The sequence below is a fragment of the Berghia stephanieae genome, chromosome 7, assembly GCF_034508935.2.
Source record: "Berghia stephanieae isolate SIO BIC M18660-M18661 chromosome 7, UCSD_Bste_1.3, whole genome shotgun sequence".
Taxonomy (NCBI): domain Eukaryota; kingdom Metazoa; phylum Mollusca; class Gastropoda; order Nudibranchia; family Aeolidiidae; genus Berghia; species Berghia stephanieae.
In genome coordinates, this window is record NC_088366.1 from 38,727,708 (window position 1) to 38,799,796 (window position 72,089).

Genomic DNA, 72,089 nt, shown 5'->3' on the forward strand with positions numbered 1-72,089 from the left:
AGAGGTAGTGATGATGTTGTGGTGGTGGTTATAGTAGTAGTAGTAGTAGTAGTAGTAGTAGTAGTAATAATAAATAATAAATTGAGCTTTATGTAGCGCGATATCCACTAGATATCCACTAAATGTGCTCGGTATAATATATATATATATATATATATATATATATATATATATATATATATATATATATATATATATATATATATATATATATGTATATATATCGGCCTTTTTCAAAAAACTGCCAAATCCCTGTCCTGTGACAATAATTGGCTCTTTGACATATTTGATGCATATATTGTTAGCAAATACTTGCTTACACACCCTCACTACACATTACTAACTTGTATGAAACATAAAAAACAAAAATCGAGAGAGAGATTCATGATAGATATGACGTATTGTATTGACGGGGGTAGAGGAAAATACCCTGTCCTTTTTTTTTGCATGATGGCTAGAAGTCGAATTCTTAACAAAATGGAGTGTCTTGTTGTATACACATATGTATTCAGCTGATGCAAATTGCCATCTTCTAACATCCTCATAAAAGTTTGTAACAATCAGACTTTTAAAAATTTTATTATATATTACTAAAGTTTGTCCCCAATGTGGTTACTCATTCCTGTAACGGCAGTGAAAATTAACCAATTAAAATCCTCTAAACAATAGACGTGCAACTAACAATGTTTTATCGCCGTAGATACCTCTTTTCCATTATGGCTGAAACTACAAACACATGGTTTTAACATCCAGTGTGATTTCCAGAACCAAAACCGCTTCAAGAATGGTGAGTAATGTTCAACATTAGACCATGACCCTCATTCCTGTTACCAGGGCTTGTTATTTAAATTAGAAATTGAATCAAAAATAAAAGGTATCAGTACCTATATAGCTTTTTTAAGGCTCTAAATAATAGTCATACTTTAATGTTGGAGTAAAGAATATTTTAGGGATATTATGAATCGAAGCGAGATAAACTCATCCCTGTTACACTCATTCCTGTTACACCTTGTTTTGTAACAGGAATGAGGGATGTAACAGGAATGAGGAAAACATAACAGGAATGAGTAACAGGAATGAGGAATGTGAACTTTCATAAAAATGAAACACACGTTTTATTGTAACTAAGTCCTTTGGAGCATAATGGCCCATAGAATCGGAGCTTACCCTGTTTCTGTAGCATGAAACAAACATTTAACTTATGAATACGACGTTGGTCTATAGCAAATTACATTCCCCAGCAGCATTGGTACCATAATATACACCTGGGTGAAGCAAAGTGAAGCAACCAGAATTAATTTCCTTGATAAAGGAAACCACTCTATGGTTGTGGGGATTTTCGAACCTGTTACCTCCAAGTCGGGAGTCCCTTTCGGTAACCACTCGGCCACGGCGCCTCCACATGGTTACCATTAAAAACAATTTTCGGTAGCCCTATTCGTCCTTAAGGTCGAATAGCATCAACCGCCATTGCCGTCCGTAAGGACAAATAGTGTTGCTTGCACTATTCGTACTTCACACTACAGCTGGGCACTATTCCGTTTCTGTTTGTACTGAGATAGATTCGATTCTACGTAATTACATGATATATCCGTGTCGTCTTAAATTTTTTGTTAGTGAGTCAAATAATCAGTTGAGTGTATGTGTGTAGGTGTGTGTGTGTGTGTGTGTGTGTGTGTGTGCGTGTATGTGTTAGTTTTGTGTGTGTGTGGGGGGGGGTTGTTTTTTTTGTTTTCTGTTTTTGGGGGGGGGGGGGGGTTGTTTTTGTTTTTTTTGGTTTTCTTCTGGGATTTTTTTTCCAGAATGGTGATCGTTTCCTTATTAGTAACTATTATCGTGTTCTCATTTTGGCAAGTATCCTATTCAAATGCCTGCTCGAAAGTTTGGGTTGGTTGGGCACAGAGGAAGATTCGTCAGGTATTCTTTTCTTTTTTTCTTTTCTTTCTTTTTTTAGTGGTGGGGGGTAATTTTTTTTTCTTCTTCTTCTTTAAATTTTTTTTTTTTGTATGTGTGTGTGTGTGTGGGGGGGGGGGGGGGGGGGTTGCCTTTATTACATGTTTTCTATCTATGATAGTGGTTTAACACTCAATAACTATTTGTTTTAAATGACTAGTATTAAAATTGTCAAAAATATTATATTAGTCATAGTAATATAAGCAGCCCAATAACATCAACGTATCTCTTAAGAAGCAGTTTTTTAAAAATATTATAATCTTGATAATTCAGTGAGGGCCATCAATATTGGCTTGAATTTAGCCAACATTTTTCATTTATTTGAACAATGTCGATACATGTCCTTTAACTTCAGAAAATTTTGTTATAAGTTGTACCGTCTTGAGTAGACGAGCTGTATAACAGAATTGTAGATTTAATTCACGGAGAATTCAATGAGTTAGTGGCAGTGAACGAGGTAATGGTATAGACGGTATGGAATTTAGCGGCTTTACAACACGCAAATTAATTCCAAAGCCGAAAGCACAACGTTGCCTGTAATCTTATCTACATTTACGATGTCAAATATATTAAAGATGGCTACGCTTATTTGTACTACCACTGCAAATAACGCCAGAGCTTATTTGTACTCTTACTAAAAATAGAATTTGCGTAATTACTAAAAATATAACATTTTATACGGATAGAACTGCACAATGAATTATCTGGAAGTCAAAAAGTGACCACTTCATCTCATCACAATCACATTATAACTATTATTACAAGTTGATTTTGACGGACTTTGGTAATTCTTCACTCTTTTCAAGTCACAGAATACTCAGTTTACAAGGTAAGCATACGAAATGCACATTTTAATTCATTTCTTATTTTTATAACTAAACATGCTTTGGGGTTGTGTGTTTGTGCATCAGCTGACGACACATTTGTCGCTACCGCGAATTACTTAACTTAATTACTTTATTTTGTGAAAAATAACAATAACAGGGCTTTAAAAAAATTAAAATACTAATTCCCCCCCCCCCCCCCCCCCCCCCCCCCCAATAATTTAAATCATCCTTCCATGTCAGGCGATTAAAACCAGGTGTTTCAATGTTCGATCCCCAGTCAAAAGGTTGCTAATTTTATCACGATCAAGAGGTTTCGAGTACTCACGACATTCCAGGCTCAGGGTCCTTTAAAAAAATACTTTTCATTCAGTTATTGTTATTATCTTTATTATGGCCGGCACATCGTCCATACTTTTTCAAAACTTTTTTTTTTTGTGGGGGGGGGGGGGGGGGGGGCTGTTTTTTTTTATCGGAAAATTGGGTTTTGTATGTTATGTTCATGGAGAGAGAGAGAGAGAGAGAGAGAGAGAGAGAGAGAGAGAGAGAGAGAGAGAGAGAGAGAGAGAGAGAGAGAGAGAGAGAGAGAGAGTAATATTTTATAATGATAAGATATCTGTAGTGGTAGTATTATTAGTAGTTTTGAAATGCCTATGATGATGACAATGTGAGATAATTATATTAGTGTGATTATTTTTATTATATTTTTAAAAATTACGTACGGCTATGTCGTAGTGGTATGACACTCGCTTTTGGACCGGAAGGTCCTGGGCTCGAGCCTCGCTCGGCGCATAGTTGAGCCCTTGGAAAAGGCACTTTGCTCACTTTCTCTCACCGGACTCAGTTGTAAAATGTGTACTTGGCCGTTAACTGCGTTGTCTCTGTCCGAAGTAATTGTAATATCGCCTAACAGACGTTATGTCCCGTTCAACATGCGAAGTGTTGCTGTTATAAACTTTAGCATTGGCATGTATGTGCCTATTTTGCTGTGGTGAATTTAATTTAATTTTTTGTTTTCATCGACAGCTAACATGAAAGAACACTGTTGACGTTACTGGTGTCCTGACAATCCATAAAGATGCTGGCTCAAGGGCTATTCTGGCAAGGTGTGTTGAGGCAAACCTTTGCCTGTGGCAAAACTCATCAATCAGCAAACCATCATCTGGGCCAGCAGACCAGAGTGTCTGCATGCACTTTTTGACAATGGTTAGTAATGTTTTCAAATCTCCATTGCGCCTTTACATTTTTTATTGGTGATCAATAAAATAAATGCTCATTTTTCTAAATGAAAATGGCAAAGCATCATTTGAATTGAATTGCTACTGAATGTATTAACTTAACGACAGACTATAGTTTGTTGCCAAGAGTTTTGTTCTATGGATGTAAAACCAATGAAATTTCAAGTGTGTTGGTGTGAATAATGATCATTTTTTAAAAATTGCTATGTCTTTGACAAATGCATTTTATGACAATAATGCCATTTCCAAAAATTGCTAATGAAATGTGTCTCTTTTTTATTTCAATTTTTCCATCCAGAGCAGGATCAACCCTCTTTGTGGAACTACAAAAAAAGTGGTGGCAAACAAGTAGTGTTGACTTTTTCTGTAAGATTTTCAAGGGTTTGGGAAAGCAAATTGCTTTTTATTCAGAGCTAGTGCACTATTTAACTGTTTTATTGTCTAAAATAGAATTGATTTTGCAGTTCAACTTGACTAGATATCTAATTTTATACGACTTGTCTCTCAAGTAGAATAAAAAAATGAAAAATGAGGATAGCGTGCCATATCATATTTTGAAAAATCATTTAATATATCTAGAAATCATCTGTATAACCTATTGTATACAGTAAATAATTAGGTTTTGTGATTATAATGATGAATTCATAAGGTATGACATCATATTTGACCACAAAATTATTTTATCTCTGGGCGTAAAAAAATCAATTTTACAGCATCTTTTTTTATCTAAGGGGTATGGGTTAGTGAACCGATTATAATTTTTTTTAGACTTAGATCAATCTACAAAATTTTCGTTTTCTTGTCCTATTACGGTCATATTTTGAAAGTTTGATGGATCATTTCTTTTAGTTGTCTGCAAAATCAGCCTTTTAACTTTATGTCAAATTATAGAAAAAGCTTGCGCTTTCTCAAATGTCTGTTTTATGTCATTTGTCTGATTTTCTAGCAATCCTACCTCAATCATTTTCGTTTAAATTATCTTCAAATTTATTCAGAATCTTTTCTATGATGTGTTTTACATCATGATGTGCGGGTGGTTGGATGGGAGCATCACCCTTGAATCATATACCTATGATGTTCGCATGGGTGTACGATCCGATAGTGATGTCGTTTCTTCTTCTCTTTACTAGCCTATCCTGCTTCTTTGGTTTGTGATTGTATTTTTGACAGGGGATATTTTTTTTCCTGTAAATCCTCTGCCTGTTTGTTCTTGGTTATTTATAATTTAGCTTATGATATCTTTAGGTTATGATTTTGATTGACATTTGTACTATTTTTGTTAGATTGCTTGTTTTTTTGTTTCAGCGGTCTCTCATATAACCTCAATTGTGTTGGAAGAGACCTAAAGCAACAAACAAACAAAAAAAAACATCATGATGTAAGTGTTTGGGGGTAAATTAAAATTTAGCAATTTTATAAATTTTAAAATTCATTTGTTCCTGTCGATCCGCGCTAAATTTTCAGTTGAAATCAAATAAAAATTCTAAAAAAATTATTCCAAGAGTTTTCATGATATAGCTATTTATGAAAGAAACATTGTGTTTAAATTTGAAAGAAATTTATATGCTAGTTTTTGGTGCATCTATGTTAGAAATTTTAGGGTTTTACGTCTAATTTTAGCTTATGTTGCCCCTTAAAAAAGTTTTTTTTTTTTAATTGTTATTTTTGGTGTTTAGCATCAAATTATACATTACATTATTAGTTCATGAGATATAATTAAAGAATTTTAGAACTATAAAGCATATTTGACCACTAAAGTAATTTTTTGGTGAATAACAGCAGATATTAAATTATTTCGCAATTTTTTTTCTTAGAGGTATGGGTTAGCGAATCGTTTATAATTTTTTTCAGAATTTGATCAATTTATAAAATATTACTGTTTTCTTGTTCCATATTAGTTATACTTGATGAATGTTGGCCTTTGTCTGCATAATTAGCTTTATTATCAAATTAAAGACAAATTTTTCATTTTCTCAAAATTTCATTGTGCGTCATTCTCTGATTTTCTAACATTCACATCTGGATTGTTTCCCATCAGATTGTCTTCAAATTTGGTCAGAATTTTTCTTATGATGTGTTTTGCATCATGATGGTTGGGTTTTGGGCTAAACAAAAATTTAGCAGTTTTATGAATTTTTAAATCAATTTTTTTTCCTGTCATGTCACACCAAATTTTCACTAAGAAATCGAAAAAAAATTCTGAAAAATTTATTTTCAAGACTATTGCTAAACCTATCCATCTTGTTGTAAGAAACATTTTGTGTAAATTTGAAAGAGATCTGTTCGTTGTTTTTTTCTGCATCACTGTAAGAATTTTTGGGGTCTAATTTGAGCTTATATTGTACCCCCTGGTGGTAGGGATTTGGTGGCTAATAGTATTAGCGCTGGTGTTAGGGACTCAGTAATAGCCATGTCGTAGGAACTCGGCGAGTAAAAGTGCTGGTGATAGGGATTCAACGAGTAAAAGCGCTGGTGGTAGGGACTCAGTGAGTAATAGCGCTGGTCGTAGGGACTCAGTGAGTAAAAGCGCTGGTCGTTGGGACTCGATGAGTAAAAGCTCTATGACTCGCTGAGTAATAGCGCTGGTGGTAGGGACTCGGTGAGTAAAAGCGCTGGTGGTAGGGGCTCAGTGAGTAATAGCGCTGGTCGTAGGGACTCAGTGAGTAAAAGCTCTATGACTCAGTGAGTAGAAGCGCTGGTGGTAGGGACTCAGTGAGTAAAAGCTCTATGACTCGGTAATAGCACTGGTGGTAGGGACTCGAAGAGTAAAAGCACTGGTGGTAGGGACTCAGTGAGTAAAAGCTCTATAACTCGGTAATAGCACTGGTGGTAGGGACAGTGTCAGTGAGTAAAAGCGCTGGTGGTAGGGACTTGGTGAGTTATAGCACTGGTGGTAGGGACTCGGTGAGTAAAAGCTCTATGACTCAGTGAGTAAAAGCGCTGGTGGAAGGGACTCGGTGAGTAATTGCACTGGTGGTAGGGACTCGGTGAGTAAAAGCTCTATGACTCAATGAGTAAAAGCGCTGCTGGTAGGGACTGTTTGTGTGTTTATTTGTTTTTGAGGGTTTTACGGCGCTTGCAACACATTAAGGTCATATCAGCGCCAGTAAAAAGGAAGAAATGGGATAGTAAAAAGTTATAGAATTCAATTAAAGCACCCAAGAAAAGGTAAGACAAAGGGGAATTTGTTCAAATGGGAAACAGATGTAGATTCCAAGAGCACACCATCAAAGTACTTAGTTTAAGATCACCTAAAAGTCTCATCCAGACACAAGCACAGGTCCCGACTAAGAGGAATACACTCAAATGTTAACAAATCAAATATAATATGTAAATAAAACATAATACAGTACATAACAGAGAGATGATTTACAATGAAAAAAATATCATCTCCCAAAACTAACTATACATTCGACTGCTTCCCTCTCAGCCAGGGGATCCGGCCAGGACCAGGACAAAACCAAGTAATCTCATTCCAAGACAAAGACAGAAAGCATGTTGGAAAACAGATATAAGGGGATAGAAGACACAATATGAACCCCCCTGCCCACTATGGGAGGTCAGGAACCCCGCCCAGGTGGTAGGGACTGGGTGAGTAATAGCGCTGGTGGTAGGGACTCAGTGAGTAAAAGCGCTGGTAGGAATTCAGTGGTGTCACTGATTTTATGACATTAGAATATAAAGAAATTTACAACTACAATCAGACTAATGATTTTACAAAAGGTCCCCACAAAAGTATATCTTTAAATTATTAAACAAGTCTGTTGATTAAATTAAATTATAATTTTATTTTAAAAGATCAAGAAAATGTCAAAATAAAAATGAAAGTTTTGACAACCAAAATGTACCTATTCCGTAACATATAAAGACACACAAACAAATCTTGTCTTCTTGCTCCTCTGTAATCTTGACACAGCATTGCTCTGATATTTCGTGAAGATGTGTAGCATGAACACTACTTCACTCTATACCGATCACGACCCAACAAGTATTGAGAACAACCATGCTTCTCAAATTTGTTTTACATACAGGACTTTGCACTATCCTTTTGAATCTGGATAGAGACTTGACCGACTCAATTGTTAACGGGCACCTTTATACTGTCACACTCTTTTATTGGGATGTGATATTACGACTTATAATGTCCCTTTTTATTTCGTCACTGACCGACCACCTTTGAAATTTTGATATTCTACAACACAGTGTTTGGTCTCCTGTGTTATATTTGTTTTATTCTGTACCGACCTGTATAACACAGTTTCTGCCTTCTCTGTGTTATATTTTTATTGGGACATATAGTAACAGATTTGCCTTCTCTGTACTATGAATTGGTCACCCGTTCACGGACTGACACAGTACAGTAGCCTGCACTATGCCTTGCTATCTTCCGGCCCCAAACGTACTTCACACAATCAACCCTGCATTATGTGAAGGATAGCTGGTGACGTTTGGCGACTGAGAGACGTTGTCATCACAAGATAGCATAGCAACAGGTTTGAAAAATACCAACTTGTGGTTGCCTAAAGCTAATATCCCATTGAGACTTAAGCTCGTTCTACAGTAACGTGACAGCCCCCAACCACGTTAAAAATTTACTTTTTTGGTGGTTTATTACATGAAAATAAATTTTACAAATGGACAATGAGTAAAGGTATTAAGGGAATTCTGTATGAAATTTCCTGTGTAGAGTCACATTTGAAAAATTTCGCAGTCTAACTGTCTCTGTCGTGTCAAGGGCATCTTTATGGTCGCATGTCTCTGTTATCTGGAGTCCCTGTCTGGTCAGTCTGTGTGTCCATAACGTCTTTGGTCTCTCTGTCTGGTCAGTTTGTGTGTCCATAACGTCTGTGGTCTCTGTCTGGTCAGTCTGTGTGTCCATAACTTCTGTGGTCTCTGTCTGGGCAGAGTGTGTATTTATAATGTCTGTGGTCTCTGGTCAGTACGTGCATTTACAATGTCTGGTGTCTCTGAAAAGTCAGAAAGAGGGTTAGAATGGGGATTTGTCTGTATTAAGTCAGTCATGTCAACAATGTCTTTATCTTCAGAGACAAGAGTCAAAAATTGTTCCAACTGGGAGATTCTTTGCAGAAACTGATGTTCTACCATAACTTGAAATAAGCTATTGATCCTGTTTGTCACTGAAGATACAATTCGATACAGTCCTTCCTGTGTATTTGTCACACGTCATACTGGTACAATGTCAGTTTCAGGTTGGTCATGGATTTCCAGTCTTTCGCCCGCCATGACCCTCATCATCTATGCACATAATATTCACAAGTGGATACAAATATCGATTTACTTTGTATGTTGCATCCATAACAAACACATCACAAAAAACACTCAAATCACGCCTCATTCTTCCCGTTACTTAAAACAAATACTCAAAACCAACATCCTCATTCACACTGAACTTTGTTACACCTCCTTCCTCCTCTATCTCTCTCAGTAATTCCTGTACCGTCTCACCGTCCGTCCTGTCAATATCAGTCTTGAACAATCTCCGCTGCAAATCTTCGACATCTTTAGGCAATACATTTTATCCTTGGCTTGATTGAATGTATTGCCTAAGTTGGGTTGTGGACACCTTTGTTTTAGCCATAGCCTTCACTGTCTCATTCACGAGGGCAGGCGATTCTCCGGATAAAGTGAGGATGGCTAAATGTAAAAAGAAAAAAGATTAAAAGTACAAAATTGTATGCAATAGCATTCAATTCAGACCTGCCAGCTAACAAAACAATAAAAAGCATTTTATTTTTTATTGACAATTTAAAGACAAAAATCTGCATATAAACCCAAAATGCATGAGTTGTGTTTGTCACTCTAAAATGAACTAAAATGCAACAGGCGCTCATCAAATTCAAGGGTTAGGGAACGTTCACATATTACGTCATCAAAAATTTGCCCTTTTTAGACCCCCCCCCTCCCCCAAGTCATCACTTGTCATCATTGACCTGACCCCCCCCCCCCCCCCCAACAGATGATGACGTCATCTAATTTAATAAAAACTAAAAGATAACTTTAATTTCACAATATTTATTATTCATTTTTCAAACCATAAACATTGATTATCAACGTTTGATAAAACACATTCAGACATTTTATTAATTTCAGAAACTGTTGATAATTTATGTTTTACGATACAATGGGGACATAAAATTTAAATTTGCAAAGATAAAATCTAACAAACATTATTTAAATTAGGCTACTTGGTGCAGGTGCTATTTTAAAAAATTCAGAAAGTGTAATTTAAAATAGTATAGGAGGCAAATTATTTTATAGCATATTAGTCTTTTAGTGGAATGAATTTCTGTTTCAATTTCCAAACATAAAATTAATTGATTCAAAAATGTTTCTGCCTTGGACCTCTGGCAATGTACTATAAATAGTATCATTGATCATCAATTTCATCTTCATCTTCATCATTTTCTCCCATTTGCTGTTCTTCATGTATGCCACATTTTCGTGAATGGTCTTTCATTGCTGTGATCGAGGAGTGATACAATGAACATTTAGGGCAAGTTCGCCTTTTGAGAAGTGATACCCCTTTCCCATTTTGTTTCTTGAGAGATGGGCAATACTCATCATAGCAATTTATCTTTAGCTGTTTTGAAAGGAACAAACTTTGAAATAGGCTTAATTTGCCTATGTTTTGATGACATCATCTTGGGTCTGACCCCCCCCCCTCCCCCATGTCAACATTTGGTAGACCCCCCTCCCCCCCTAGTTGATGACGTAATATGTGAACGCTCCCTTAAATGAATGACTGCAGAATTCCCAACAAACGTCGCTTCATTGTCTTTGTAACATTTTCATGGCATACAAAAACGCAATAGAGTGGTCACCATTTATAATTAGTCCTCAGAAATCAAGCACTTATAACTGCATCGTACTCATAGTCAAAGTCAAATTTTATTTTGAAAAGTCTATGGACAACCATCAAATCTTAAAATTCCTTATCTGGAACAAAAAAAAAAAACAAAGACAAAAAAAAAAAAAAGACCCAAAAAAATACCACCACCTAGATCTGCTTATATTGTCTTACAGGACTTAATAGCGCTTACAACACTATAAAAAGGATGATGATATGGTGACTGATTCAATAAATCGGGAACAGTAGATTTCACGAGCACCTCAAAGATGTACCAATTTTGACATTACCTCAAAGTCTCACCGAGACACAAGCAAAGGATCCTGCTAAAACATTTACATAATGCAATAATATTCAAAACCTATAACAGTACATAACAGAGAGATGATTTACAGTATAAAAAATCATCTCAAGAAGAAAGGTACTGTATTTGACTGTCTGCCTCCCAACTAAAGACCCCCGCAAGGACCAGGAAAAAAATGAGCAATCTTAATCCATAACAAAGACAGGGAGCAACATGGAAAGGGAAAACAAATATAAGGGATAGAAAAATGTGAACTCTCTGCCCAGAACCCTTCCAAGAAATTTTTTTTTAATAAAAAAAAATACAAATTCTGGAACAGTCAATTTTGTCACAAGCTGGTCATCATCTCTCCATCTCAGTGCGCCACCTTGAATGTATCGTAATAAAATATGAGTTGGAATGGCTGTTGTTCTTTAAACATTTGGTCCTGGTGTCAACAGTGCATTTACCTAACTAATCTATTACTATATATTACACTCAATAGTGGGAGGGGGGAGGGACAATTAAGTACTGAAAATATAAAGTAACAAGAAAAGAAAAAATAATACATATTTATAAAAAAAATTGAGTCTAATTGCGACTAAAATAGAATTTGCGATTAATTGCTGTCAAGTGTAAAATTTTCGGCAGCGAAAAACTGCAGGGACAAAATGTCGATGGAAAATAAGTATAAAATGAATGAGTCTTACCAATTTATCGCATGGGTGATTTTCATGGTTGTGATTAGCCCCTGTAACCCTCAGAAGCCAGTATTAATTTCAGAGTCCTGCATGGTAAGAAAAACTTTTTATTACAAAATAATAAAATTATCCACAACATAGTATGATAAAATATTAATAGCGTTGTCACTTGCATACCTCAATTGTGAAGGATTTCAACATGCAGATTATAGAGCAATTGAAAATAAATCTTAATAAGACATTCAATAATAATACTAATCCAGCGCAATCAGATTTTTTGAACAAATCAAGTCTTTCACTTTTTAAAACTGTTCTGGTAATAGTTGAACTATTGTCTTGCTGCATTACATCGTGCAGCCCGCCCACTGAAGACTGTAAATGAGCTGCAGATAGGCACACATTGCCTCTTCCTCTGGATGTTTTAAAATTCAGAATCAGTTTGATTGCTTTATTAAAATTGTCTTGGCAATCAAGATAGAAAAGCTGATGGTGATAATTTACTTCCGAGTTATGCTGAAATATTATAACCTTGTGCATATAATATTTTCATTTATTTTTAAATATGTAAAAGTAAAAAAACACCTCCTGCCCCCGTCCAAAAACAACCTCCTACCTCTGGTTAGGGCGAACTCCTTTGCTTGAAGTCAATTGCTTTTTGCCCTGCTTGCATTCATAGACACAAAAATCATAAATTAGCCAACTTTCCTCAGGTGATATGATGGAAGCTGAAAAACACGGAATAATATAAAAGATCATAACATAAATACCTAAATATTAAGTTTAAAAATTGCAATATTTTCTCCAACTGAGACAAAGGTGTTACAGTTCAGTACGTTAGAAGAATAAGAAAGTAAGTCGAGAGTTTTCTCGAAGAACTTAAATTTGTGACGCGGTACTCAAATCAGGGACTAGGTCAAAAGCTGAATGGAATGGCACAAATGGAAAGCCAAAGGCATGTTGTTTTCAATATTTAAAGTCAATAAAAATTCAAATTCTGTGCATTCTAATATGAGGCAAACAACTACAGACCACACTAAATTGAATTGTATTAAGTAAAAGGATCTTGTCACATTCAATCAAGCTGTCATTTGAGAAAAATTACTTCATTATAAATTGAAGTTCAGATCGCATGTTTGAAGCCGTATTAGGAAAATTCATGTATCTGTGTATAAGCCAAGTTTCATCAAAATCACAGTGGCAACGAGTGTCTAATATTTGCCACCAGATACACTCGTAAAATTTGAGTGTAGGCCTATTTAGCAAAATCATATATTAGGAATGGTTTATACTACATCATAAAGTAGCGCATGCCCGTCATCATCCTGCATCTTTTTATATATATATAAATATTAAAAAAAGAATTGAGCTTTCATAAGCCGCAATATCCACCAAACATACTCAAAGCACTTTACAAAGGATCCATGACTAGCAGCAACACGTAACAAGTAGAACGTTAGGCGATGTTTTTCTTCTGACAGACAACGCTCTTAGCGGATAGGAAATCATACACATGAGTACAGTGAGAGAATGTGAGTCCTTGATGAGGCTCGACCCCAGGACCTTCCAATCCGGAAGTGAGTGCCACACAGCCGCATATATCTTGGCTGTTCTTGAGAATTTGCCAAACACCTACAAACTAATTAGTAAAAATAGGGGAGATGGGCAGAAATAGACAGACAGATACACACTCAGAGAGAGAGAGAGAGAATAATATCAGTTGCCTGTGGTGTCAGTTCGTTTAGGAGTGAGGTGGCGGAAGAAGTAGTCTAGCACTAGTACTTGGGTAGTAGTAGTAAGTAGTAAATAGGGGAGGTCTTCTGCACGTTCCTTGAGCTAAGGAAAGTATTCCTTCAACTAACCTTAAAATAAAAAATAAAACATTGTACATTTCCAACACTTGGACCTGCACTATGAGCTATAACTAAAACTAACAGACAAAAAAAAAAACCCCGCTAAGACTCCTCTCCAGTACCTTTCAATATTTCAAATTGAATTATAATGGCTGCGGAAAACTAAAACAATGGTCATATAAGGAAATTTACAAATCAATCAAGTTGTTCTACAGGTTTTAAAATGAAAATATGAAGTAACAAGATATCACTCTAATATAGTGACACCTAACTAACACTAGACATCACACCAGCAGCAATGCTGAGCGGAGTAATTTTACTTTTTTCACTAGCAACCAAGTTGCCACATTGGATTTTCTTTCTTTACTTTTTTTTTTAGTGTTCTGCTAATGTGCAATCTACATTTAAAATAAAAAGTGGCATCTTTCATTTCTTCTAATTCTTAACAGACACGATTATGTCCACTTCACATCTCAACAACAGGGACAATTTTTTTCACTTCTTGAGGCAGTTTTTTCTTACTTCTTTTAAATTTCATTTTTTTTAAAGCTTCTTTATTGATTTGATTATAAGTTCTATTGTTCTTCTTTTATTATAATTTCATTGTCAATATCATTTTCATCCGTCATCAGCATACTTTTACAGTACTTTTACCATGTTATTCTTACGCTCTTACAGTTACAGTACAGCAGAGCGATACCTAACGCAGACCTTTAAAGTGCTACTAAATTTGAAAAATTAAAATAAAACGTTTGACAAAAGATCCACAGTTCAAAAGCTAAAACAATTATAAAGTGAAACTACCTCGAGGCTCGAGGAACATCGGGGGTAAGGTCTCCCGCCCATACTGGGCACTGGGGGACTGGAAGTCTAGAGAGCTGCGCCGGTGGAACCCGTAATTTTAATTTAGTTTCTTAAACGGTTCCGATCATTCAGGAGAGGAGTAGTACCTATCTAGTTGTAGTTATTAGTAGAAGAAGAAGAAGAAGAAGAAGAAGAAGGAGCATGTTCAGGTTCAAGTTCAACCCTCTTCTTAGTAGGCACTTGCAAGAATTTTTCAAAATAGTGGCTATGGGTATTAATTTAGCGTAGAAAAATAAAGGGGAGTGAAACATTAACTAGAGTGAAAAATTATCGCTCTGTCTCAACTGGTTAAAAAGTTATGACCGTTTATGTGGTGGAAAATCTCTATATAGCTTAATAGGAAAAAATGTGACAAAAGCACAGCATCCCAATCCCAATGGATAATCACGTATAATTCAGAAACAGCTTCAGATACAACTTTCAAATTTTTACATGTGGTAAATAAACATCTCTGTAATACATTGCAAACAGAAAATGAATTATTTTGAGAAAGAAAAGTATAGTTTAGAGCTGAGACAGCTGAAATCAAGGAAAAATAGATCACGACATGCAAATGAATGGCCGATTGGAATTTTGGAAAAGTCAATAATAAAATATTTATTCACATGAAGATAGACCAAATACACCACTGAATCGGCGTCATTTAGTTGTTCACTTTGAACTTTTCAAAATGAAAATAGACCTCATACAAGCAAAGATATGAACAGACAAATGTTTGAGGTGGTGTACTCTTCTTAGTTGATAGAGTTAGGAGTGAGAATGACGAGAAATGAGTTGCCACTTAATTAAGGAAAAAAATTGTCGTATCTAGTTTACTTACCTTCTTTGTTGACTTTTTAATAAAAAGTACATTATTCTCATTTTCGAATGTTTTCAAATTGGAGAAAAGATGAGAATGTCTCGTTTACCGAGAGGGCCATTTTTTTTGCTTCACACTTCTCAAAGAAAGACCGCGAAAAGTGGAGGCTGGGGTCGGCTGGTCCTTGAAAGCTCACAAATGCAACTTTAAACGCATAAGAGTGCTGGGACTGGGAGTAGGTAGCTACAAATAGGTAAAGGAGCGGTGGTTTGCAACTTTAAACACATAAGAGTTCTGGGAGTACAAATAGTGAAAAGCGGTAGTTTTCGCTATTTGTAGTGGTAGTACAAATAACCACTTCGATTAAAGATTAACAAAGGACACTAATACCAAGTCCTCAATATTTTCAGTACTTCATTCGTTAGCTAATACTATTAAGTATTTGGTATCCACTTTTGCCCTGACGAGAAGTTAGAATGTCAACGGGCTGGGCTTTGAAATGTCTACGGGTTGAAACTGGATGAAATAGGTTGATACATAACATAAAAGCCCAGTTCGGCCTAAGAACAATAATTTGCCTATGTTCTTAAACTCAGAACAATGGGTTATGTTATCAGGGGTGTTGGGATTGTTATTTTGATCTGGTAGGGGTCTATAGATAACAACACCAATATTAGAAACGTCTCTAACGTCTGATAAAGCTAAGATTACTGGCCAAAAATATATTTCTAACTTTAGTTAAAATTTGAAAAATAAAAACACGGAAATATATATATAATAAGCTTTATATATTTTAAACAATGGTTACAAGAAAAAATACACGATTTTTCTCAATAATTCTGTATTCAAACAACTTTGTATGCAAATGTTGTATTCCAGATGTGTAATTTGGCTTATCACCACTCAATGTGGTAACAATAGATATTACTAATACTAACTTGTGTCTATGTACGCAGTGATACAGACCTGCCAAGCATTCGACTTATTGTATTATAGTGGGATGGCAGAATACCATTTCGAAAGGGATTTGTGCTGCGTTGTAGGTTAACAAATCATCCCCATCGACGTGTAGAAATACGCAGGTCTGACATCCGAACCCACTTTTCAGCCTAGTTTAACATTGTTGTATAATGGACAGTATTTTGCGTCTTTGTTTTTTAGATTTCCATTACAACAATGAGCCCATAAGAAAATGGGTTATCAGACCTGAATATAAGTGCACGTCGATCCACATCAATTTAAAAACCATCACCATCACAGACAATAATCACTACCACAAGCACTTTTACAACAGCCTCGTTACCATCAAAATCGATACCACCATCATTTGCACAATATCATACGTATCAGCACCACCATCAATATCACTACCACAGCATTATACCTACCATTACCATGGTCATATCAACTATTGCCACCACTAGCAAAAGCATAACTATCATGTCAGCCACCACCACTCCAGAAAACAATCATTTTAAATACCAATACCACAGGCGTACACTATAGCGTCACCATTGCCTTCAATGTTATCACTTCAGCTTCTTGATCATTGACACCACCACTACAAGTAAATTATGGTCGTTATCGTCCCCACCACATTATTCTTATTATCATTATCAACATCACCAATGCATCAGCTTTGTAACTACCACCACCACCACCACCATCATCATCATCATCATTTCAATCAGGGATCATCATTTCAATCACGACCATCACAAAAACAACAAAATTAACAGAATCATCACTGCTACCACCACCACTAGCACTACTAACTACTATCACCACAACATCGACTACCACCACCAGGGCCCAATTTTATGTAAGCAGACTAGATTTAGTTATTTACTAGTCTAGTAAATGATTTGCTAGCCTTAAGCCGAGGTGGAACAGGTGACCAAAAAGTGGGATTTCATGAACGTTTTCTAGTCTCTGACTAGCGAGGCTCTTGCCGAGAAGTGGGCGTTGTTAGGACAGTGCCTAATTCAGCTATTTTGTGCTTGTAACATCAAGCTCTCTAGTACACAATGGCAAGTAAGATACCAGCCTTGATATTTTCAACGCAAAAGATTTCCAAAGAAGAAATTAGCAACACCTCCGTTCCGTTTCATAATTGAACTTACTTTTGCCGTGATTAATGAAATCACGTGATATTGACTGTCGACTGATCAGACAACAATGATGCCCATGGTCGACTGTCAATTATATATTTAGGCCAATGAAAGTGTCAGTGAAAATCAAACGAATTGAACTTTTTTAAAAAAACAACAAAAAACAACGGAAAATGTGTTCTGACGAATCACATTATTTCAGTCAGTGTCATGCCAACAGAATAATTTTTGTCTCCACTATACTTTCTAGTCGTTTGTTTTTTTTTTTTTGTTTTTTGTTTGTTTGTTTTTTGTTTTTTTTTTGGTTGTTCTTTGAAGCGAACCCTTCCACTTCGAGTTTCCGTTCATTTGCAACCTGCTAACCGATTAGATTCCGGGTTTTTTCCCTAGTTTTTACTCACAAAAAAATTGTACTTTCGAAGGTCTAGCATATCTTACATTTTTTAAAAAGTACTGACAATACCAGCAGGACACCTTTTGCCTCTGTCATTCGTAACCGAAGTATTTTCCTTCCGAATCGAAGCTCTCTCTATCTAAAAATAGTTTATCGACGATATTACGTATCCTAGTAACTAGTCTCAGACTAAGCTTAAAGTCCGGCCTCAGCAATAAATGACTAAAACTTAATCAAACTTAGTCTGAAGGTGACGTGATTTTAGTCTGGGAAATATTTGGTCAGCTCACATATAATTCGATTTTTTCAAGTCCTTGGCTAAAATCAAAGACTAAGCGCTAGTCCACGTTCATAAAAACGGGCCCAGAGCGTCATTATCGCCATCATCACCATAACAAGTAACAAGGTCACCACCATCACAGATTTTTTTAATTGCAAACTTCCGAATATTTTTTTTATTCGTTGAAGTTGGCAGTTCTAAAATTTACAGACGGCTTAGACTTACGTACGAATAATTTTTGCGAAGGGAATAACGGATACTGTGACCCATTTATTATTGAAAAACTCAATGCTGCTATTTGATGTTTTTTCAATTTTTTTTTCTCCGTCCCGCCATAGGTTAAAAAAAAAAAGAAAGAAAAGAAGATATCGTATAGACCGTAGACTATACAGCTTGGGTAAGAAGGGGGGGGGGGGGGGGGGCGGTTGACAAGACTTGATAATGAGCGTGAACTAAAACATCGTTAATCATTGTCACAGTCACAAGGGGAGACCATTTAACGAACGGGGATGGGGTGCGTGGTTTCTGTAGGTGCAGAGAGAGAGAGAGAGAGAGAGAGAGAGAGAGAGAGAGAGAGAGAGAGAGAGAGAGAGAGAGAGAGAGAGAGAGAGAGAGAGAGAGAGAGAGAGAGGGGGGGGGAAGGATAAAAGATTTTAACTTTGTAATATTATTTAAATATCTATCTTTAGCAGCATTTAAAGGACAGTTTTTAAAAAATATGACATGTATAATTCAGTGAGGGCCATCAATATTGGCTTGAATTTAGCCAACATGTTTCATTTATTTGAACAATGTCGATACATGTCCTTTAACTTCAGAAAATTTTGTTATAAGTTGTACTGTCTTGAGAAGACGAGCTGTATAACAGAATTGTAGATTTAATTCACGGAGAATTCAATGCGTTAGTGGCAGTGAACGAGGTAATGGTATAGACGGTATGGAATTTGGCGGCTTTACAACACGCAAATTAATTCCAAAGCCGAAAGCACAACGTTGCATTTAATCTAATCTACATATACGATGTCAAAGATATTAAAGATTAATAAAGGACACTAATACCAAGTCCTCAATATTTTCAGTACTTCATTCGTTAGCTAATACTATTAAGTATTTGGTATCCACTTTTGCCCTGACGAGAAGTTAGAATGTCAACGGGCTGGGCTTTAAAATGTCTACGGGTTGAAACTGGGTGAAATAGGATGATACAGAACATAAAAGCCCAGTTCGGCCTAAGAACAATAATTTGCCTATGTTCTTAAACTCAGAACAAGGGGTAATGTTGTCAGGGGTGTTGGGGTTGTTGTTTTGATCTGGGTAGGGGTCTAATAAGGCTGATAAAGGTACGATTACCGGCCAAAAACAAATTCCTAACTTTAGTTTTAAATTAAAAAATAAAAAGACGGAAATATATACATAAAAAGCTTGATATATTTTAAACAGTGGTTACAAGAAAAATAAATCCACGATTTGTATCAATAATTCTGTACTCAAAAAACTTTGTATGCAAATTTTGTATTCCAGATGTGTAATTTGGCTTATCACCATTCAAGGTGGTATTTCAATAGATATTTTTACAACTAACGTGTGTCTATGTACGCAGTGATACAGACCTGCCAAGCATTCGACTTATTGTGTTATAGTGGAAAAAAAGAATACCATTTCGAAAGGGGTTTGTGCTGCATTGTAGGTTAACAAAGCATCCACAAACGCGCAGGTCTGACATCCGAACACACTTATGGGCCTAGTTTAACATTGTTCTATAATGCGTCATTTTTTTGAGATTTCCATTACAGCAATGAGCCCATAAGGAAATGGTTATCAGACCTGAAATTAAGTAACGTCGATCCACATCAATTTTAAAACCATCATCATCATTACCACAAGCACTTTTACAACATAATCATTACCATCCGAATCGCTACCACCATCATTTGCACAATATCATAAATATCAACACCACAATCAATATCACTACAATGGCAGATCAGTGACACCACCACTACCATCATTTCATCATCGTCGAAACAAGAACAACATAACTGCAATTTCTACCATTGTCACAAATACTAACGAGAGTTTTTCTATAGCGCAATATCCGCTCGAAGTCTCAAAGCGCTTTACAGGGTGTCACAGGCCAACAGCAACACTTAACATCCTACATGGTGTCTGTTAGGCGATATTACATTTTTTCAGACAGAACAACGCAGTTAACGGCCTTGTACTTATTTTAAACCTGAGTACGGTAAAAGTGGACTCAACTATAAGCCGAGTGAGGCTCGAACCCAGGATTTTCCAATCCGATCCGAAAGCGAGTCATACCACCACAAGGGCACATAGTGGGACATTCTTCTTCCTTATTTCACACTTTTCTTTGTTTCCTCTGTCGGGTTGTCACTGCTCCTTCTCTGTCTATTCCTCTCTTTCATGATCTTCTTCTTCTTCTTCTTCTCTCTCTCTCTCTCTCTCTCTACCTCCATGATTCCCACCACCACCACCGCCTCAATATCTCGATTCATTACCATAGCAGCAAGCTCACGACGAAAACTTTTTAGGTCTTCCGAATGTATTTTAATTCTTCGGTGGTTGGCAACTCTAAGTCGTACAGGCGGCCAGGAAGTGTATGTTTTTTTAAGGGGGGGTATAATTTATGATGTTGCAGTCGCGGGGTGCGGTGTAATCTGTGTCGTTGTAATATACATATTAGAAAGAGAGAGAGAGAGAGAGAGAGAGAGAGAGAGAGAGAGAGAGAGAGAGAGAGAGAGAGAGAGAGAGAGAGAGCGAGTGTGTGTGTGTGTGTGTGTAAAATATGTATATAGGTGGTAGAGAAAATGAAAGAGGAAGACTGGAATTGAATGAGATAGATAGATAGATAGATAGAGATATGCATGACACTCGATTTTGGATCGGAAGGTCCTGAGTTCGACCCTCGCTCGGTGCATAGCTGAGTCCTTGGAAAAGGCTCTTTACTCACTTCTCATCGTACTCAGGTGTAAAATGAGTTGACGGCGTTGTCAGAAGAAAAAAAATAATATCGCCTAAGAGGCGTCATGTTTCGTTCTATATGTTGTTGCTGTTGGTCAGGGACCCCTTGCAAAGCGCTTTGAGCACATTGAGTAGCTATTGCGCTATACAAAAGCTCAATTTTTTTAACATAGAAAGAAAGAAAAGAAATGAGAGAGAGAGAGAGAGAGAGAGAGAGAGAGAGAGAGAGAGAGAGAGAGAGAGAGAGAGAGAGAGAGAGAGAGAGAGAGGGAGGGAGAGAGAGAAGACGACGACAACGAAATAGAGGAATAGACTTAAAAGGAGCGAGAGACAACCCGACATAGGGAACATTAGAGATTTATGGGGGGAAATATGAGAAGAAAGAAAGAGAGCGGAAGAAGAATGAGAGACAAGGAGAAAAGAAATGTGACAGAAGTCAAGAAAGAAAGAGGAGGGAGGGGGGAGAGAATAAAATGAGAGATAGATAAAGAGAGAGAAAGGTTTTTAAGAAAACAAAAGAGGAAGAAATTAGAAGAGATAGATAGCTAGATAGATAGATAGATAGAGTGTGTGTGTGTGTGTGAGAGAGAGAGAGAGAGAGAGAGAGAGAGAGAGAGAGAGAGAGAGAGAGAGAGAGAGTGAAGAAATGAAAGAGGATGATAGCGAGAGAGAGAGAGAGAGAGAGAGAGAGAGAGAGAGAGAGAGAGAGAGAGAGAGAGAGAGAGAAGAAATTATGTGAGAGAAAGAGAAATACAGAGGGAAAGAAAGACAGACAGAGCGAGAGAGAGAGAGAGAGAGAGAGAGAGAGAAGAGAGAGAGAGAGAGAGAGAGAGAGAGAGAGAGAGAGAGAGAGTAGAAGAGAGTAATAGCTTTTTTTCTACGCATACTCATAACGATGCTTACGTTTCAACAGTCGTTAAAAAAATGAAGACGTGAAGGACTGAACACTCCGATTTTGTAATTCCACTTAATTACATAGATAACATGGGCGCACACAAAAAGCCACGGAAGCAGTGACATATATAGGTCACTGTAATAACAATGCGATTTATGGGAGGGCAATAACCTTGAATTTAATACATATAAAAATACTGTGACAAATGTGAACATTCGCCTCAAAACGGTATTAAGTCAGGTTTGTTAAGATGTTGAAAATTTATTTTATAGCCAGAAATATTAGATTTGTTTTGAGTTTATATGATTTATTGAGGAGAATGGCGACCATATTTTATGTTGCGAATGCCAACAATTTTTTGACCAGTTTAACATTAAATTCGGCTTTTAAGCATGTGGTTCGTTCTGACATAATACCGTTTTGAGACGATGGGTTACAAAAATAAAAAAAACGGCCTTTCCGTCAATTGCCTTGTGCGTATTGCACGCCTACCTCATTTGCATAAGCACTGAAGGTCTGCTAGACACATTTTAAGAATACGACCTGAAGGACGAATAGATACTCCGATCATTTTATATAATAATTTCTCATTTTTACTTTTAAAAATATAAATATTAATTTATTTGTTTTGCAATCTTTTCAATTTATAGTGACAGTTTTAACTATCATACAGTGTTGAAATTATTCATATTATAAAGTGCAGCTCTGGTTATAGAGCTGCTCCTTTTTAAAAAAATATATACATCTATTTCCATTGTATTTTTATCTTATTGTGTAAATTATAACACGTCTGTACAAAAAATTTCCTTTTTGGGATGCAATAAAGTATTATTATTATTATTATTATTATTATTATTATTATTATTATTATTATTATTATTATTAAAGGCCAAAAAAAGCCATGACGTCAGCCGAGAGCAACGACTTTACCGTCAAAGACGAGATGGAGTTCCTATTCGACGTGCTGTTAATCTTAAAAAAGAACAAGACAAATACCAGAGCGACAAATCGAGTGGCAAGAAAAAGTCCATAAAAGATAAGACACCAAGAGAACAACGTAAACAGAGAAAGAATTGGATTTAAAAAAATTATCACACACACACTACAAACCGGAAACAGCAAAATCTTGATCTGAGTTACACTCCATCCTCACACTCAAAATCTCCACTCCAGTATATCTCTCGTCATAGATATCAAGCTACTAAAACAGGCTGTTCTCCTTTATTTCTCATTCAAAAAAGAAATCCAAAAAGTACAAAAAGCGCTTGGACAGGTCATTAAAAAAACACAACCTTCAGTTGACACCCCGATCAAAAACTAGAAAACTTTTGAAAGATAGCAGAAAAAAACAAGAAAGGTGGCAAAAATTCAGTGAAAAGAACATTATAATATCATTTTGCACTCTTATAAGACATCAAACATTTGAGGAACTGAAGGCACATGTACAAATCCGTGAAACATTTGGCAGCTGGTATGACTCTCAAAATATAAACTCTTGGAAAATTTCGGAAACGGCGTCAAATGCCTCCAAAATTTCCAGATCTTGTCAAGCAAATAGTACGAGATTTTTTCTTGAAAGGTGACACTTCTAAATTAGCTCCAGGAAAGAGAAACACAATAACAAGAAATAAAGTCAAGAAATAAAGAAGACTATTATGTTATACAATGTCACATTTGTACAAGTGATACATCTCTTGAAACCCATATGTGTCATTTTCTTCATTCCACCGACTTAAGCCATTTTGGGTTGTTACTCCAAGAAAAAGGGACAGAGAAACATGTGCATGTAAAAAATGTGAAAACATTAATATGGTTGCTTCAGCGCTTTGGAGAAGAGGAGTCAAGAATGTTCAAAAATGTTGTTGGTCACATAATTAAATTTCATTCATTTCTACAAAGTGATTTGAAGCAACATGTTTTCAAAGGAAATGATGGAGACATGCCTGAAGTTGCACCGGTTGACTTAAACAGTGACTAAAGTGATGAACATGACCAAGATGACATAGACATTAAGGTGATGCCGACTGAAATCGATTACAATGGTTTTATCAAAAGATTGAATGAATACAAATCATTTGATGAAGTGGTTGATGAATGTGAAAACCAAGCATTACGTGTTTGTGGAATAGTTGGGGCCAGCAGAAGTGGTGCAGTGTATGCATTTGGCAAAGACACACAAACAGACGAAATATGAATAAGATTGATACAAGAGCTGGCTTTACGCAAGGACCATTATTTAATTTTTCAGATTCAAACCTTACTTCACTCAATGACAACATCCAGACAGTTGTTGAATTTTTGTCACAAACTCGGACCATTATATTCCCGATCTTCACATAAGTGATAAAGATACCCTAGAAGAGATGTTTAAACTGGACGTTATGTCATTAAGTAAACCAAAATCATACATGGATATGTGGCAGCTTCTTGCTCTTTCTAGTGTTTTAAAAATGCCTCTTTTGTCTGTTTATCGAAACATTCCGAACTGTCACAAAAGAGTTATCTTGAGTCAATTGATTCAACCTAGAGTTAAGTTAACAAACAACGTTGGTGCTCTTTTGTGGGTCTCTACTAACATAAGCCCCAAATCAATGTATTGGCACCCTAACCATTTTGATCCCCTTCTGAGTTTCAATCACTAAGCGTATTGAATTTATAATCCTTTCGAATAAATATGTTGTAATTACTCATTCCTGTAAAAGAAAACTCATTCCTGTTACGTCCACTCATTCCTGTTACACAAACTCATTCCTGTTAAGAATGACTTTTTCATTTTTTTTCATGATAAATATAAAAACTTGAAAGGAAATATTATTTGTGGTGGTTTAACACTTTGCCTATGGTAAACAATTTTTATTTTTGTCATTTTCCTATAATCATTTGGAGATGATGATTGCTCAAATAATATCCTTTCTTTTAAAAAACTGATTTCTGAATGCCTTTTGTAAAACAATAAATGTCATTTTATTGTCAGAATTAGTATCAATGCTTTTTGTTTATTGTTTTTCAATGTTTTATTTCAATAATTGTCCAAAAATGTGTTAACTTATGTAATGTGACATAATTTTATAAGCGTAACAGGAATGAGTCACATGTGGATCGTCATTCACAAATACTTGAATAAGTGACCACTGGAAACTCATTAAGCCCTGGTATTACAATTTTATGTCGCATACATATGACAGAAAGCATACACAAAATAATGAGTATGTTGGAAATACTTGACTTTTTAAAAAGGCTAGGGCTATTGGTCAGTACTGACTCCCAGGCGCTAGCACATGCGGGTCAGTACTGACGAACAGACGCCAGCGCCTGGAGGTCAGTACTGACCAATAACCTGGTGTCTATTGGTCAGTATTGAACAACAGGTGCCACCGCCCACAGACAACCTCTCTTCGGTCTGTGCCACCGCCCACCATTGATCAGCACTGACGAACATCGGACCTGTTCGTCAGTGCAAAGACCTCTTCGCACTTATACTTTCACTTCCAAAAGTATACCATTTAAAAAAAAAAAAAACAATTAAAATTCCAGGCTCTCAGGCCAACTTATCCGATGGCACACAGTAACACTTGGTCACCTAGATAAGTTTGATTTCTAACGCGTTAGATGCCGTTGGGGCAACGATATGACGACTCGTTATTTCAAGCCACCGCAAGATTCTATTTTATTTTATGTTGTCCATTCTATTTCTTTGGGTTATTTTGTTTTTATTGTTTTTTTCCCCGTATATTTTCGTTATAGCTTTATTTAAAGAAAAATAGAGGAAAATGTGTTCTAATATTTCCTGTTACGATTCTTTTATAATACTTTGTCCATTCTATTATACTACTACCACTCACTACTACTACCACTACTGCTACTACCACTACTGCTACTACTACTACTGCTACTACTACTACTGCTACTACTACTACTTATATGTCTTTTATCTTCCATTATTTTCTGGAAGATTCTGCTCCCTGACGCTGACCTTTTCTTATCAATCAGATCACCCCCCTGGGGCACCCTATCCTCTACCCACGCTGACATTTCATTCATACTGCAACCTCAACCACCATTGAGTACAGACGACAAAGTTATTTTTCATTATATTTTATTGTTTTCCACGTTTATTTGTGTATTGTTGTGTTAATGAAGGGTTTGTATCCGAAACATCCATTGTCTGTTTTGTTCCCATACGAAGCCTTTCATTTTCTTTCGTTAGTATTTTACGATCACCGGCTTCAGGCAGCCCTTACCGTTTTCTACTTTTCCTGTCTCAGTAAGATGCGAGCAAGCCGAATTTCAAATGACAGGAATGAAGAAAGACGAGACAATGAAAGAGCTTTCACTTTCAGTTCTAGCGCCACGCATCAGTGCAGTGAGCATGCGCGTTGGATGAACCGAAATATAGGGCTTCCAATTTGGCGTTTCAACACCAAATTTGGTCTTTTTCTCAGGATTGGACAATTTCACTTGTTTAATTAATTGATATATTTATTAAACAAATCTCACGTAAACCGACAAAAAGATTTAGTGAAAACAAGGGCTTCCCTGCGACTAGTATGGGACAGGAAATGCTGATTTATTTGTCGTAGAGCAAGTTATTTTTAAAAATGGCATTTTTCCATAATTTTGGTACCGTCAACGCCCGTGGCCAGGTCAGAACTGACCAATTGGCATCAGTACTAGTAATAGTAATAGTATTAGTCAGTACTGACCCCCAGACGCCGGTGCCTGTTCGTCAGTACTGACCCGCAGGTGCCAGCGCCTGGGGGTCAGTACTGACGAATAGCCACTCCGTTTTAAAAAATTGAAGACTCGAATTTGGCGTTTTTTTGAAAACGGCCGATATATATATATATATATATATATATATATATATATATATATATATATATATATATATATATATATATATATATATATATATACCGTACTCAGGTGTAAAATGAGTACCTGGCCGTTAACAGCGTTGTCCTTGTCCGAAAAATTGTAATAACATATATATATATATATATATATATATATATATATATATATATATATATATATATATATATATATATATATATATATATATATATATATATATATATATATACCGTACTCAGGTGTAAAATGAGTACCTGGCCGTTAACAGCGTTGTCCTTGTCCGAAAAATTGTAATAACAGGCGTCATGTCCGTCCTACATGTTAAATGTTGCTGTTGACCAGGGACCCCTTGTAAAGCGCTGTGAGCACATTTAGTGGATATTAACAAGAGATGAAGTGAGTAGTAAAGTGCCAGAAGACAATAGAGAATAATCTTTTTTTTTCTCGGCGGTGGTGGGGGTTGAACCTGCGACCTTATTGGTACGACAACTCCGCCTGGCCGGTGAGAGCGTGACTCTACCGTATGAGCTATCCACGAACACAAAAATATTCGTTTCAAACTCAGGTCATTCCTTGAGCTTTCTCTCACCGACTTCTGGAGACCGCGGGTTCACCACACAACCATTGCGAAGTTACCTAGCCAGCAGTTAAGGTTAATAGCCAATATTCTCAACACAAACATATAACATAGAAACGATTGAGACATTGAGTATGCTCCGGTATATGGGGTGAATTTTTAATTCAGAAAAGTGAGTGGAGCAGGCACTTATGTTGGTAACAACAAGAGATGTTTGTTTGTTTGTTGCTTTAGGTCTCTTCCAACACAATTGACGTTATATGAGAGACCGCTGAAACAAAAAAACAAGCAATCTAACAAAAATAGTACAAATGTAAATCAAAATCATAACCTAAAGATATCATAAGCTAAATTATAAATAACCAAGAACAAACAGGCAGAGATTTACAGAAAAAAAAAATCCCCTGTCAAAAATACAATCATAAACCAAAGAAGCAGGATAGGCTAGGAAAGAGAAGAAGAAACGACATCACTATCGGATCGTACACCCATGCGAACATCATAGGTATATGATTCAAGGGTGATGCTCCCATCCAACCACCCGCCAACAAGAGATGAAGTGGGTAGAAAAGTGCCAGAAGACAATAGAGAATATTGCGATTGATTTTGGCAAAAACTGACAATAACATATGGATTAGAAAAGATAAAATAAAATTAAACACTAAAACTAAAATCAAATTATACACAAACGTTGTAAAATCCGTGCTTATATACAACTACGGAACATGGGCACTGACTGGAAACGAAGAGCAAAGATTAGACAGACTCCATAGAAAACAACGGAGAAGGGTCCTGAATATACGATATCCCACAAAAATAAGCAATAAAACACTGTATGAAAAATGCAATGAAAGATCTTTATCCATTCAAATCCAGGAGGCAAGGTGGCGGCTTTTTGGGCATATACTCAGAAGAGATGTAAATATACCAGCTAATAAAGCCATGAATACTTTTTTCACCCCATCTGGACACAAGAAATATCAAGGTAGACCACCCACGTCAATTCACAGTCCTCAATAGAGACCTAAATCGCCTTCAAAATAACAAAGTATTAAAATCAAAGGAAGATTATACGAAATTAGCATCCACAGCAAAAGACCGTGAACAGTGGAAGGAAATGACACTGATGATTAGAGGGGAAGCCAAATACGGAACAAATCCGTTTTTTACGGAACAGTTGGCAGCTATGCTTACATTTCAACTGGAAAATATGTCATCGAGAAAAACCAGCTGGGTTTGGGACTTGGGACCATTACGAAAAAGATGAAGGAAATAAAAAAGTGTTATGTTTGATCTGTAAATCTTTATTGACATATTCTGGAGGGACCTCGACGCTTGCGAAACACATACGGAATAAACACCCAATGTGTGTATTGAAATGATTAAAAAATGTAATTGAAAAATATAAAGTGCAAAAAGAAAAAAACAATACAATAACAAAGACAAGACAAAAACAACAACAACAACAACAACAACAACAAAAAAAAAGAAAAAGAAAAGAAAAGACCCCCCAAAACTTCTCAAACTCGGTCTTGCCACAGATTAGTCATGTCCCATGACCTACCACCCCCCCCCCCCCCCCCCCCCACCTTCCTGACCTATCCTTTTGACACACACACACACTCACACAATTCTTGTCACTGTGTCACTCTTGTGTAATAGCGCTATCTGACAGCACACATCACTCTCCCTCTCAACGAAGCTGTCTCCGCTCTCACTTTCACTGAGAACCTACTGTAGATCACGGTTTTCATCGTGTAGCAGTCCCAAGTCTTAACAGTCCCTCAAGAATGAACGATCCCACGGTCCCAAAGGTCAAAACGGTTCCAACTTCCAACGGTCCCTCAGGAATGTTCAATGTCGAAAAGGAGCGGTTCTAGGACCGGTCCTTGCGGTTCTCATTTCCCAGGGATCGTAGGACTTTGGTCCTTAAGCTTGCCAGGGACCGTAGGACCGTGGTCCTTAAGCTTGCCAAGGACCGCCCCGCACTAAGGTCAACTATTTTAAGATAGCCTAAGCTGATTTAACAGTTAACAAAGAAAACTTATTTTGAACATTGAAACCTTCAAGGGTTGTAACCTCTCCTTCACTACTTTCATCATTGCAGCATAACACCATCTCAATTTCTTTCTTAGAAACACTTTTTCCTTTCCCCCTATTTTTCTTTCTTGGTTTATTTATTTTGTTGACGATTGGTGTAATAAAGTTACAGGCACTACCAACAGTTTCCAATATTACTGACTTTATCCTTAGAAAGACTTTGTGTAGATCTGACCCTTTCAGAATCATCGCTTCTAGGAAATGACTGGGTACTGGTCTTGACACGAGGTCAGTGTAAAAATTGTACATAAAACTCCCATTGATCACAAAGGCAGGCTGGGTATTGCGTAAAGGAAATCTCATGAGCTTGTTCAGATTTGATATGTCGTATATACAACTTTGCAACTGTTCAAATGCGTGTACGACATCACATTTTAGAAGAATTCCCTTTCTCTGGTTGAATATGGGTCTCAATGTCCGATATTTATCTAAATTATTACGCACTGTATAAAACTTACTTTTATTTGCCGTCTTGACTTGGTGACATATCCGAGTCAGGTCAATACAGTCGCAACTTTCCTTTTCATCTCCCTCATTTTCATTGGTTTTACTTTTTCCATCTTGGGGTTTAATGGAATTCATCATGTGCAAAAGTATTGGACAGAGAATGGCACAATCCAAATGATATTCAGTTAATGGTGGATTGGCGTTGCGCATCCAGGTGAGCAAGCTGATTGCAAAGAGGGACAAGTCTGGAGAAAAAGCCTTGAGCAAAGAAGAATGCACATCTAGCAAGCACAACAATAGTGACAATCTTTTCTCCCTGTCGAAATCCCCAATTTGAGAGAGAGTGGGTAACTGCTCACATCCCACACAGAGAATAGGGTCGGCATATGTTTTCTTCAGATGTCTGCTTTCTCGGTGGTATTCTTCAAACTTTGTTTGTTTCTTAACATTGGGCTGGGCAGGTAGGTCGTCATCAATATCAGATATGACCTTTATGTCACTGTCTTTGTCCAAATCCATTTCTAAATGGGTATCATCCTTGGTAGAATCACACGAGTCAAAACCTACAGCTTGACTTAATTGAGATTTATTACCATCTATTGTCCCAAACAATTTAATTCTATCATTTTCCCCATTCATTTTTAGGTCACTTTTATTTGATGGAACCATGTCTGTTTTTAAAGTTTCCATTTCAGACTGCAAAAGTTGTGATAAAGCACTGAAGCTTTCTTCTCTCTCATACAAAACATCTCTGGCATTTTCTCTATTATTCACTGGATCACTTGTCATAAGAATCCCGTAAATGACCTTTCGTATTTTCTCACTACACTGATAAATGGTTGGTAAACTCAGTTCCTCAACTTGAGTTAGAAAAATAGTACGATGGAGAACAGCAGCATTGAGAATTGCAGGAGTGATTTGCCCTTTGCAAATGGACCATAGAAACCAAGGTGGAAAAGCTGAACCGTTATATCCAGCAAAAGTAGGAGCTGCGACAGGAGTGAAACTTTCATTTCTTGAAAAATATTGGAACAAATCACTCCCTTCAAAGGTATCAATATCCAAATATCCTTCGACTGAAGAGAAGAATTTTTTCTGTGCTTTGATAAAAGGCCTAATGTTATCAACTAGGTTGTTTGAATTGTGACTTGTTAACCAGTGGATTACCTTCATGATCCTTGACACTCGGGGGGAAAGGTGAACTCGCTTCTTTCTGGGCAGGTGAATTGTTTCATCAATTTTTTGAAAAGCCATTGGTGGGGCGTAATCATTTCCAAGTAGAGTAGCAAACACAGGAAGCATGGAGCGATTCAACCCTTCGAAAGAATCAATGAATCCTTCAATATTGTATAATTGGCAATGTAGAAAGGGAGACGATTTGGACCCATCAGAATTTCTTTTGTATAGTGGATTGAAATCAAGGTAATCAAGAGGCAAAAATCCATGGGTCAAGTCGAAGATAAAAAAGTCACTGTCGTTGCTGATGACAGGGCATTTTAGTTTGTTTGCCAGTTTGGCAATTTCACAATCAGCCTCGTATTGACAGGTTACATGAGGAATGTCCAATTCTTCCAATGTTTGGATAAATGTGTCATACGCCAGTAATGGCAACATTCGACACTCCCCTTTCACTTTGGCAATGTGTGCATTACGGATACGGTCCTTTGCCCGCTCTATGCATTTCTTAAACTTTTTATTATCCCTTGTGTAACCTCCATCAAGAACAACATATGGCTTTATACCACACTTCAACAAAGATTTGAAATTAATAAGTAACTGTTGACGATAGACATCATAATCCCCCCCAAACCTGGCCACCACATGACAGGCCCTATAGATGTGGTGGTACAAGTTGTTTCCATCCACTACCACATGACAATCTCTAAGCTCATGTTTATGCAGTAGATGAGTGTTCTTGTCGATGAAAGTGGTCAAACCAATCACGCCCATGGTCAATGTCAACACTGGACGTCACCTGTAAGAAAAAAGATACTCTAAAATAACTGACCATTTAACATTGAACTCTCTCTACTAGCCATTTTCAGTATTTTCCCAAAATGGCAGGCTTACCCAGCAGAAAAAAATGATTTTTCAAACTCAATCTCCCTACAAATCTCTCTATTAATTAAACAAAGATCACTGTGAAGTACAAAATAAATCTGAATAAGAAAAAATGTATATTGATCGTAACAAATGTGGTAGTTTTGATGTAGTTGATAAGAAGAGGGTTAAGGGGGGATTGAACACTCTGGAGCTCATTTTTATTTGTCCAATCTTTCCAGTAATCCATGCATACAGAAAGAGAGGATAATACAGTGCAATTTGCGTTCGTCAAACTACATGGGACAACTGGAAAAGTTTGTTGAATCTGTGTTTTGATGAATACGTTTGTTTTTAGGAGTTAAATTGTGCTTTCAACACTATTCAGGTCATTAAAGCGCCCGTTTCCAGCTTTGGTCAATTATTATTGGCCTGTAGAGTCCATAGTTGCTCTCTCACGTAAATAATGTTGTAATAAAATTTATAATACCATAATAGATTCATGTCCTTTGGGTTATTTTAAAATGTTTCTTTACAATTCCTACAGAAGTTCATATCCCTGCAGATAATATAAAATTGACAGGTTCCCACATGTTACACAATGGTTGTCAAACAACAATGAGGCACCTCTTAATACATTGAAGAAGAAACTATAAGTGTCGTCTTTAGGAAATGTGAAGAAATAAGCACCAGGACCTGACAATATTACCGAAACTATTTGGAAAAAACAGTTACCGACAGCTGGCTATCCCTTATACTAAACCATCTCAAAGGTCAATCGACGAACAATCAGAGCCAGTACTTTGGAAGACATCGATTGCAGTGCTGCCAACCCTTGCCCATAAAAATGAGTATAATGGAGATACAAAATGAATAAGATTTTGAAAAAAAATGCGTACAATCCAGCAAAAGAATAATTAAAGCTAAATTTGATGATGTATTATAAATGAGTTTGGGGAAAGTGACAGGATTTGACCAGTCAATTGACGTGTAATATCCAGACCTGCCACTTCACGAAAAAGGAAATCAGTATGACATTGTAAAAAAATCAGTATCTGGGGAAAAAAATCAGTATGAGACGTAAAATTATCCAATTATCCCCCCCCCCCCCCCCCCCCCTTATTTTTCCCCAACACCCAAAATGGCACGCACAACGCCAATCTGGCAATCAGACTACTAACTTATTTAAAGATGGTGGCACTTGGTAACGAGTCAGAAGCCAGGGACCGCGGTGGTTTACCAGTACAGCTCGCTGTCGCTTCACAAAGGAAATGAAAACTAAATAACGCGCCGTGTGTGTTTTCTATCTGTGTGAGGGCATCACAAAGAGGCTCGCTACGTCATGTATCTATCGAGGTATCGCAGGACGGGTCAAAGTTCACGAGACTTGAAAATTTTAACGTGCAACGTAAAGCACAAAGTAAACGTAAAAGAGAGGGGTGGAGGGCTGCGGGCCCTTGGTCACTTGGTGAAATCGGTACGATCGGCATGCAGATCGGGAAATCGGTACGATCGGCAAGTAAATCGGGAAATCGGTAAATACGAAAAAAAGGTCTTGCAAATCGGTATGATACCGATTAATCGATATGAACGGCAGGTCTGAATATCTGTGTTGTGTTTATTAATTAATCCATTTTTTTTTTTAGACCATGCAAGCAATATTATAATTGATAATATAAATTAAGGAATAAACTTACTATTTATAACCATATAAATAATATTTACTTCCAAAATCCACTTATAAATCTGATATGACCGGCCAAATAATACTACATATATTGAACTCTCTATATGATATGTATCTCCAGGTTAACTGATAAAAGTGTTTAAGTACACTAGAAGAGTGCATGATAAAAATGCTTAAATAATAGAACATTAATAATACGTACAGAACAAAATGTGCACAATGAGCAAAAATGGGTAAGAATAAGCATTTTTCACGTAAGATTGGCACCACTGCAGTTGTCGTCCCAGTTTCAAAAGAGCATTGCCTAAACGTATTGAACAACTTCCGCCCAGTGACGATTACATCACTTGTCATGAAATGTTTAGAACTGTTTTTTTTAAATGTGAGCTCCTACAAACATGCTACAACCTGAAATTGCTACGTCCATATCAATTTGCATACAAGCATCATCCCAGTGTAGAGAACACCCTTTTAACTGTCAGTTCGGTTGAAAAACTCCTTGACCAAACGCCTACTAATTATGCCAGAATTCTATACGTTGACTTTTCATCAGCTTTTATTGCGATAAACACAGATATTTTGCTTCAAAAGCTGTGCAACGTGGATATTCCAAACTACCTTATTAAGGGGCGGTTTGCGTCGAATTATTAGATAAATCCTTCAAAAATTTGATGTTGAGATTTTGGTGGAAAATGATATTTTATTATCTTAGAAATAATATAAGTGAAGTCCAAATTCTTAAAGTAGACTATAAAAGCACGAAATACACAGTCGAAAATGGTACAGGTAGTAAGAAATGTGTGAAAAACGGGAAGCCATTTTGCTATTTTCTCAATATGTCATTTTTCTAAGGGTATGGGAAACTGTGTCAAACGTTTCTCAGAATCTATTCAATGAAATTGAAAATTACCACAGTTATCACAGAGATAATGTATTATGTCACCATAGAGAGATTTTTTTGGTAAGTTTTGTGAATTTTAAATTATAATCCTAAATCTGAATTTTTTACATCAATTTTGTCATAACATTTTGATTCTCAACTTTGTAATGATCTAATAAAAATTCCATAAGCTAAAGCCGTAAAATCTCTCTATGGTGACACACTATGCAGACCTGCTACTTCACGAAAAAGGAAATCAGTATGACATTGTAAAAAAATCAGTATCTGGGAAAAAAAATCAGTATGAGACGTAAAATTATCCAATTATCCCCCCCCCCCCCCCCCCCCCCCCCCCCCTTATTTTTCCCCAACACCCAAAATGGCACGCACAACGCCAATATGGCAATCAGATTACTAACTTATTTAAAGATGGTGGCACTTGGTAACGAGTCAGAAGCCAGGGACCGCGGTGGTTTACCAGTACAGCTCGCTGTCGCTTCACAAAGGAAATGAAAACTAAATAACGCGCCGTGTGTGTTTTCTATCTGTGTGAGGGCATCACAAAGAGGCTCGCTACGTCATGTATCTATCGAGGTATCGCGGGACGGGTCAAAGTTCACGAGACTTGAAAATTTTAACGTGCAACGTAAAGCACAAAGTAAACGTAAAAGAGAGGGGTGGAGGGCTGCGGGCCCTTGGTCACTTGGTGAAATCGGTACGATCGGCATGCAGATCGGGAAATCGGTACGATCGGCAAGTAAATCGGGAAATCGGTAAATACGAAAAAAAGGTCTTGCAAATCGGTATGATACCGATTAATCGGTATGAACGGCTGGTCTGCACTATGGTACATTGTTGACAAGAGGGAAGAATATGGATGTCATTCCTTCATTAGTTTTTGTGGAACGTTTGCCACAAGATGTTGTTATCTTTTTGGTGTCAGACCCCCAAATTAGATCGCAAAATGAGTATCAACACTGATAATTAAAATTTTTCACCATAAATGTTGTTTTTCAAACTATATTGACGATACAGAATGATTAAAACCGCCCAATATAGGTAATTAAATTTCTTTTATGAAAAGACCCAAACCGCCCCTTAAACGGTACAAAGAGTGTAAAGTTGGGCAAAAATATAAATATCACAAGAACGTTGTTGAATGAATGCCCTCAAGGCTGCGCGATCCCCAATCCTGTACATCTTATACACTGACGACTGCAGACCCATCCTTTGAAAAGTGTTTTATAGTGAAATATGCATATATATGATAAAATTTGTGGTTTTTAAAAGATAAAATTACCAAAAATAATTGTTTCGAACAAATTAATATCCTCACTTATTAGTGTAAACTAAATCAACTTGAATTAAATGTTGATAAAATGAAAGAAGTGTTTGGTGTAAAATACTAAAGAGACTTTAAATGTGTGACGATCAATAATGATGATGTTGAGTTAGTTGAACATTTTTAATATTTAGGAATAGCCATCAATCTTACCCATAATTTCTCTCAACATATTAATATAATATCTAAGAAAGTTGCCCAAAGATTATACATCCGAAGGAAATTGAGAACATAGGGAAGAAAACTATGTTAAAAGTTGATTAAAACAGGGTTGCCAATTCACGAGGCAAAAATTTACAAAATTTTATGCAAACACATTGACCGACCCTTTTCTGAGCGCTGAATTACAGTAAAAAGACATTATGTACTGACTTTTTTTCCGTTTAGCAGGTGATTGGAAAATATACTGAAGGTTTATAATATACTGAATTCCGTAAATATATGGAAAATTGGCAAACTTGTTAAAAGTGTAATTGCGTTTGGCTGCACTAGGCTAGGTATATGGTTTGGCGATTGCGGACTAAATAAAAAAAATCAATATATCAAAAATTTAAAAATCTATCAAAGAGGTAGCAAAAATAATAATCCATCCTCTTGATGGCATAGAAAGAATTCATGGAAAAGCAATGGAAAGAAAAGCTTTCACAATTATCAACAATAAAAAACATATTTTATACCATGAATTCAATCTTTTACCATCTAGGAGAAGGTTTTGTCAGATTAAATGTAGAACTAACAAGTACAAACCAACGTTCATTCCATCAGCAATAAAAGTGTTGATTATTTCATATTGAATAACTAAATAAGGACATGTTGATTGAATGATTTACTTAATGTCAGAGTAATTGATAATAATTGATAATGGTGAAAATTACAAATGTAATAAATTGAAACGAAATGCATCTGTCTATGTTGTGCGTCAGTGGTGCCAATCTAAGGTAAAAAATGTGTATTCTTACCCATTTTTGCTCAGTGTATACATTTTTCTAAGGAGTGTACGTGTTATAAAATGTCTATTACTTAAGCATTTTTAACAATCGTACACTCTTTTTGTGTACTTAAACACTTTAATCTGTTTGTTGACCTGGACATTCATATAGGAAGTTCAATAATGTATTATCAGGCCTGTGAATGGTTGGTGAAAAAATTGTCTGAACTTTTTGACCACGTGAAAATAGACCAACAGGACAAAAATATGGATTAATTAATAAACACAACACAGATATTACACGTCAATTGACTGGTCAAATCCTGTCACTTTCCCCAACTCATTTATAATACAAAATATGCAGGTCCTTATTTTATTGTACAAAAAACCCCAAAAAACCCAATTATTTAGAGCATACACACATTTCTGGGCCCAGGTCTGAGTTAGTTGTAAAGTGAAAGGAAGAGAACAATTCCTACCTTTTTCAAGGATGTGACACGAGAAGCTGCTTTATCTTCGCTCCTATTTGTTTGTGTTACATTTTAAAGCTGATTCTTTCCTTTATTTAAATTAATTCTTATAGAAGAAGAAGTAAAAGATGAAGAAAAAGAAGAAGAAGAAGAAGAAGAAGAAGAAGAAGAAGAAGAAGAAGAAGAAGAAGAAGAAGAAGAAGAAGAAGAAGAAGAAGAAGAAGGAGGAGAAGGAGGAGGAGGAGGAGGAGGAGGAGGAAGAGAGGAGGAGAAGAGAAGAAGAAGAAGAAGAAGAAAGAAGAAGAAGAAGAAGAAGAAGAAGAAGAAGAAGAAGAAGAAGAAGAAGAAGAAGAAGAAGAAGAAGAAGAAGAAGAAGAAGAAGAAGAAGAAGAAGAAGAAGAAGAGGAGGAGGAAGAAGAAGAAGAACTTGCAATAAATCCAAAAAAAAAAAGAACACAAAGACATGGCATTGCTACCTCGACCTCGACAAACTACAGGAATGGGAAATGGACTTTCACCCGAGGAATGCCAGTTACTAAGCATATCGAACAAAAATTAGCCAATTGAAATAGCGTATTTATTCACAATGACTCAATTTGATGAGAAGAAGATTCAAGATATTTAAGGATCACAATAAATGACAAAATGAAGTGGCATAAAAGCATAGTTAGCAAACACAAAGGAAAAGCAAACCTTTCTACAAAGGCAACACCTGCACTGTGACGAGTTGGTAAAGAAGAAATAGTACATGATGTACAGTAGGCCCAACTTATAGTAGAGCAGTTCTGTATGGGATCCTAAAACAAAGCACACATTGATCTGGAAAAGATACAGAGAAGAGCAAAAAGGTTTGTTGTGCCAATTTCGAACCAGAGGTAAGCGTCACTAAACTTATCAAATTATAACTCAATTGGGTACAACTTGCCAAAAGAAGAACTCAAAGATGAAGAAAAAAGCCTTCAGTGGATCAACTGACCATTAAAAAAAACAGGATATGGAACTTCTCAATGTCTTTCGCTATTCCATACTTATAGATACAGAGAAGAGCAAAAAGGTTTGTTGTGCCAATTTCGAACCAGAGGTAAGCGTCACTAAACTTATCAAATTATAACTCAATTGGGTACAACTTGCCAAAAGAAGAACTCAAAGATGAAGAAAAAAGCCTTCAGTGGATCAACTGACCATTAAAAAAAACAGGATATGGAACTTCTCAATGTCTTTCGCTATTCCATACTTATAGTAGAGCAGTTCTGTATGGGATCCTAAAACAAAGCACATGTTGATCTGGAAAAGATACAGAGAAGAGCAAAAAGGTTTGTTGTGCCAATTTCGAACCAGAGGTAAGCGTCACTAAACTTATCAAATTATAACTCAATTGGGTACCACTTGCCAAAAGAAGAACCCAAAACAAATCAGTTGTCCTTTACAAAGCCTTCAGTGGATCAACTGACCATTAAAAAAGACAGGACATGGAACTTCTCAATGTCTTTCGCTATTCCATACTCCTGAACAGACGTGCATATCTATTTCTTTTTCCCCTCCAACATCAGGACCTGGAACTCTCTTTCAGCCATTACGAAAAAGTCTGGCTCGGTGAAATGGTTTAGAATGTCATTGTCCATCACCAGATATGCTCATTCGTGAGACAGACAGGCCATTTATATCTTCAATTCGAAGTGTTGGCCTCTGAGGAAGAAAAAGAAGAATAAGCAGAGGAAGAAGCAGAAGAAGAAGAAGAAGAAGAAGAAGGTGCAGTCGTTTGTGAAGGAGGAAAAAGAGAAAAATTTAAACGTTCCTGAGGACAGAAAACTTCCGCTGAGAGCAGTCAATCACAGTTGAGGAGAAAAATATTTATTTCGCATTATTTTTTTCCGGTTGTCTTTTAGACTGAAACAAAGAAAGCATTGGAAGGAAAAGAGACAGCCGGAGAAATGCGTGTGTATTTGTAGCAAAAGAGAGATAAACGGCCCGGTCCGACACAGGCTATGAGTGCTAGTGCCAGTGTGTTCAATGACTCGCGACCTTCTCTCTTGTCTTTGGCGTGAATACATCCACGTCTGGTGGAGTGTGTAGGTAGAATGATAATATACCTTGTTTAGTTTTGTTTTGTCTTTGACGCGACAAATAAAAAGTTTCTATCTTTTTTAAATTCGGCGTTCGACGTGGAATAAAAACTTTTTTTTTTTAGGCACGAAATAAAACTCTTTTAGTTTCTTTTTTGTTGGTTCTGCTTTTTTACAAACTTTATTTTTACATTTGATTTTGAATTAAAAAAATTTTTTTTTTAAATATCAGCACTTAACAGGATATATCGAGCAAAATCGGACTGTCGGAAATCCGACAATTGTCGGAGGATTTACAGGCCTGTATTATCTGTGTCATATCAAATTTATAAGTGGCTTTCGGAAGTGGATATTATTTATATTGTCTATAAATAGTAAGGTTATTCATTGATTTAAATTATCAATTATAATATTTCTTTCATGGTCAAATTTAACGCTAAGTATCGTTTTTGCAGGATTGTAATTGTATACATTTTTTCAAAATCTTACCCATTTTGGATCTCCATTGTACACATTTTCATGGGTATGCAGCACTGGTGTTTGTGTGTGCGAGCACAAGTGAAAAAAAGAGAAAGATAAAGAGAAAGAGTAGGTAGAAGTGAAATATCTGTTGAATATTATAGTTATCACATAACATTATAACAAGTGTAACTAAAACAAATTGCCACATTTGTGGACAATAAAGATCTATTACTATTATTGGATCGACTAACTTGAACAGTGACTTCAAGTAATTGTTTTCATAATGTCATGAATTCACGTGTTCTAACTTTGCACTCTTATTAGAATATGTTGACTGTGAGGTTACGAAGTTACAACTTCCACATGGGGATATATCCTTCGCTAGAAGGAAATGGTGAGTGAACGCAGTATGTCGGATCTGGAGTAGATTTATTCTGACCACATCTCTTCTTTTTAGCCCCATGGTGGCTCTGGGACCGAATTCAGTTTTAATTTGTATAAATTTGTTTTAAGTGTCTTGAATCCATGATCGTTCCTATTCATATTGGACGTTTTTTAAATAGATTTTTCAGGCCACGTGAGGGATTTTACTGTCTTCAGGTATTTCCTGGCTCACCACCTCCTTTGCAAGTCAATCAGCTTCTTCGTTCTCCTGAATACCCATGTGACTGGGTAACCAGAGAAAATAAATTTTCTTACTCTTACTCTTTAATATATTATTGTATCGGTGAAATTAAAGCTTGAAAGTTCCCTGAATATGAACGATGTAGCGTGAATGATTTTAAGATAGCAGCTGAAAATCAATGTTATAATTCATCATATTATGACAATTATTAGTTTTAGTCAGGCTGAATTATCAAAAACGATATTATATATTATCAAAAACGATATTATATATTATAGTGCAACCTGTGACCGGCGACACCACAATGAGACAAAACGCTTAATAACATTTAGTGAGATGTAAACAAAAATGTTAACAACTATTGGAGAAAGTGCTGCTCTGGTTTCATCGGTCACAAGCAACTTATAATGCTTGGTACCACCATATGTTTTCTCGCCCAAGATTTTAATTCATATTTCACAGAATGTTGCATTGATCTGATTCTGCAATTGCCTCTTCGAAGGATAAAATAAAACACTTCATAAATATGCTTTTGGAAAATTTTAGATCCGCATTTTATCAGTTTCAGAATCTTTCGCTGGATGAGATGTTTGTCGGATTTCAAGGGCATTGGGTCTATTAAATGTTCGACCCCCAAATTCCAAAGAAATACCATATATCAAGTCTTCGGCTTGACTGACAGCACTATTGGATATGTTATTAATCTCTTGACCTACTTTGGACAAAAGACATCTTACAATCCGGATGTCCCACATGACAAGGCTGTGAAAGTGTTTGAGACTCTTCTGCAACCATTCGCCAAGGGTCATCATCTCTTTGCTGATAGGTATCATACCACTATGGAACTTTTAGAAGCCTTAAACAGCAAAGAGATTTTACTACACCGGTACTGTAAACACCAATCAGTGTGGTTTCCCTCAGGAAATTTGAAGCGTAAATGGTTCTTCACCACCCACAAAGAGGCAGATATCGCTTGCGTCATAAGGAGGGACAAAAACGCCAGAAATCCCATAGTAGCTTGTTTAACAAAAGCTTCATGCGAAATGGCAACAACAATAAAAAGAAAAAGAAAGTGATGGAGAAACCTGGGCTCATCCATCAACTATAACAATAATATGAATGGATGCGATTGGGCGGATCAATAGACAGGCTACTACGGGACCTACAATCACAAAACAATTAAACAGTGGAAAAAATTGTTTTATGTTTGAACTGTCGGGGGCCTATGTCCATCTTTTATACACCCTTTCGCAAAATAAAGATTCCTCTTCTGGATTTCAAAATAAAACTTGTCGAGGAAATGACAAAACTGTCAGTCATTACCCGAAATGACGCTGATCGAGCAAGGGATGAAGCTCGTCAGCCTGGCCACCCCTCCACCTCTGAGAAGTTTGTAGAGAACCTTCATTTGATCTCTCATTCGGAGCCGGATAGAGCATGTGTATGGTGCAAGAGAGGCACAATTGGATAGAAAAAAAGGACAAATTATTTCTGTCGTGGATACTCCACTAACAGACCTGCCAACCTTCCCAGAATGAAAAGTGTATTCTATGACCCTAAAAAGTGTATTTTGTCCACGTGTGTGGAAAAAAAGTGTACAATATACAACAATTTGTATAAAAGCTAACATCAACCCCAAATACAAATAAAGTGTGATCTTCATCATTCTAACACTCATTTGCATCAATCTCTAGTAATTACAAAATTATCTGTTTACCAAGAAACTAAAACTTAATGGCCATTACAAATTAGTGTAAGGCTCAGAAATTACAATATCAAAGGATATTAATCAAAGAAATGGTCAAAAGACCCCAAACATGTTGGTAGTATTAATGCTAGTATCTGTAGAAGAGGTGGTGGTGCTCTGGTGGTGTTGGTGATGATGATGAAGCCGTTGTGGTGGTGGTGGTTGTGGCAGTGACAATGCTGTGATGGTGGTTATAGCCGTGGTGATGGTAAGAGATGATGTGGTGATGATTGTGAGTTTTGAGATAAAATATTTGGGAGAGTGGTCTTCAATTCAAAAGATGACATTTTGCAACAGTGACAAAATAATTTCCATTATGCTATCTAATGATCTCTCTCTCTTTTTTTTTTTTAGCATTTACTCCTCCTCCTCCTCCTCCTACTACTACTACAACAATTCCTACAACAACCACAACTAGTATTACTACTATCTCTACTACTTCTATAACTACCACTATTACTAATACCACTATTACTACTACTACTACTACTATATACTACCAATACTATTACTTTTGGATCAAATGATGGGAAATTCACACATATGTAATATGCGTAGACAAGTGAAATACTTCTAAAAATGGTTCTAGTCAATTAATTTTGAACCAAATAGCATTCATAAAGCTGCCCACGTGGTAATTTTTAAAAATCCGACTCATACAAGAAAAAAAAAAGATCATTATAAATTGTTAAAATCAAAATAGAGTAAGTTTACTTAGTATAAAGGGACATAATCCATTCAAATTTAAGCTTATCAGCAATACAGTGTTTAATTGAAGGCTTCATTGTCACAAAGATGTTAGTTAAATTTAATTGAAACTTAAAATTTGTTATCTATCTTGTGGTAAAGGCTTAAATGTGGCCTGAGGCCATTAAAAGTATAAAATAAACTTGCATGCCTAATTCTATGTAAATCCTCAAAAAGGTATGAGAAAAATATAGGTGAAAACCGGCATCATATAACTAACTGAAATGATAACCATAGTACTAAATGTGATGCATCAGGTCAACAGCTGATGTACGACACGCACATATCATTGCAACATGCATCATTTTCAACATTCATGCTTGAGAAAAAAATAATTAAAATATCACAAAAATCGTAATAAATCCTTTGAAATCGTATCCACGTATTTGGGTCCAAAAACCGTACTAAAATACGCGAAATCGTACTGGTTGGCAGGTCTGCACTAAGCCACATCTCCATGCAAAAAATGTTTTGAGGAATACCATACTGGGTCAAATTTAGATATTTTATAACTGTGACTTACTACTTGTGATTTGATTTTATCATCAGTTGTAACAATAGGACAATTTTAGTATTTGTTTGTTGGTAGGATGTGCTATTTCTACAAACTGTGTGACTGTGGCAATTATTAGTATGAGAAATTTTGACTACAAACAGTTGTATTGCTATAAAATCTTAGATTTTCAACATTTCAACCTCAAATTTGACCGCATACTTAGGATGTATATGTATAATTAAATATATGATTCAAAATATATGTGATTCAAAATGTTTTGGATTAGCGGAAAACATGGATGTCTGATGTAAGTTGATAGTAGATTAAATTTTTTTTTTTTACAATTCATTGATTGCATAATTTTGCTAATGCAGTTATTAATACGCTGTGATTATTGCCAGACATGTCGGCAAAAAAGAAAAACGATTATTGGCAGACAGTGTCTGGCAATAACGATGGACATATATACAGAGACACTTTTTTGAAACTCCACTCTTTTAAACATTTATCCACATCCCAGAATATGGAACGTGTCGTAATGTAAATAAATAAATAAGTAAAGTTAATAAATTATCAATAAAAGCATAAAATTAAACAACAATAAATCAGTTGATGGAAAATAGGTTACTATATATACACAATATGCGTCGACATTCATGTGGATGTCATGGCCGAATTGTTAAATTGTCTGCCTTAGAATAGAAGACCTGTCAGAATAGATGCTGTGGGTTCGAATCCTGGTTCAGTCACTTCTTTTTTTTAGTCTTCTTTCTCAGAGCGTCTCTTCCAGCCACACACACCTTTTTTTCTTTGAAATCTTTTTCTCTGTCTTTTGGTTCCTTTCTATAGAATATTGCAAATTGTCCCCACTCCGATATCAAATGTATATTACGAATATATAATTTAAAAACAAACAAAAAAAATTCAGAGGGCAATCAAATGGTCAGATAGAATTTTTCAAAAATAAAAATAATTTTAAGAAATTCTTGCTCAGAAACGGTATTAGGAGAAAATAATAGACTCGCTCAAATAAAAATAAAAAATACAAAAACACAGAAAAATTAGATGCAGAAATAAGGTCAGAAAAAGAACTCGAAAAATCATATAAAAAGAGAGGAGAGAGGAGAGGAGAGAGAAGGAGAGAGAGAGAGAGAGAGAGAGAGAGAGAGAGGAAGAGAGAGAAGAGAGAGAGAGAGAGAGAGAGAGAGAGAAGAGAGAGAGAAGAGAGGAGATAAGAGAGAGAAGGGAGCAGAGATAGAAGAAGAGAAAGAGATAGAAGAGACAAGAGAGAGAAAGAGAGAGAGAGAAGAGTGAGAGAGAGAGAGAGAGAGAGAGAGAGAGAGAGAGAGAGGAGAGAGAAGAGAGAGAGAGAGGAGAGGAGAGAGAAGAGAGAGAGAGAGAGAGAGAGAGAGAGGAGAGAGAGAGAGGAGAGAGAGAGAGAGAGAGAGAGAGAGGAGAGAGAGAGAAGAGAGAGAGGAGAGAGAGAGAGGAGAGAGAGAGAGAGATGAGAGAGAGAGAGAGAGAAAGAGGGATTTAAGTTTTTAAGACAATAAGGTAAGATTTTCATTTTTTTTCTGGAACATCATCAAATGGCACGTTTATAATTTGGCCACCTCTATTCACAGTAGTAAGGTGAATAGTGATCTCCTGTATTCGCAGTAGTACTGCGAATAATGATTTCCTCTATTCCCAGTAGTACTGCGAATAGAAGATAGTATAGGTGTTGTTTTCTTTATTTGCAGCAGTACTGCGAATAGTAGATAGACACAACAGGACAAAAATATGGACACAGCACAGATATGACACGTCAATTGACTAGTCAAATCAGGTCACTTTCCCCTACTTATTTATAAAGAGGTCCTTATTTTATGGTACCAAAAAAAAATCCCAATTATTTGAGGGCCCAGGTCTGAGTTAGTTGTAAAATGAAAGGAACAGAAAAATTCCTACCCTTTTGAAGGATGTGTATCTCGTGCTTAATCACAGGAAGCTGCGATCTTCGCTCCTGTTTGTGTTGAATGTTTACACTGATTCTTTCGTTTATTTGGATTAATTCTTATAGAAGAAGAAGAAGAAGAAGAAGAAGAAGAAGAAGAAGAAGAAGAAGAAGAAGAAGAAGAAGAAGAAGAAGAAGAAGAAGAAGAAGAAGAAGAAGAAGAAGAAGAATAAGAAGAAGAAGAAGACAATGACGAAGAAGAAGAGGAGGTGGTGCGGTGGTGTGAGAGCTTTCGAAGAAGAATATATATTTTGAAGAAAAATAATTATTTCGCATTATTTTTTTTCCGTCTCACATCCGGACAGAACCAAAGAAATATAGAGACTGAGAAATAAGAACCGGAGATATGCATGTGTGTTGTAAGCAAAATAGAGAGAAACCTTCTGGTCCAGTTCGACACACTTCTGTGCGTGCGTTATTTACTGATTGGGTGTTTGTGTGTGTGAAGACGACTCGCGCGAACTTCGCGACCCACTCTCGTTGGCTGTGGCACAGTAGCCAGGCAGTGAATACATCCACAGCTAGCGGAGCGTGTAGGTGGCATGATAATATTATAGCTAACTGATAAACAGCAAATTTTGTTTGGTCTTTGACGCGACAAATGACAGGTTTTTTTTTTGGGGGGGGGGGGGGGATTAAGTCGGCATTTGAAACGGAATAAAATCTATTTTTTTCGAGGAACGAAATAAAACTCATATTTTCTTTTTTATTGGTTCTGTTCTTTGACGTTACGAATTTTATTTTTACTATTTTTTATATTTTTAAAAATATTAGCACTTAAGAGCAAAATCGTACTGTCGGAAATCCGACAATAGACGGAAGATTTACAGGAGAGAGAGAGAGAGAGAGAGAGAGAGAGAGAGAGAGAGAGAGAAGAGAGAAGAGAGAGAGAGGAGAGAGAGAGAGAGAGAGAGAGAGAGAGAGAGAGAGAGAGAGAGAGAGAGAGAGCAGGCCTGTAAATGGTTGGTGAAAAAATTGTCGGAACTTTTTGAACACGCGAAAATAGACACAACAGGACAAAAATAGGGACACAGCACAGATATGACACGTCAATTAACTAGTCAAATCAGGTCACTTTCCCCTACTTATTTATAAAGAGGTCCTTATTTTATGGTACCAAAAAAAAAAATCCCAATTATTTGAGGGCTCAGGTCTGAGTTAGTTGTAAAATGAAAGGAAGAGAAAAATTCCTACTCTTTTGAAGGATGTGTATCTCGTGCTTAATCACAGGAAGCTGCGATCTTCGCTCCTGTTTGTGTTGAATGTTTACGCTGATTCTTTCGTCTATTTGGATTAATTCTTATAGAAGAAGAAGAAGAAGAAGAAGACGATGACGAAGAAGAGGAGGTGGTGCAGCGGTGTGAGAGCTTTCGAAGAAGAATATACATTTCGAAGAAAAATAATTATTTCGCATTATTTTTCTTCCGTCTCACATCCGGACAGAACCAAAGAAATATAGAGAATGAGAAATAAGAACCGGAGATATGCATGTGTGTTGGTAGCAAAATAGAGAGAAACCTTCCGGTCCGGTTCGACACACTTCTGTGCGTGCGTTATTTACTGACTAGGTGTGTGTGTGTATGTGTGTGAAGACGACTCGCGCGAACTTCGCGACCCACTCTCGCTGGCTGTGGCACAGTAGCCAGGCAGCGAATACATCCACGGCTAGCGGAGCGTGTAGGTGGCATGATAGAGAGAGAGAGAGAGAGAGAGAGAGAGAGAGAGGGAGAGAGAGAGAGAGGGGGAGAGAGAGAGAGAGAGAGAGAGAGAGAGAGAGAGAGAGAGAGAGAGAGAGAGAGAGAGAGAGAGAGAGAGAGAGAGAGATATTCCTGGATCTTTTTAAAATATGTGTGTCCTTGAGAAAATGAGTCGCATGGTGAAAAGCTTTGAACAGAGATATTGACAATTTTTGTCAAGAGGTCAATTTTTATGGAAAATAAGTTCTCATCAAAAATAATTAAATCAAACATTTTTCTACATAATGATGAAATATTTTTATTTAATTCTACTCCTAAATATTTTATTTTAATTTTTTTATCAGGTAATTATTATACTTAATATCAATTCTTGTCAACTTTCTCAAAACTAGGGTTTCACACCCTAGCCCACATATATGACTATAACTTCATGAAAAATCACCCGATTTGTTTCAAATACAGATTAAAATGCTCAGGAGACATTGGGCTTTCAAAAATTGCAACAAAAAAAACCCCCAAAAAACGCAAACAAATATTTTCACCATGCGACTGATTAGGTGAGGGACGCACACGTATATTTAACTAACTGTAAATAGTACAATTAACGGGGACGGAACTATTCTCATTAAAGTAATCTGACATATAAGCTGATAGATTTCAAGATGTGAACGAATGATCAAGTTGGAAAGTGAGGTGCCGACAGGGAAATTTTCATGGATTGGATTGGGGTAACAAAAACAAAACAAAACACAATCTTGTCAAGTTTCAGACTTGAAGAAAAAGTTGAAACGTTAAAAATCTCAATTCTAAGTCACACAAAATGTTTCAATCATCCCTCCTCTTCTTTCCTTCTCAAACTAACACACTCTCATTCAACTTCAAGCCATTCGACAACAGGCCATTTTGAACAGAAAATGTGTTGTGTTCAGTGAGGGAACAACGACTCATTTTCAGACATGGAAGAGTGCTTCTACTACTGCGAATTGTGATTCCGCCGTGGACTCACTATTCACAGTACTAGACGTCTACTGCGAATAAGGGGAGGCCATCCGAAAGCTCCTAGTGCTAAGGGAACAACTCAACTATTACCTCAATTAACCCTTAGAAAAAATAAAACCCAGTACCTTTAACGAACCCTATTAAGAAAAACAAACACCCTATCACCTTTACTAAGACTTAACTATCTAAAACCCTAATAGAAAAAAATCCTCCGACCTCGAGCTAACCCTAATAGAAAGAAAAATAAATGAGGACTGCTTTGCACTGCCTTTCAATACTTCTCGGGAGGCCTTCCGAAAGCTCCTACATCCCCAGTATTCTTGTTCTAGTAGGGGGTTTGGGAGGGGGGGAAACTTTTTTTTATATAATGTTCTAGAGAGGCTCGCCTTCTGCGTACCACCTTCGTGAAAAGTCCAATTCGCCCTGAGCATGCATTCATGTAAAAGAGAAATTTTTTTTTTTTAAACCTACCTGTTTCAAAAACTAGCATCTTTCAACTTTCTTAGAAACATTTTTATTTTTCAGAACTTTAGTTCATTAAAAAAATACCGGCCAATCTGACCCGTTGAATCGAATCTAAACAAATTTAGTTGTTTACACGGTTTAAAGTTAAAGGAAATGCCGTAAATAAGCATTCATGGACTTCCTGTGTTGTTTTTCCAGTGTCACGTGACCGTTTTGAGAAATTTGCCCTCTGCTACAAATAGTTTTAATTAGACCGGTGGAGGGTAGATATTGTCGTTGGAGCAGAAAAAAAAAGTGAGTTTTATTTCTTGTACTTTTAGAGTCAAGTTGAACGAATAAGCACTTCAACTTCGTTATGATTTGGAAGGGGAGGCCTTCCGAAAGCTCTTACATCCCCAGCATTCTTGTTTTTTATAATGTTCTAGTAGGGGGTTTGGGAAACTTTTTAAAAATCTTTTTAAAGTCACCCCCCTCCCAAACTCAAACTCCTTAGTACTAGAACATTATTAAAAAAGTTTCCCCCCTCCCAAACCCCCTTCTAGAACAAGAATACTGGGGATGTAGTTTTCGGAAGGCCTCCCTTAGGGTGCATTGGTTTCTAAGAAGAAGCAAGAGCTCACGCAGGGTTCATGGGCATACTGCCAACGCCGGCGGAGACTTTCTAGGGTACGATGTGACTTTTCTTGACAGCATAGTCACCGGTGATGAGACTTGGATGCACCATTGCACCCCAGAAACAAAGCAAGATTCGATGACATGGAAACATCCATCCTCACCTGTCGCGAAGAAATTCAAAGTCATGTGGTCAGCAAAGAAAATAATGGGAACTGTTTTCTGGGACAGTCGTGGTGTTATTCTGTTCGAAACCTTACAACCTGGAGAAACAATCAATGCTGCAAGGTACTGCCAAACTCTTGACAAGCTTAGGGAGGCCATTCGCAGAAAGCGCCCAGGGCAGTTGACCAACGGGGTCATTTTGCAACACGACAACGCAACACCCCACACAGCACGAGTGACGCAAGGTTGGCTAGAGAAATATGTGTAATAGAATGCCATTTTATTACTATTACTACTACGCCTTACTACTATAGGCTAGCATTCGTGTGTGTGTGTGTGTGTGCGTGTGTGTATATGTGTGTCTAACGCGGCAAGCAGTGATGCATGGGGGTAGTGTGTGTGAGCGTATGTGTGTATTCCGACAGGTATCTCTGATAACTAAGCAGAGTAGTATTATTATTATTGTCTTCCTTGTACTCGGTGTCGGTTGATACGTCTTTTTATTGATATATTTATTTCTCCTGTTCCAGTTAACTTTAAAAGACAAATTTACTCTCCTTAGATCGGGGATATCCATGCCTTCAAAATGTATATTTTATTTCTCTATACAATATTGATGTAATTCCAATATCTTCATTTTTATTTACAAACAAGCAACTCGCACACTGTTTATTCATGTGTTACACAATAACCAAATTGCTGTTGTACCCACCAATTTGTAAGAATATTATTATGATACCACATTTTCACCTGTAACAGTTCATTTATTTTTATATGTTGCATTTTGTAATTTATTGCCATTTTATTTTAGCATGTCGAACACCCTCGCGGGAATTCCCAATTTTCCTAAACATGCCCATCTATGATATTGTTGTGACGTAGGTGCTTTCCCTGGGGTCCGCGTCGATATTATTATATCATGCATTTTTCATATTTTGATGTTGTTTTGCTTTATTCAATAAACCTCAAACATTGAATAATTCGCCTTCTGACGTTCACTCCTTCAATAACCCTTTCTTTACGTGGGTGGTCGAGGAACCGGGGTTGACGAGGGATCTAAACCACTGGACTGTGTGTGCTCATCACATGAAATCGCTGATCTTCATTTTCTTTACACTACTACTCCTACCACAGCTGAGAGACATAGCCGCAACGGTCACATGAAATCATTGTCTCTCGGCTGCCTTTTACTTTACATGAAATCAGCTATCATCATTACTATTTCCTACTCTATCTCTATTTGAGCACCTCCACAGAACGGTTACGGTTCGGAACCCAAGTCGACTCTGCGACTGAGACCATCCACCTCTTTGTACGGTACTTCACCACACTCGTGATACCGTTACATATGGATGGGAGATTTTGCCACACCCACCACACAGTCCAGACCTCGCACCATCTGATTATCACCTCTTTGGGCCACTGAAACATGAGCTGGCAGGAAAGCGCTTTGATGTCAATGAAGAGCTTATTGACCATGTGTGGAAATGGCTACAAAACCTTGACGGAAATTTCTTCAGAGAGGGTATCTATTCCATGGTGCAGCGTTGGCAGAAGTGTGCTGACCGACTTGGCTGTTACGTAGAGAAATGAAGGACAACTCAAGGTATGAACACGTGCAAGAATTTTGTTGATAGCATAAAAAACGCGGATTTTACAGGCATTTTTCGGTTAATTATGAAAGAGCCCTCGTAGTAGTTGTGGTAGTGATGACGATGTGGTTGTGGTGGTTGTAGTAGTAGTGGTAGTGATGATGATGATGTGGTGGTGATGGCGGTTGTAGTAAAAATGGCAGTGATGATGATGTGGTGGTAGTGGTTGTAGTAGTAGTGGTAGTGATGATGATGATGTGGTGGTGGTGGTTGTAGTCGTATTAGAGGTAGTGATGATGATGGTTGTCGTAGTAGTAGTGGTAATGATGATGTGGTGGTGGTGGATGTAGTAGTAGTGGCAGTGATGATATGGTGGTGGTGGTTGTAGTAGTTGTGGTGATGATGATGTGGTAGTGATGGTTGTAGTAGTAGTGGTAGTTGCAGTGATGATGATGTGGTGGTGGTGGTTGAAGTAGTAGTGGTAGTGATGATGTGGTGGTGGTGGATGTAGTAGTAGTGGTAGTGATGATGTGGTGCTGGTGGTTGTAGTAGTTGTGGTCGTGATGATGATGTGGTAGTGGTGGTTGTAGTAGTAGTGGTAGTTGCAGTTATGATGATGTGGTGGTGGTGGTTGCAGTAGTAGTGGTAGTGATGATGTGGTGGTGGTGGTTTTAGTAGTGGTGGTAATGACGATGTGGTGGTGGTGGTGGTTGTAATAGTGGTTGTAATAGTAGTTGTAATGATGATGTAGTGGTGGCGGTGATGGTTGTAGTAGTAGTGGTAGTGATGATGTGATGCTGGTGGTTGCAGTAGTAGTGGTAGTGATGATGATGTGGTTGTGGTAGTTGTGGTGGTAGTTGCAGTGATGATGTGGTGGTGGTGGTTGCAGTAGTGGTGGTAGTGATAATGTGGTGTCGTGGTTGTAGTAGTAGTGGTAGTGGTGATGATGTGGTGGTGGTGGTTGCAGTAGTAGTTGTGGTACTGATGATGATGTGGTGGTTGTAGTAGTAGTGGTAGTGATGATGTGATGCCAATGTTGTAATAGTAGTGGTAGTGATGATGATGTCGTAGTGGTAGTTGCAGTGATGGTGATGTGGTGGTGGTGGTTTCAGTAGTAGCAGTAATGACGATGTGGTTGTGGTTGCAGTAGTAGTGATGATGGTTGTAATACTAGTGGCAATGACGATGATGTGGTGGTTAGAAGGGGGAGGGGGGTATCCTTGGAACAAATTGACCTCACCGGAATTGGACAGAAGTTGCCCGGAGCCCGGAATTTTTTGCTCCAGACCGGATTTTTTTCCGGTGAAACCAGAGTTTTGGCATCACTGCCCAGACATATATTTGAAACTCTGCTCTTTTAAACAATTATCCACATTCCAGAAAATGGAATGTTTCCGAATGCACATAGAAATAAGGAAAGTTAATAAAATATCTATAAAAACAAAATTAACCAACATTAAATCAGCTGTTACTACATATACATAATATGCGTCGACTACGAAGTGGGTGTCATGGCCGAATGGTTTAGTCGTCTGCCCTGGAAGTTTTACCAGAATCGACGTTGTGGGTTCAAACCCTGGTTCCGCCTTTTATTTTATTTTTTTAAAATTCTGTCTTCTTTTTACAGAAAGTTGCAAGGGATAAATGTCCCATCCATCCTCCCCCAACCTCTTTTTTTTTTTTTTTGTGCGAGTCTATTCTTTTCTCCTTTTTGTTTGGCCTATTGTTCCATTTCTGAGCATAAATCTTAAAATTGTTTTTATTTTTTAAAAAATTATTGTCTGTTTTTTTCTCCTCTATCGGACCATTTGGTCGCTCTCTGTTTGTATGCTTTTTAATTATTTATTCTTTTTAGGCACTTTTTGAGATCGAAGTGGGGACGAGTATGACAATATGCTAGAAACTAGAAAGGAACCAAGAGAGAGCGAGAGAGAGAGAGAGAGAGAGAGAAAGAGAGAGAGAGAGAGAGAGAGAGAGAGAGAGAGAGAGAGAGAGAGAGAGAGAGAGAGAGAGAGAGAGAGTTTAAAAAAAAAAAAAAGAGGTGGGGGGAGGATGGATGGGACATTTATCCCTTGCAACGTTCTGTAAGAAGAAGACGGAATTAAAAAAAAAAAAAAGTTGCGGAACCAGGATTTGAACCTGCAACGTCGATTCTGGTAAAACTTCCAGGGCAGACGACTAAACCTTCGGCCATGACACCCACTTCGATGTCGGAACGGATTTACTGTTGGTTAATTTTATGTTTTTATAGATATTTTGGGAGACCTTCCATAAGCTACTACATCCCAAGTATTCTTGCTCTAGTAGGGGGTTTGGGAGGGGGGAACCATTTTTAAATTTCGTTATTAATGACAGCCATCTAGTTCTAGAGAATAGTCTCTAGACTATTTATTATCTATCTAGAGAGGTGGGTCTTTGGCTTACCAACCTCCGCTGAATGTCCAATTCGCCTTGAGCATGCATTCACGTAAAATATAAAGATTTTTTTAAAAAACCTACCTCTGTTTCAAAAACTAGCATCTTTCAACTTTCTAAGAAACATTTTGATTTTTCAGAACTTTAGTTCCTTAAAAAATACCGGCCAATCTGACCCGTTGAGTCGAATGAAAACGAAATTTTGTTCTTTACACGGTTTAAAGGAAATGCCGTAAATAAGCTTTCATGGACTTCCTGTGTTGTTTTTACAGTGTCACGTGACCATTTTGAGAATTTTGTCATCTGCTACAAATAATTAGACCAGTGGGGGGTAGATATTTTCGTTGGAGCAGAAAAAAAAGTGAGTATTATTTCTTGTACTTGTAGAGAGGACTATGGTCCACAACAGCAAAGTTGATTGAATGAAAGAAAAAAGGCCTTTTTATCTGCCGCCAACACCACCACTGTGCGAAAGGGAGACGTGTCGCTTGGTGACCTTGGTGACGTAGAGCATGTCAAGGATGCTCGCAGGTGTTCTTAACCCCTTAACAGCGAAGCTAATTTTTTGCTTTCAGATAATAGTTTGCCTTTACCTTTATCATTGTAAACGGAGAATACAGCGTTTCCAGAGAGCAGTCAGACTATCGCAACTCGGATTTCAATTGTCTATAATCGCTTTGCCATTACTCGTCTTTTGATGAAAGAAGATTTGGTGTTAGGTCAAAGATCGAATTTCGCCGCTAAAAGGTTGCATTGCTACTGGGTTTGCTCTCCCCCTCTCCTTTTTTTTTTCTTCTTCTTTTTTTTTTCAACTTAGTATTGTTGATTTCTATTTCCTTTTTTATGATTAGCAAGTGCCGTAGGAGTCTCACAGGATGCAGGAGTACTACAATGAACCCTTTGCCAGTGACACTGATTTTTTTGTTTTCAAATAATAGTCTCCATTTATATTATTTTTTAACCCAGAAAAAAAACAAACGTTTCCACCATAAGAGCAGTAAGAATATTGATAAAAAGCGCTTTGAGCACATTGGGTGGATATTGCCCTATATAAAAGCTCAAGTTTTTAAATTGTATTTTGTTTTTTGTCTTTTGATGAAAACGGTAAGATTTTATTTTTGGTCCAAGTAAGATTGATATTCGCCTTTAAAAGGTTAAGTTGTTTTTTTTTTCAAATGCGGATACGCTTCTTCCTTTTTTTCCTCAACTGGCAAGCTATCGTTGTACTTACCCGCATGGCTTGCACACACAAAAGGATACATCTAGGTCACACATCAAGACATTTCTGTTTCGTTTGTTCCAAGATAGCAAAACAAACCAGGCGTCTTGGAGTTCGAAAGACCTTTCCATAAAATATTTGGTATTTGCAAGACCCTCAGAAACCAATTCCTGATACAGCTCTTGTGCACGGTTACTTATGACCTTGATTTCTTTCGTACCCACCCCCAAAATCCCACTTATTGTGTGTTATAGGCAGAACATAATAAATAGCTGGGCTGCCACATGCGTGACTAAATTGGCCAAAGAGAGAATCTATACTTTGGCATTAGAAATCCATTACCCGATGTCTTGGTTTTTAATCCTAGCCTAGTGAGAGAGAAAAAAACAAAACAATCATACATGTATCTGCAAACAGCAGAACGTTTTCATTTTACAATGAGATGGGAAGGGGAAGGGATAACACTATGACGAGAGAGAGAGGAGAGAGAGGAGAGAGGAGAGAGAGAGAGAGAGAGAGAGAGAGAGAGAGGAGAGAGAGAGAGAGATGGGCGGGGGGATGGGGGGATAGTAAGGGGGAATGGGAAAAGATGAAAGAAAGAATGGGTTGCCTGACGACGTAGATCAAAGGATTGTTACAGCGGTGTTCACGGAGCTTACTTCCTGAAATTTTAACCTTTTACAGTGACACAGATTTTTTTCTCCAGATTGCTTATGCAGAATAAATCGTTTCCACCAAGAGAGCAGGAGTATATTTCGACTCGGGCTTCAATTAAACTATAAATCGCAAACCTTGTCTTTTAATGATAACATTAAGACTAAGATCTGGAGTTTGGGGAGTGTAAGATGGAATCTCGCCATTAATGGTTAAAATTGTTTTGATTTTATTTTTTTAAACACACACACACAATCACAAACGAGCGCGCGCGGTCACGACAGCGAGGACCATCTATTGCTTGTGTTGCAACGGTAAACCAGTTTACGTGTACGTAGATCCTGAGGCTAGATGCCCCGTTACCGTGTACGTAGGCACTCCCCCCCCCCCCCAAAAAAAAAGACACACACACACACACACACACACACACACAGAGTCTCGCATCCGCTACGAACTAATTTTGCGCACCAATTTTTACTGCAATTATGCACCAAATTGTATACCTATCTAGGGATACTTTTTTCCGTATCTTTTTCTCAATAAACTTTTTTAAAAACCTTTGGTTTTTTGGGTTTTTTTTTTTTTTGCGACGGCACCATTGAATCAGACGTAAAAGCCTCCACGATTTCGCGAGGAATGAATCATGAAAAAATTTACGATATAATTTCAAACACAACTTTTGAAATTCATCAAGGATTGTCTAGTACCGAATGTTTTTTTTATAGAAAACAAATGCATCTTCAAATCTAAACTGCTTTTGACGGTAAGCGTTAAGTTTTTTTGTTGTTTTTTTTTCTGTCCAAACGAATGATTGGTAAGGTTAAAGAAGCTATCTAAGTATTGGTAACCCCGGCTCGCCTCTCTAGGTAAAGAAATTTTATTTTTAGTCTTGGGGTTGGAGGAAAACTTTTAACAATCTGGCAATTGTTTCTGTGTAAAGAAAGCAAGATGGCAGTAGTGATCTCGCTCCTTAACCAATGCTACTGTCATGTGGCACTTTTCTATTACTCACTTCATTTCTTGTTATTCTATCACAACTCAACAGTGTGCCTGTTCTAACATGGTCCATTCATTTTTCTGAATTAATATTCACCGGAAGTTGGGTACTGTCAAGTGTCAACAGGGTTGCCAGATTATTTTTCAACAAAATGCCAGGGAAGACTCAAAAAATGCCAAAACATTCAAAAAAATGCCAAAGTCTGTTGACTCCCACCCCCACTAAGAAAACTACTCACTTTTGATAGACAATTTACTATCATATCCTGGTGGCTTGCGTGTTTTATCTTCTTTTTTTTTCTTTTTTTTTTTTTTTGAATTATACTAAATTTCCTGTTGGGGTAATTTTTTACTTACTGACTACTAAGTGGAGTGCTAAACCACTACACCACGGTTGGATTTTAAGAATGAAAAGAAATACATTAACATGAAAGGTAAATACGTAAAGGAGTGAAATCATTGGATGCTGTAAAATCAGACCACCCTAACGAACAGAGTTAAAAGTTAACAGGCGACCATGACGCAAATATACACGAGTTTTGCAGGAGATTCCAGAAAACTTACGAGGATACTTGTCGAGGGCTGAATTTGAGTGAATATCTGAGGGAGGCAGGGCTAGTTCAGGGTGTGAGTTTTAATAGCAAAGTTTTCCGATGTGAAGAGATTTGTTTTTACGCGTTTAGAAAGGTGTCATTTGAAGTATAATATACAAGAAAAGAAAATGCCAAATGAAAATGCCAAATGCCAAATGATTTTTCTAATGCCAAACGGTTTTCAAAAATGCCAGATTTTTGGAATCTGGCATTTAAAATGCCAAACTGGCAACCCTGAGTGTCAAGGCCTCCTATGTACTGTGCACGGGTTTTGGTTCTCAAGAACAGGAACACCAGGAACATTTACCAGGAACATGTTCCTGTTCCTGTGTCAAGTGCCAACAAAAAGATGTGATTTGGTGAGAAGTGTGAGGAAGGGTTCAGTTTACGGGCAAAGAGTGAGACGAGGAAGTGGGGATGGGCGGACGTTGTTATTGTTATGCTGTGTCCGTGTATGCATGTGTGTGTGTGTGTGTGTATGTGTGTGTGTAGAGAGAGAGAGAGAGAAAGAGCGCGCGCAAACCAGCCTACGTCTCTCCCTCCTCCCTCTCAGTCTGAACCTCTCGTCTGTGGTTGGAACCACCTACAAACACGAGTACGCACGCCGTACTACAGGATATGACAATAGACCTTTATTGAGTATGAGACAGCGCGCGAAGGCGCCATTGCGTGCCGAGTTGAGTCAATTGTTCGCGATAAAACTTGTGGCAACAGCCTTGTCCGGAAGTGGGATTGGCTCTCTCTATTACTACGTTCTATTGACTTACTTGACTTAGATGCCTTTCGCGTCTCGACTGAAAGATCGGGTCGCCTTGGCTGTTTCCAGTATTTCCTGTGTGAGGTGTCTCCAATATTGCCGGTCCTCTGCTAGGGTTCTCAGATTTTCAAGGTCCCCTGCCGTTATGAGACTAATGCTTTGTCCAAGTGTTGTGAGGTTTTTGTTTAGGATCACAGGGAGTGTTGTGATCGGTCTTCCTCTGAAAAGGTTCCCGTGTTTTTGGAAGTATCCCGACATGGCTTGGTTAGCTGGTATGTTTTTGTCCCTGCGTAGTATGTGACCGAAAAGTTGCCATCGTTGTTGTAAAATGTCAAGGGAGATTGGTCTTTCTTTTGTGATCTTATATAGTGATTCATTTGAGATCTTTTTTGGGTATTTGATGTCCAGTACCCTTCTTAGCTGTGTGCGATGGAAGGCATCCAGATGTTCTTCTTCGGATTTTGTCAACGCCCAAGTGCCGCAGTTATACAGAAGTACCGGTTTTACAAGATCACGGTACAGTTTCAGTTTGGTTTTTCTCTTTATTTTGTCACCTCTAATCCATACATTGGTGAGTTTACTGAGTGCGGCGTTTGACAGCTGTTTTCTTCTTTGTACATCCTCGGTGCCTCCAATTAGTGAGCCGACTTTCTTTGTTCTTTTCCATTCCTCTTTGTTCCTCGATATTGTTGTAAATTCGGTTTTATTGGCATTGACTTGGAGGTTATATTTCATGAGGGTATTTTGTATGATGTCTATATTTGCTGGTGTTGATCCAATAAAATCGACATCATCTGCATAGGCGATTTCTCTAGGGATTGCATTCTCAATATGAGTCGTTGGTTTTGGAATGACTTTTCGAACTTCTTTCAGAGCGTGTTCTAAGTATATTGTGAACAGAATCGGGCTCAGACTATCTCCTTGGGGGGTCCCGATGTTACTTTCGAACTGCGTCTGTTTTGTGGCCCGTATATCCTTGGTTGTATCTTTGTGTTGCTGAGGAGAAATCGGATTATTCGGAGCTCGTCTTAGTCTATTATGTCTGTTAATATCTCCAAAAGTTTTCCTCTGTCGATCGTATCAAAGGCTGCGGACATATCGATTCCGGTTATTGTTATGGATATGTTTTCTTTGAGTGCCTTTGCTGCCAACCATTTATGTGTCCATACAACGTCCGATGTGCTTCGGTCTTGGCGAAACCCGCTTTGGCTATGTGATAGATATTTTTCTATTTTCGGTCTAATTCTGTTGAGGACAATAGTTGACAGTGTTTTTCTTATGGTATTCAGTAATGTTATTGGGCGCAGGTTGTTTACGGGTCCTTTCGTTTTTCCTGGTTTTTGTATTGTGATTAGGACACCGCTGTTTATGTCCCAGTCTTTGTGTGTTGAGAATGTTTTGTTCATTATGTTTGCAATGCTCAGATCCAGGGAGAGGGTACCGCATTTCAGCAATTCAGCGGGAATTTCATCTTCGCCTGGGGATCTGTTATTGTTTAGGCACTTTATGCTATTTCTAACTTCAGTTGTTGTGATGCGGTTGTTTAGGTCTCTAGGGTTTCCTGAGAAGGGCGATATTTGTGAGACTTGTTTGTGAAATTTCTGCTGGAAGTGGTCAGTTACAATGTCAAGGATATCGTTGGGATTTGTTGTCTGTTTGCCAAATTTATCCTGTAGTTTTGGGTTCTCGAATGGTTTTCGGTTCAATTTCGTCGCTTTGAACATAGACGATGCGTTATTTTTGGACTTTTCTATGTCTTCCACTTTTTTGTCTAATTCCTCGTTTCTGTGTTTTATTGTAAGTGATCGAATTGAATGCATTATTTTGTTTCGTTCCGTTTTCAGGTTTATTATTTCTTCCGAGTCTTTCGTGTCTAAGTTCTTTTTGTTGCCGCGATAGATCGTTAATAGCGATGTTAGGCGTTCGATTTGGTTTGTTCTTAGTTGTATTAATAGAGCCTGCACTTTCTTCCCCCGCATATTTCATTGCCGCTTGCGTCTCCTTCCATTCATTGTTTGGATTGTTGTTTTGCTTTATTTTCCATAGACTTGAGTTAAGTTCATATTGGTAATGAATGCGACATTCTCGCTCATTTACTATTTTTGCCGTGTTTATTTTGACTGCCGTTTTACCTTTCTGTCTTCGTTGTCTGTACACATTTATGTTGAAATTCGTTTTTACAAGTTTGTGATCGGATGTTAGCAGTGTACCACCGTATGATCGCGAGTTGGTTGAGTAGTGTTTATGGCGGTGTCGACATATGATATAGTCTATTTGGTTGTGTATTGTTATCATTTTGTCTTGGGTTTGGTCTTTCCTTTGTCCTACCCATGTTGTCTGGTGTCTTGATGGGTGGTTGAAAGCACTGTTTGTTATGAAAAGTTTTCTCTGTTCACAGAACTGGACTAATTTTTCTCCGTTCTCGTTACGTCTTCCTTTTGAGTATGATCCTATACATAGTGTGTCACTGTCGAGACGTTTTTCTACTTTGGCATTAAAATCTCCAGCAATTATTAATATTGATTTGTTTCCTATTTTGTTCAGTGTATCGTCTAGGTTTTTGTAAAATTTATCAGTTTCCTCTGGGTATTGTTTTGCGCGTTGACTTGTTGGTGCGTAAACATTTACGATTGAGATAGTGAACGTCTTCTTACCGTGATCGTCTTTGTTATTGTTATTCTGGTTCCTTGAATTGATCTTACACTTAAGCTCAAGAACACATATTCTGTCCGAAACATTCCATTCGTCACTAGTCAAATCCCTGCAGTTTTTATTTATCGAAATCCACCACCATAGTAAGGTGAACTGGAAGCAAAGCACAGCAGTCTGTGACCATTTATTATTTGGTCGACGCCATCTTGGATCTTCGTCTCTTGTAAACACAACACATCGATTTTATATTATTAATAATAATACTTCACGTGTTGCGTGTTTTTGTTTTCATCAGTTATTTTCACTCGTTTAAAAGTTAAATAAAATTCATTTGTGTTATTCAATAACACAAATTAAGTCAATTGTACAATAATATACTTTTGATCCTATTATATATTTTATCATGGTTCATGCTTGTTGTGTTTACAAGTGTTATAATAGAGTGACAAAAGACAGCCCTCTTCACTTCCACAGGTGAGTTGAATGTTTCAAAAATCTAATATTATCTGCATCTCTACAACGTGTGTTTTCCATCATCATCATCATCATCATCATCATCATCATCGTCATCATCATCATCATTATCGTTATATTATAATCATCATCATCATTATAATCAGCATCATCATCATAGACCACGCCATTATCATTATTTATCATCGTTTTCTTGATCGCCATTAACGTAGTAGTAGTAGTAGTAGTAGTAGTAGTAGTAGTAGTAGTAGTAGTAGTAGTAGTAGTAGTAGTAGGTGGAGGAGGAGGATAATTTTTACATTTTATTTTAACTTTAGGGTGTCCATCACAACAAGTGAAATAAATTTAAAATACGTTTGGGTTTCAGCTTTCCTTCAAGAATATCCGATAAAGACAGATTTGATCAATGGATAAGGGCTGTTAACAGAAAAACAGAAAGTGGAAGTCTCTGGATGCCGTCTCCTGATGGACACGACAAGATCTGCAGCCAGCATTTTGTGGATTCTGATTATAAGGAAGACATTAAAATTTTGAAGAAAACTGCTGTTCCCTCAGTCTTTCCTGAGAACAAAACACAATATTAGTAACCTTACATAACATGTAATAATATAATATTATTTTCTATTTTAATGCGACCACAGACACAAATAGAATCATGATTTTGTTGTTTTTTTCCTCTGAAAAAATGACTTTATTTCGTGTACTTTTGAGCCGTAAAGCGCATCATCGTTGTCAGTCTTATTATTATAATGGTAACCACGGTAAACATCCGTTCGCTCGTCACAAGTTCACTGCGTCGACTCAAACCCCTCTTCGCTCACTGCCGTCCGCCATGTTTTACTGAGGAGAAGAGAGAGGCAATTCCCCGCACGCAGTCTCCTATTCATCAAGGTCTATTGATATGACTGATACGAAACTCTTCGACCGGAACAATCGCGAATCGCTCCAATTTGGACCAGGAACAGGTTTCGGAACAGGAACAACGCCATCAGGAACACAATCGTAACAGGAATATGAAAACGAAGTGGCTATTCGTACTACCTCTACAAATAGCGCTTTTCACGTACTCCCAGAACTCTTATGTGTTTAAAGTTGCAAACCACCGCTCCTTTCCCGATTTGTACTCCCAGCACTCTTATGCGTTTAAAGTTGCATTTGTGAGCTTTCAAGGACCAGCCGACCAGCCTCTAGCGGCGGGCATTCGGAACATTTTCATGTTCCTGGTACGATTGTGTTCCTCTCCTGGTGGCGTTGTTCCTGGTACGGAACCTGTTCCTGGTGCGATTGTTCCGGTCGAAGAGAGTTTCGTATCAGTCATGTCCTAAGTAGTACGGCGCATAGATGACACGGGTACGACGTTCGTACTCGTGTTTGTGGTACCAACCACAGACAGACGAGAGGTTGCGTACTCGTGTTTATGGTACCAACCACAGACAGACGAGAGGTTCAGACTGGAGGGAGGGACGTAGGCTGGTTTGCGCGCTCTCTCTCTCTCTCTACACACACACACACACAATACACACACACACACACACACACACACACACACACACACACACAGTAACAGTAACATGACCAGGAACTTGTTCCTGGTGTAGGTTCCTGGTACAAGTTCCTGGTTGAGCTATGTTCCTGGTGTTACTGTTCTCGATAACCAAAACCCGTGCGGCACTACTAGCCTCCACTTTTCGCGGTCTTTCTTTGAGAAGTGTGAAGCAAAAAAAAAAAAAAAAAAATGGCCCTCTCGGTAAACGAGACATTCTCATCTTTTCTCCAATTTGAAAACATTCGAAAATGAGAATAATGTACTTTTTATTTAAAAGTCAACAAAAAAGGTAAGTAAACTAGATACGACAATTTTTTTCCTATATTAAGTGGCAACTCATTTCTCGTCATTCTCACTCTATCAACTATCTATCTAGAATAGTTCTAGTTCTAGGGTTGAACCTGAACATGCTCCTTCTCAACTTCTTCTTCTTCTTCTTCTTCTTCTTCTTTTTCTTCTAATACTACAACACTACTCCTCTCCTGAATGATCGGAACCGTTTAAGTTAAGAAGCTAAATTACGGGTTCCACCGACTTGTGGGGAAGATTTTATGTCACTGATTATTGTGATAGGTTTGTGTTGTTGTTGTAAGTGTTTTGTTATGGTATGACTGTCGTGTCTTGATCAGGCTGTTGTGAGTAATCTTCATGTTGTGTTTGTTCACTGTCTCCCGCGTAAACGTGACGTCATCGTATCTATTCTATAAAAGCTCGCGACACCCTTCATTCTTTCTCTTGACCACAGCCTTATTCAAAGCAGACATACTATTCGCCTTTCGTTGAATCTTCCCACAGATCCGATCCGCCATACTTTTGGTATGTTATAAGAATCAGGCTAGACCGGGACGATTCCCGAGGTGCTCTAGAGCATTTTTTAACCGCCCATATATGTCCTCTACATATATGGAGAACGCCCACTTCGATGGAGACTTTTTCTGAACTTTTTCCTTATTTTTTACATCATGAACGAGATTGGGAAATCCGTTCACGACAATTGGCGCTGCGACTAATTTCCGAACCCTGCCATTTTTAAAGTGTATGGTAGCACTCGGTGCACGGGAATTGACTTCTTCAAGGTAAAGAGTTCTTGTAAACAAATCAGAATTATGAATCTAAAAACTTGTTTCATCTGATTGTGTTGTAAGTATAGCGCCTTGAATTGAGTTCCCCTGGTTTAGTTGTGTTTTTTCATTGCTTAAACCAGAGAGGAAAGCCGTTTATAGGGGTCGGCAATTATTTTTGAACTGGCGAAATTACGATCTCAATCTGTTTTTAAGGGTTTTACGGCGCTTGCAACACATTTAGGTTATATCAGCGCCAGTAAAAAGGAAGAAAATGGAATAGTAAAAAGTTCTAGAATTACAATTAAAGCACCCAAGAGAAAGGAAGACAAAGGGGAACTGGGAACAAATAGGGATCAGATGCAGATTCCAAGAGCAAACCATCAATGTACTTAGTTTGAGATCACCTATAAGTCTCATCCGGACACAAGCACAAAATCCAACAAAGAGGAGTACACTCAAATGCTTACAGTATACATTTAAAATAACAAACATAATAATACATAACAGAGAGATGATTTACAAGGAAAAAAAATATCATCTCCCAAAACAATAACTATGCATTTGACTGTTTCCCTCCCAGCTAGGACTCAGGCCAGGGCTAAGAAAAAAAACAAGTAATCTCATTCCGAGACAAAGACAGAAAGCAAATTGGAAAACAGATAAAGGGGGATAGAAGACACAGTAAGTGCCTCCCTCAGCTCAGCTCAATTTTTTCATCGAGACTTCGAGCTCAAATTTCGTTTCTTTTTGCCAATAATATTGTGCAATTATGATTTCTATTCAACAAAATGGAGCAAAATTGGTGAGTACAATTCAATAATTTTACTTGAAAGTGCATGAGGGCTTTATCAATTCACTTCAAAGAATTAGCCTGGTGAACCATTATTGGGGTCATGGTTTTCACTCCCATACTGATGTCTCAACTAAGATTGGAATTCAACCTGCATGTGAGCTAAATTATTTGCATGTCTATTTAAATACTTTCCAATATTTGACATCAACAATACTATTTCTGTGAATAATATACAAATAATTGGCGCCAAGATTGTTGCTTAACAATCTCACTGTGCTTTTCTAAACAAAAGGTAACAGTAACAGTATCATCTGCCTTTATTTAGATGATCAAAGTCAAAGCTTAGGCAGCCATGTAAAAGTGTTTCTACTCACCAAACACAGAAACTATTTTCCAGCTTTACACGCTCCTAAACCCCCTATTTATTGGATGTTTCTCTGAACTCTTTACATCAACATCCAGACTCTGTAAACATATCCACTTGCCTTAGACACCTGGTCAGTGTCTAAATAGGATAAGAACCACCTCTAACCCTAACCCAGTGATTAAACAGTGAAAATAGTGAAATCTATCAGCTGTGGTGTAGGTGTGGTATACAAGTGAGAAGGGATCTGAGAGTATTCCAAGTTTACAGACTTTATTATTGCTTTAATTGATTTGCATCAACTGGTCTGTCATTTTAACTGAAATAAATAATCATATTTCAATTGAATCCAAAATGGATGCAAAGATAATGATTAATGTCATTACTGCTAAGGACCTTTTAAGGTCATCTCGTATAAGCAAGCCTTTGGCTAGAACCCTGCTTGACATTCGAGCACGTAACGGTTTATTCACTAAGGAGGATGTGATAGATAAGATCAGTAATGGTGACATGTTAGAACTTTTTGATTTTTCGGTTTCCGAATCGTGCATTTTTGAGAAACCAGGTGAACATGCCCCTGGTACCTCTCGCGACAGTTCCCCAAATAAAATGGATTCGAATGATAATGCGTCTGGTGCTGGAGACAGACGAAGGGAACTGTCTGCGCAGCAGACCCCAACTAAAGCTGCAGGTTCGTATCCTGAACATGACGCTACTAGCAATCCTCAAGAAGGTGCTAGTAGTGTTGCGAACCCGACATTTTGTAACAATGCGAAACGCACCATTCGTAATGCGTGGCACGATCAGCCTACCGCAGACCATTACCCAACATCCTTTTTGGCATCCGACCGGGAACGGGTTCCTTTCGTTCATGAAGCTAAATTGTGTCAAAATTACATGGACAAGGTGCCTTACTCTGAATGTCCTGAACCTATAACTCACACATTGGACCCGCCCTCTCAAGATTTCTCAAACAAGGGTCTCACATCAATGGGCCCGCAAAGAGAGGACTGTGGATATGCGAGAGACAAAGTAAGGCGAACCCGCCGGCTACCACGAAGAACACCATCTATGAGAAGAACCTTAGAACAGGAGGATGCTCTAATTGAGGCAGGCATGCACAGGGAAAGACGAGGATGGAGGGATGAGACTAGTTACATGCATTCCTACGAGGTCCCACCTGCGGATCGCAATTCCATGGATCATTATGGAGATATGAGCAGTGGAGGCCCACTTATGCCACCCCCGTCCAAGGTACAGCTGCCTAAATCTATCTCTTTCAATGGGACAAAAAGATGGGATACGTTTGAATATAATTTTCAGAACTTTTTGAATTATCATAATATTCAACATCTCCGTGACCAACTATTTTTCCTGGGCCTAGCCCTGGAAGGAAAAGCAGCGGATTATCTCTCACGGATCCATCAGTCGATAGTCTTTCCAGACATACGAGATGCGTATGACACCCTGAGAAATCGATTTGGTGGTCAGCAGCTACAACATGCAACTCTGATACAATTCAACAGCACTACACAGGCTGAAAAAGAAGATGTCTTAGACTATGTTGACAAGCTATGGAGGCATTTCCTGGACAGTCCCCCCGCAATTTAGAGTCCCAAGTGGTAGCCCATTTTATAACAGGACTATATGACGTGAAGGCAGCCCAATATATTGCATGTGAGGAGTGCACCACGATGGACCAAGCCCTGAGAACATATAAGCTTTTTAAAAATTCTCAGCAAGTTGGTTGGGGTGCACGAAAGGATAGACCAAGTACCAGCAACACCGTGCGGTTCAGAGAGCCCTCTATCCAAGTGGTGAATGTGTACGATGAAGAATCTGGGTCAGAATCTGAGGAATTGGAAGACTATAGCCAAATTAGAGCAGTGACTCGCAACACGAGCATTAAGACAGCTGGTGTACAGCAGAAGACTGAGATGAGTGTTGAGGCAATGTTCAAAAAGATGTTATCAATGCATGAGCAGACCCAAAGTAAATTAGACACTCTCATTACACTCCAAAGTCAAGTCTTGGAGGTTATGCAAAGAGGCGCTCGATGTGCCCAGATCCCGCTCCAATTCCCCATCATCAAGTGCCTGTTTTTCATGTGGAGGTCAAGACCACTATGCTAGAGACTGCTCCATGAAAGGTCGCCCAAAGGAAGACAAGGCGCCAAACGGGCAGGGATCAGTTTGAGCCCGGAATTGATCCCAGTTCAAGCAAGGGCAATTAAAGAGGACCCAGTTTTTGAGGCACAACACAGATATAAGACTATGAGCAATTTGTGCCCCTATTCTTCTGACTGTACTAATTTTATGAAACATGAAGAAACTAAGGAAAACCTTGCCCAGCAGACCGACAACGGAAGCTACAATGTATATCGGTCTAGCCAAGACCAGAACAGATTGTGAAACCTTATTTTGATGAAGAATGTATCTGTATTGCAAGGTTACAGTCAGAATCCGCCCTTAAAGTACAATGTACAATTGAAAACGTCCCTGTACACGCAGTGGTGGATACCGCAGCAGATGTTACCATCATCTCTGAAAACTCCCATAACAAAATCCTACCCACCCCCACTTGTACGAAGTCTATGAAGATGTTTGCAGCAGGTAAAGATCAAAGCTTCTCTGCAAAATTAGTGGGGCCACTACACTTGCGATTGGGAGAGATTAATCTGCTAACTCATATCTATGTTGCTCCCATTTTCGACCCAATGCTATTAGGAATAGACCTGCTGAGGAAATTAAGGGCAAAGATTGATGTGGAAAAACAATTATTTTGTCAAAATCAAATTATTCCTCTTGCAACAAATTCAACTGAAAATGTAAGTCCCAAGTGTGACATGGCACAAACAGGTTTACCAGTGGATGATGGAAACCGAACAGCTATCAAGATTGCCATTCCCCACAAATTGATCATACCAGCCCAGTCAGAAGTAATCACTAATGTTGAGTTAGACTATCTGCCCAATTCACCATTTATGTACCTGGAACCATATAGAAATCTGCCAATTTCTGTGGGCCATACCCTGCACGTAACCAAACCAGTTGTTACAGTGTGCTTAATCAACACAGGTGATGAATGCTTCCTCAAAAAAAAAAAAAAAAAGGGACGGAAATAGGACAACTGCTTCCCCTGGAAGCAAGAGATATAATTGAGGATGACGAAGATGACTGAGTGGACGAACTCAGCAACCCCACAACAAAAACGAAGGGGGAATGCTCCATATCAAGCACTTCCTGCCAGCCGATCCAACTACCAGACAAAACTTATAGATCTCTGGCAGAGAGTTAAGTCCATTCTGGGAGATGAGAGACTAGGTAAAGTTGAACAATTGCTGTGGGAATATCAAGCAATACAACACCACATTGATACAGGAGATGCAAAGCCAATTAAACTAGGCTTGCGACGTACCCCCGTTCACTTTACCAAAGAAGATGAAATGTTAGACAAGATGCTTAAAGCAGGGGTAATACAACCCCCAACCTGGAGCTGGGCTGCTGTAACGGCACTATTGGTACGGAAGACAGATCTGTTTGTGCATCCAATTTGGCTTATTGGTAGATCCCCAGTTCATGAAGATTTCTAGCACAAAGCAGCTTTCCGTACATACCAAGGACGCTTGAGTTTAATAAACTCCCCTTGAACTGTTCAATAACCCTAGGACATATTCTAGAATAATTAAGTGCTGAGAGGGTTAAACCAGAAAAGGATACTAGCCTTCCTCGATGATACCCTTGTCCTTGGAAAATATTTTGACGATCGTCTTTCAAACTTAAAACATCTCAGCTCCATGCCCAACAGACAAGACTGGTGGACGCTGCACAATAATATATTATACAATAAGCCAGAATCTCTTCTTACTTCACAATGACCACTTTGGACGAATGAAGTGATGGAGAATAAACCTGCTGAAATTGCCACTTCAAGAGATTTTGAAATTGTGTGTAAGCATATCCAGTACATGACATCAAGAAGCATGAAAAAGCAAAGAGTGAGATCACAAGTCATATATATCTTCTTGCCACCCTCCAGTGATGTCAATGTGTTACTTAAGGCTGCTTACTGCGGTTAAAATATAAAAGTAAATATGAGAGGCCAGGACCTAACAACTCTAATCCATTTGGGATACCCACGACATAAGTTGAGAATGGCATTCTATGACCCTCAACAAAGATGCAAAATAACTCTCACAAATCAGATCACTTCAATCACCACCACAGTGTAAGTAATGACATGAGCAGCAGTTAAGAATTCTTATTCAGGTCAATTATTTCCTGGATAATAATTTCAAATCAAGGAATAAACTAGACATGGCATAGGTAGCCCCCTTAAAGGCACAAGACCTGAACCACCGCTCTCTGACTAGTGAAAAATGGTCAAGAAGAGCGAAAGAAAAAAAAAAGAAAAAATGGTGACATTATGAAGCTACATACCTAGGAAGAATATGTATTACTAATTGCTTCCATCATCTGTAGTGCAGTCAATGATAGATAGATTTTACAACAAAGGATGTGAGCTTATGCCTAAACCCATAAAGGAAGAGGGGTAATTATTGGCGAAATGTTAAAAATTATGTTTAAAGCAAGATCACAAGACTGCTAGGAAACCATTGAAGACAGAGTTGAATAGATGAAATTCGACTATGGAATTAAAAGAAACAACAAAGTATGTATGACTGTCTGGAGCAACATCACGGTCTGTATCAACTGAGCAGAATAGCAACGAGTCGATGCCACCACTGTCAACATGGCAGTGACAGTGATGAAGGGGTTCAATTCCAAAGAAAATGCCAGAGAAGCTCAGCCTGATGATACTAGACTGGAACCAAAGGCTGAAGGAGAAGGGGTAGAGGTGACACTTTCACCTCCCCATCAAAGGGTAGAGGTTTCACCTCCCCACTAAGAAACTTCTCACATCATGATGACTCAAGGGCACAAGGGACGACTAGAGACACCAGGAGCAAACACCATGCACAGGGAGCCTGATGATACCCCAAGCAATCACAGGTTTGATGACAGCTAAAAAAGTGCCCTGAAACCAAGACCTGATGATACCAGGGTTGGAACCCCTCGGAACCACAGGCTTGATGATACCTGGTGTAAGCCCCCCTGAACCCAGAGACCTGATGATACCAGGGATGGTACCCCTCGGAATCACAGGCGAGGAAGGGAGAGCTACCCAGAGGCCCATCTGATAATGGCTCTAGAACCCGACCCAACCTGATGGAACCAGAATAAGCCAAGATGTGAGATAGAGCCCATGAGGGTACCACGACGACCATGTGGGCCAGGAAATCATGGTAGTTGTACCCCTATGAACTGATAACATGAACACATGGGTGATCACCTCAAGCAAGAGAGGGAGGGAATTATGGCTATACATCAGCAGGTATTTTACTACCTCAATCAGGTGAGTCAGAAGCATAAGCTTCAAAATGATGATGGATACCACCTTGTGACAGGACCTGTATTATAGACATTAACATGAATTGGTAACTGACATGGTTCCAACTATGCTTGTTTTATTTCTGAAATTGGATTCAAGGATGTCAGTTAAGCTTAAACCTTTTAAATCTGCGATGGCCTTAGCAGATTCCCCTAAGTAGTGTGGGTGATTTCGCTTTACCAGGGGATTGAAAGGTAGATATGGGGAGTCTGTTTCAAGCAGGAGTCTGTTAATTGGGGTTTTCCTCACTGCTTCTAGCTGCTCTCTTTTAAATGCTTTTATTAAGCCTGAATAACTGAAAAAGGTATTTGGAAACCTACCGAGCCACTTGTCCAGAACTACACCATTACCTGAGAAGGAGTGCAATTGGAGGAATTGTTCTTTACTTAACCTCTTAGATAGAAAATCTAGACAATGCATATATGCTTGGGTTCCCAAATTATCAGAACTTTCCCCTCTGACATGTAAGATTATTGGTTTTAGGGGATTTGCACCTGTTATGAGTGTTCCCACTACATGTTCCTGATCTTCTTGGGTTCCCCTTTTCGTCCAATCAAAGCCAATTTCTCCCAACCCCTGGATAATGTCATTTTGACTCAACCGTCTGACTTCCTTCATAGCATAAGACAATGCTTTACGGTTCATAGTGGCGTGGGAAGGGTGGATACCTATGGCAATGCCAAAGTTAGGAAATTTGCCTTTCAGCGCTCTTAGCTCGCTTTCGGAGGAAAGTTTATGGGGTCACAGTAGACTATCGTCCCACCCAGGATAGGTAAACCAACTGAGGGGGCGGGGTTGACATGGAACTTTAGTAACTGCTCTAACATGTCAATTTGACCCTTTTTCCCTTTGTGCCATCGATCCAAATGGAAATGGGCATCAATAAGTCCCACACACTTACCTTCTTGCTCAGACAAGTCCATGAGCAGATCTAAGTCTGCTGACTTGTCAGGCTGAAAGCTCCTAAACTCTCCCTTCAGGCGGGCCAGTTCTGCCTGGGTTTCCTTCAGGTCATTTCGAATGTGGGCTAGGCTCTCCTTGAGTGCTGCATTCTCCTCTTTGAGCAGCCGGAATTGCTTTTGCCTGGCCCCATTCCTCCTGGCCGACTTGCCATTTCCACTGCTGTCTGAGTGGCTCTCCCTCTTCGCCATTGATTCACAGGGATTCTCCCTTGTATCATCTGGCGTTCGAGGTCGAGGGGCCTGTCGTCTAGCCTGTGGTTCCGAGGGGTGACCCCTGGTATCATCAGGCTCGTTGTGTGAGGCAGGCTTTGGGCCTCTTCGGTGGTCCCTAGAACCCTCTGGCCTGGTATGGGTTTGGTAGGGCCTGTACCGGCTTCTCTCTCTTCTGGCAGGGGAGTTGTATTTTGTTGGGGAGTTGTACCTGGGGGAGGTGTACCCTCTACCCCTTCCTCTCCTCCGTTCTGATGGGGATCCATACCCTCTACCCCGGACTGATTGGGAGGCGTGGCCTCTACCCCGGGCCGATGGGGAGGTATGGCCTCTACCCTTTCCTCTCCCTCTGCCTTGCCTACCATTGTGTCTGTCCCCTCCTTTCTGGGCGTCTTGGGCGTCCCGAAAGGCCTGAAATTCCGCCATCAGCTGGATGACTTTGAACTCAGTCTGGCGGTTCATGGTGCTGTGCATAAAAAGAAGATTGATTAGTTATTTTACTTCATTCACATTGAGCATTGGGGACAATGATATTGACCTATTTGAGCCATTTGTCGGTTCGTTAAATTTATACATCGCCCGTGATACCATTCAAAACAGTTATCACATTGGATCATGGTATCACCATCATCGGGTTGATTGCAAAGGCAATAGGTCAGGGCATTACCCGTTATTATGGACTGTTGTTCTTTGTTTATCCATTTCGGTAATGAGGAGTCAGTGCACAGCTTTAGGTTGTCATGGTTGACTACTTTCAGTTCATTATTTTTTAGCTTAATTCGATAAACAAAGGGGGAAAAAACCGTCATGATGATAGCGGGGCCAATCCAAACTGGCTTCAATTTCTTTGACACTGTTTTTACACCTTTCCTATTCAAGAGGTACACAGCATCGCCTCTTTTG

The 72,089-nt window shown here is 38.1% G+C and overlaps 1 protein-coding gene and 3 long non-coding RNA genes across 6 annotated transcripts in view; 2 read left to right on the plus strand and 2 right to left on the minus strand.

Annotated features, from left to right (window-relative positions):
• Positions 1-2,624: 2,624 nt before the first annotated feature.
• Positions 2,625-5,997, plus strand: LOC144977202 (uncharacterized). The gene is made up of 3 exons (XR_013646269.1): positions 2,625-2,782; positions 3,804-3,983; positions 4,314-5,997. It is a non-coding gene; the product is annotated as an uncharacterized LOC144977202 (long non-coding RNA).
• Positions 5,998-7,783: 1,786 nt separating this feature from the next.
• On the minus strand, positions 7,784-12,592 carry LOC144977203 (uncharacterized). The gene is made up of 3 exons (XR_013646270.1): positions 12,481-12,592; positions 11,877-11,953; positions 7,784-9,670 (listed from the first exon to the last, which is right to left on the minus strand). It is a non-coding gene; the product is annotated as an uncharacterized LOC144977203 (long non-coding RNA).
• Positions 12,593-27,609: 15,017 nt separating this feature from the next.
• Positions 27,610-56,442, minus strand: LOC144977204 (single-strand DNA endonuclease ASTE1-like). 3 transcript variants are annotated; one of them, XM_078922158.1, is made up of 3 exons: positions 56,337-56,410; positions 39,923-39,966; positions 27,610-31,998 (listed from the first exon to the last, which is right to left on the minus strand). In XM_078922158.1, exon 3 carries the CDS (start codon positions 31,971-31,973, stop codon positions 29,490-29,492), a length of 2,484 nt encoding a protein of 827 aa, XP_078778284.1. In that variant the 5' UTR covers positions 31,974-31,998; positions 39,923-39,966; positions 56,337-56,410; the 3' UTR covers positions 27,610-29,489. The 3 variants fall into 3 exon arrangements, with proteins under 3 accessions (XP_078778284.1, XP_078778283.1, XP_078778285.1); XM_078922157.1 differs by lacking the exon at positions 39,923-39,966 and having other exon boundaries at positions 56,337-56,442; XM_078922159.1 differs by lacking the exons at positions 39,923-39,966; positions 56,337-56,410 and adding an exon at positions 38,064-38,179.
• Positions 56,443-63,305: 6,863 nt separating this feature from the next.
• Positions 63,306-72,089, plus strand: part of LOC144977206 (uncharacterized) — a 29,602-nt gene continuing 20,818 nt past the window's right edge. The window contains exon 1 of the long non-coding RNA XR_013646276.1: positions 63,306-63,482. This is a non-coding gene — a long non-coding RNA (uncharacterized LOC144977206). The remainder of the gene's footprint in view (positions 63,483-72,089) is intronic.

Bases quoted from the DNA above. Each gene is read 5' to 3' on its own strand.
- LOC144977204 (XM_078922157.1), bottom strand. From the start codon at position 31,973: ATGGGCGTGATTGGTTTGACCACTTTCATCGACAAGAACACTCATCTA.